Source organism: Jaculus jaculus, chromosome 23 (assembly GCF_020740685.1).
Source record: "Jaculus jaculus isolate mJacJac1 chromosome 23, mJacJac1.mat.Y.cur, whole genome shotgun sequence".
In the NCBI taxonomy this organism is placed as follows: domain Eukaryota; kingdom Metazoa; phylum Chordata; class Mammalia; order Rodentia; family Dipodidae; genus Jaculus; species Jaculus jaculus.
In genome coordinates, this window is record NC_059124.1 from 6,967,746 (window position 1) to 7,028,693 (window position 60,948).

Sequence of the window (60,948 nt, forward strand, 5' to 3'; positions counted from 1 at the left end):
TCTGAGTGCCTACTATTCCTTTTACTTGGTAGTCTGATTACAGAGACATGAGAGAAGGGAGCCAAGTGGACAGAGTATGAGGAATTCCATAATATTAAGGAATTATTGATTAATAATTTGGGTATGTCCCTTATGTTAATGCTACTCTCACTTTTGGTAGAGAACCTTGTCTTTTTAGATGGCAGTGGCCTTGGCATGACTCAGAAGATATCATGGTGCTGGAAAGAAGTGACAGGAGTGCTCAGCACTGCAATATCTCTATCACACCTTCCAAGGCTCAGGGTCCATTGCAGAAGAAGTGGCAGGAAGAATGTAAGAGCCAAAGGAAGGGTAGGACTCCTTACAACGTGCTCCCACAGACACAAACTGGCCTGGATATCCATGACCTCACAGTGCCTGACACTACCTACACAAGACCATCATAAGAGGAGGAAAAGATCATGACTTCAAAATAAAAGAGAGACTAATTGAGATGGGGAAGGGATATGATGGAAAATGGAGTTTCAAGGGGGAAAAGGGGGTGGAGGGAGGGTATTACCATGGGATATTTTTTATAAGAGAGGATGATGGAGCGCCCATGGTGGCAACTAAAGACTCAGCCGTGTCCTGCTCCTTAGCGTCAGATACCATGGAGTCAAGAATGCTGTGTGGTCATGGAAAAAGTCAGAAGTTGGGCCTCTGGCTGCCAAGCAAGCCCTTGGCTGTCAACAGTCATCTCACTTCTCCAGGCCGTGGTGCCTCCATCTCTTCACAGACCCAAAGACCTTCCGAGTTCACATGATGTGAGTGTGGGTTTCCTAAGACCAGCCCAGCTCCCCACACATTCTGGTTGGAACATCTCTCCTGAGCGTATGAAATGATTTCACAGAACCCGAAATGCGGCCTGGTTACAGCGGCCCTGAGAGAACCTAGCGAACCGGGCATCTCTGTGAACCGTGTCCCATCCCCCCCCCCCCCCCCCCGCTGATTGGTAGCTTCAGATCTGCTTGCAGGAAAAAGGCCAATGGGCCAAACTCCATGTTCTAGGAACTGAATATACACGAGAAAAGTCCTTTTCGCTCAAAACCAAGAGCTTCATATTCAAACCGAAGCCTATACGGCATAATGCACGTCAGGCGGCCCCTGCCCGTGGGGCCACAGGCCTGAGGTCACCAGGGCCACCAGCTCTCAGTGCCGGGACTCGATGAGGACAGAGCGGGGGAAAGATTAAGTCCACTGAGCACCGATTCCTTGGATCCATTTTCAACATCAGTGCTTGCGAGAGCCAGTTTTAAAGGGTATTCTCCTGCCTTTAAGGGAGAGCAAAGGTAGGTCACTTGTGGACTGTTATGACTGGCTGCATCAGGGAATCAAGGCTTCCCCAGGATGCGTAGTCTTCAAGTTTCTTCCAGCCCCAGCGGTCAAAAGATTTGGTTGGAGCCAGGTGTGGTGGCATGCAGCTGTAATCCCAGCACCGAAGAACGGGAAGCAGGAGGATCACTTGAGCCTAGGAGTTCAAAAGCAGCCTGATGGACAGATAGCTTAGCGGTTAAGGCGCTTGCCTGCGAACCCTAAGGACCCATGTTGGACTCTCCAGATCCCACGTAAGCCAGGCTCACAAAGGTGAGGCAAGTGCAAGGGTCGCACATGCCCACTAGGTGGCGTAAGCGTCTAGAGTTCAATTGCAGTGGCAGAGGCCTTGGCGTGCCAATTCTCTCTCTAAAATATTTTTTTTTTAAAAAAGCAGTGTGTAAAGGGAAGAGAAAGGAAGGGAGGAGGGTACTTAATAGGTTGATATTGTATATATGTAAGTACAATGATTGTTATGGGGAGGTAATATGATGGAGAATGGAATTTCAAAGGAGAAACTTGGGGGGAGGGAGGGAATTAACACAGGATTTTTTTATAATCATGGAAAATGCTAATAAAATTTTTTTAAAAAGAAAAATAAATAAAAAGCAGTGTGGTGATTTAACTCAGGTGTCCCCTCACAAAAAAAACTTCAGGTGTTCTGAATGCTAGGTTCCCAGCTGATGGAGATTAGGGAATTAACACCTCCCGGAGGCAGTGCATTATTGGGGGGGAGGGGCTTATGGGTGTTATAGCCAGCGTCCTCTTGCAAGTGTTTGGCACACTGTCTTGTTCCTGTTGTCTACCTGATGTTGGCCAGGGGGTGATGTCCACCTCTGTTCATGCCATCGTTTTCTCCTGCCGTCTTGGAGCTTCCCCCCTGGAGCCTATGAGCCAAAATAAACCCTTTTTTTTTTTTTTCCCACAAGCTGCTCTTTGTTGGGTGATTTCTGCCAGCAATGCGGACCTGACGGTGACAAGCAGCCTGTCTCAGTAAATGGAATGAAGGCATAAGTTAACAAATAAATGCCTAGTTTTCTCCAGCATCAATGCAACACGTTTCTGTTTTTTTCCTCAAAAACACCCATTTTGCAGATCACTTGTAAAGCAGATGACAGCGCGTTTTACTCAGCAGTTTGCAGGGAGCCCTGGCGTGGGTAGTGGGGTGTCCACAAAGGCCTGTGACTGTCTTGTTGAGGCCCCGATCTGAGACACACTCCCAGATTCTGACCCTTAGAGTTTTATTTAACATTTTGCCCACTTTCGCTCCTGAGCCACTAATTGTCCCGCCCTGTTTGCTTCTCTCTGATATGAAGAAATAAATGACATCAGCTCATGGGGCTGTTGGCCGGATAGCGGGAAGGGAAGGAAGAAAGGATGGAGGAAGGGCCGAGGGAAGAAAAGAAGACCATGGTTAGAAACGCAACGGCCAAACTCTTCAGAGGTCAAAGATCTGTAAGCAGGCCGCCAAAATGTGGCTGAGTGGGTGTGTGGTGGTGCCCCACGTTAGCTCCAGAACTTGGGAGGCTGAGATAGGGGGATCCCTGTGACTTTCCAGGTCATCCCGCCTCAAAAACAAACAAACAAACAAACAACAAAAAGAATGTTGTCTGGCTGCATTCTTCCTCCAGCCTGCTTTCTCTCGTCCAATGCAGATGCCACCACTGCGTCAGTTCCCACATCTTCTTGCCGTTCCTGGCTGGGGTCCTGCACCACAGAGTCACTGAAACCAAATGGGTACTACCTGAGCATGCCTCCCGAACCCCCAGGAAGCCAGGGAAGAGGAAGGAATCCCCTGGAGAATTTTCTCTACTTACGCAGCACATAGATTTGGACCCTCGGGGAGGGCGGCTGTCTGCCGTCAGGGTAAAACGGCACCCACTGTGCAGTAGGGGGTGGTTAAGAGCCAGATTTCGGCTTTGGGAAGATTGCGGTTCAAGTCTCCGTTCTGCCAGTTACTGAGCAGCACTCAGGTAATTTCTTTCTCTCTCTCTTTCTTTCATTCTTTCAGACAGCGTTTAATATATACCAGGATGGCCTCCAATTTGCTAGGCACCTGATGATGACCCACATTTCCACTTCTCAAGTGTTGAAATTACAGGCGTACACCACCAAACCCCGTTTATGTGGTGCCAGGTGTTTGAACCCAGAGCCTCATGGAAGCTAGGCAAAAACTCTACCAACTGGGCCACATCCCCGGCCCCTCAGGTACCTTTTTTAATCCTTCCTAGCTTCCGTTTCTTTTTTCTTTTTTTCTTTTCCTCTTCTCTCTCTCCTTTCTTTTGAGAAAGGATTTTACAGCCAGGCATGGTGGCGCATGCCTTTGACCCCAGCACTCAGGAGGCAGAGGTAGGAAGATCGTCGTGAGTTCAAGGCCACCCTGAGACTACAGAGTGAATTCCAGGTCAGCCTGAGCTAGAGTGAGACCCTACCTCAAAAAAGCAACCAAAAACAAAAGAAAACAAAGGATCTTACTCTGTAGTTAAAGCCATGGTAATCCTCCTGCCTCAGCCTCCCTGGTTGCTTGGATTATAGGCGAGCATGACCATACCTAGCCCTTCTCCGGTTCTTCCCTCATAAGAGAGAAGTTACAAACAGTGCCTCATCATGAAGCTGAGAGGCCAAAAAAAATGAGTGATCTATCTGCAAGTTGCTTGGCACAGCCTCTAGAGATAAATTTTGCCGAGTGTTTTCAACTCTGGGTTTCCCAAGTCTTAAAGGCAGTAACAGACTCTATTTAAAAAAAAATTTTTTTTATTTTTACTTTTTATTTCAGAATGACAGAGAAAGAGGTAGAGCGAGAGAGAGAGAGAGAGAGTGGGCGCGCCAGGGCCTCCAGCCACTGCAAACGAACTCCAGACGTGTGCGCCCCCTTGTGCATTTGGCTAACGTGGGTCCTGGAGAATCGAGCCTCGAACCGGGGTCCTTAGGTTTCACAGGCCAGCGCTTAACCGCGAAGCCATCTCTCCAGCCCCAGACTCCATTTTTTAGGGAAAGGTGTGTGTGTGTGTGTGTGTGTGTTTCATTATTTGAGGCGAAGTTTAGCGTGAAGTCCCAGCCTGCACCCTAGAATGCCTCTGCTATGTGGCCAGTGTCACTGTGGGGTGCCACCCCACTCGGGAGCCCTCATCCTCCCTGCTGGCGCTCTCTGATGCCCTCACCATCACCATCCTCCCTCTACAGGGAGGGTGAACACTCAGGCATTGTTTCTTTCAGCCAATGGCTTCCCCTGCCTGTGATTCCAGCACGGTCCAGGCATCTCGGCTGTGTCCGCGTGACTCAGACGGTGTGCGTGGAAGCCCCGTGGCCCCCATAGAAGGCCAGCTCCAGAGGAAGGTTATCTGAAACGCAGCGGAATGACGGATGGCCCCGTCACCGTGCTGGGGTCAGGCCATTAAAGGTGCGTCTGATGTTTCCTGGAACAAACAAGGTGAGAGACATATTGGAATCTTTGGGGGATCAGAGGGGCGATCGTGACAGACATAGATACATTGGCAGCTGAAAGCACGCAGGCTTTCCAGCCATGAAAAACCTTGGTAAATTTTTTTTTTTCCCTTCCATGCAGAATTCAAAGCAAGTACAGTTTGCCAAAGAGAAGCCCAGTCATTGCCACAGTAACATCACCAGCAAACCCCGAGGATGCTGGGAACCCTAGAAAGGACATGATCTCACCCATCACAACAGTCAAACGGGGACTGTCCCACCTGTCCTTGAGTTCTCTAGCCCGCCTTTGGCACACATTGGGCACATTTTCTTCTGCAGGCAAATCTAAGGGCCTCTTGGGTGATTTCCCGTTCGTTTCCCCCCAATACTTCTCCACGCACACGAGAAAGGATTGATAAGTTAGTTATTTCGGTAAATACCTAGTTGCTTGAACACACCATATGCTTTTCCACTTCTTCCAGTTCCTAAACTTCCCTGTTCTTGGGCTGGAGAGATGACTTAGCAGTTAAGTGCTTGCCGGTTCGAGGCTCGATTCCCCAGGACCCACGTTAGCCAGATGCACAATGGGGTGCATGCATCTAGAGTTCATTTGCAGTGGCTGGAGGCCCTGGTGCTCCCATTCTCTCTCTCTCTCTCTATCTGCCTATTTCTCTCTCTGTCGCTCTCAAATAATTATAAAACAAACAAAATAAAAAGCTAAACTTCGGGCTGGAGAGATGGCTTAGCGGTTAAGCGCTTGCCTGTGAAGCCTAAGGACCCCGGTTCGAGGCTCGGTTCCCCAGGTCCCACGTTAGCCAGATGCACAAGGGGGCGCACGCGTCTGGAGTTCGTTTGCAGAGGCTGGAAGCCCTGGCGCACCCATTCTCCTCTCTCTCTCCCTCTATCTGTCTTTCTCTCTGTGTCTGTCGCTCTCAAATAAATAAATAATTAATTAAAAAAAAAAAAAAAAAGCTAAACTTCACTATTCTTTCCCAGTGCACTTTCCATTTCTATCTTTTTGCCACCAAACAGCCTAGCGGGATCCAGTGCACCTTTGGGACAGGGTCAGGAAATGGCCTGCAGACAAACCCGTGAGGATCGGACAAAGTGCTCCCCACCCATCCACCAAAGCTAGTTGACCCCCATCTCCCTCCCCATGGTGTGAAAAGTCCAAACTATCTCTGTGTGTGCTTGGTCTGCCTATGGTCTGGAAGGGGATTGTGACCGCTGACCCCAGTCAATGTGACAGGATTAGGAGTCCTTCCTCCGTGAGGACGCCTCCAACGAGACGTAACTGAGCAACGAAGGTCCACTCTGAATGTGTGCGGCACTGTCCCACGAGCTGGGGTCTCAGACTGAATAAAGAGATATAAAGGAGGGCTGGAGAGATGGCTTAGCGGTTAAGCGCTTGCCTGTGAAGCCTAAGGACCCCGGTTCGAGGCTTGGTTCCCCAGGACCCACGTTAGCCAGATGCACAAGGGGGCGCATGCGTCTGGAGTTCGTTTGCAGTGGCTGGAGGCCCTGGAGCACCCGTTCTCTCTTTCTCTGATTCTTTCTCTGTTGCAAACAAATAACTAAATAAAAATAAAAACAACAACAACAACAAAAAGAGATATAAAGGAGACAGCCAGCTGAGAGTTGGCTTTCCGATCTCTGGTCCCTCATGTGGTGTGAGCATGATTCCTCACTCACTGTCACACACCTCCCCCGCCAAGATGGGCTCACCCCACGCCCTCAAACTGTGAAACAGAGTAAAACCTTCCTTCCTATGAATACTTTATATAGGTATTTTTAATTTTTATTTAATTTATTTATTTGAAAGACAGAGAAACAGGCTGGGAGAGGAGAGAGAGAGAGAGAAGGAATGGGCATGCCAGGGACTCCAGCCACTGCAAACGAACTCCAAACGCATGTGCCCCCCTTGTGCATCTGGCTTACGAGAGTCCTGGGGAATCAAACCTGGGTCCTTTGGCTTTACTAAGCCATCCCTCTAGCCCTTTATAGAGGTATTTTATCATGGTAAAGAGTGGTGACTAAAGCAGGCACACTGAGATGTCCATTTTCTTTCCCAGACCATTTAGTTGGTAGAGTTGGGACCTTGGAATCTTTCTCTGTCCACAAGCACCCACATGCCTAAAGAAACAAGTATCACACTGGGCGTGGTGGTGCACTCCTTGAATCTCAGCACTCGGGAGGCAGAGGTAGGAGGATTGCAGTGAGTTCGAGACCACCCTGAGACTACAGAGTAAATTCCAGGTCAGCCTGAGCTAGAGTGAGACCCTACCTTGAAAAACCAGCAAGGAAAAAGGTCGAAGGCAGGAATCAAAACCCAAGGTTGTCCCTCTGACTTCCAAAAGTGTGCCATGGCACACACGCTCCTGGGCACACAGGCAAAGATAAATAAGTAAATAAATACAAAGCCGGGTGTGGTGGCGCACACCTTTAATCCCAGCACTTGGGAGGCGGGTTGCCGTGAGTTCGAGGCCACCCTGAGACTCCATAGTGAATTCCAAGTCAGCCTGGGCTAGAGTGAGACCCTACCTCGAAAAACCAAAATAAATAAATAAATAAATAAATAAATAATGATAATATTATAATAAATAAACTAATAAATAATAAATAAATAAATGCAAACAAACACTGGGCCAGGGAGGGCACCCCCGTGTTCGTTGACTCTATAAGATTTGTATGACACAGTGTCAGTCCTGAGGGACATCCAGCACTTGAGGTGAATGAAGTGCTTTCACACTGGCAAGGAAAGATACCAGGAGATTATTGCTGAGAAACATTAATTTACAGAACAATGTGTTTGGCAAAATCCCATTCAGGTTTCTAAAATTGTATTTTCAGACACACACACACACAAAAAAAAAAAAAAAAGAAATCCATAAAAGTGGGGTTAGAGAGATGCCTTAGCAGTTAAGGCACTTACCTGCAAAGCCAAAGGACCCAGGTTCAATTCCCCAGGACCCACGTAAGCCAGATGCACAAGGTGGTGCATGCATCTGGAGTTTGTTTGCAGAGGCTGGAGGCCCTAGCATGCCCATTCTCTCTCTCTCTCTCTCTCTCTCTAAAAATAAATAAGATATTTACAAAAACATAAAATTCTCTCTGGTGTGACTGAGAAAGTGGTGCATTATCTGAAAGTGTTGGGAGAACAAGATATCATCAAAAAATGAATCACACATTCCTCAAGTATCTTATTTGAAGTTAACGCACATTTATTTTCCAACATCTTGATGTCAAGCCAAGGCCCATTTTTATGTCTGGGTTGGTTGATGAGAAAACCTCACCTTTCATGTTTAAGATGGTTAAGCCACTCACTCTCAAAGTGTGTTGTGTAAGAGTTCTATTTCATTTTCTTTACAGCTAAAGATATGGAGATAGCAATTGTCTTTAAGACATGTAAGTCAGGCTGGCCTCGAAGTTGCTCTGTGGCTGAGGATGATCCTAAACTCCTGATCCTCTCTGCCTCCAGCTGCTAAGTGCTGGATGCCAGGGTGTGCCACCTCATCGGGTTTGGAGATAGGAATCTGAGCCCAGGACCTACACTGTGTGTCATCCACACAAGCTGCCTGACCTCTCTTGATGCCTGTCTTAGTTACTATTCTTCCTGTGACCAAAATGCGTAAAAGAAACAACGTAAGGGGGGAAAGGTTAATTTTGGCTCGTTGCTCATCACGGGTGGGGGAAGAACGGTACAGCAACTGGTCTGTGGCAGCAGGATTGTGTCCAAGTGGCTGTTCACATGGCTCAGACCAGGAGGCACAGAAGATGGCCAGTGCAGTGTTAAGAGAGGAAACGAGCCAGGCGTGATGGCGCACGCCTTTAATCCCGGCGCCCGGGAGGCAGAGGTAGGAGGATCGCCGTGAGTTCAAGACCACCCTGAGACTCCATAGTGATTCAAAGTTCTACTTTTTAATTTATTATTATTATTTGTAGATGAGCAAGCTGAGTCTTGAGATGAGTAAATCGCTGAGCTGATTAATAGAAGACCTAGAGTATTAATGCAGCTATTGTCTTCTGTGACGGAGTTACTGCTTGGTGCTTTCTTTTTTGCTAAAAATATTTCATTATTATTTATTTATTTGAGAGAGAGAAAGAGAGAGAGAGAATATGAACACGCCATGGCCTCCAGCCATGGTAGACGAATTCCAGACGTGTGTGCCCCCTTGTACATTTGGCTTATGTTGGTCCCCGGGAATCGAACCGGGATCCTTTGGCTTTGCAGGCAAACACCTTAACCGCTAAGCCATCCGTCCAGCCCTGCTTTCTGCTTTCTTTTGTGTGTTTTACTGAGTGTGTGAGAGAGAGAGTATGTGAGAGAATGCTTCAGTAACTTTTCATTTGTTGATCGAAGTGTTCGGCTGTACTGATAAGAGGGTCTGTGTTTGCATTCTGCTCAGATTCCTGTGTTATGTCTTTTCCTTCGGCCTCCCCCAGTGTCTTCTTGACATGACTAGTATGGGAGTAACCAACTGCAGTGATTGCATTTGAGATTCACACCACAGGAGGGAATTCATACTTGATACTGAAAACATAGTCAAAAACTGATGACTTGGAAGATCATAAGCCCTACTGTGATTTGGCCAAATGGGTATATTGTGCCCATCAAACTGCCCTCTAAATACGTAAGTGTTTCCCCCCACCCCCATAGATTACTGCTGGCCTCACCTTTGATCAGAGAATCTTTTTTTTCCCTGTATACACTGGTGGCTACTGGAGAGACTCAAACCTCATCAGAGTGCTGAGAACAAGAGACGGTTGAGTCCTCGACACTAAGTGAGACATCTCTATCATGTCCTCCGAGACTCAGGGAACACTGTGGAAGAGAGGATGGAAAGAAAGGAAGCAGAGGATGGGGAGGAGTGCTTTGAAACTCTGCCTTCTGGATGCGGAGTGGCCACTGCATTGACCCCACAGCAGCTGTCAGCACCTGCGCCATATAGGACCCGTCCACACGTCATTGTGGATGACAGAGGACAGAAAAAAAAATGTCATCCAAATAGAAGAGAGGGGCTGGAGAGATGACTTAGTGCTTAAGCACTTGCTTGTGAAGCCTAAGGACCCTGGTTCGAGGCTTGATTCCCCAGGACCCACGGAAGTCAGATGCACAAGGGGCACATGCATCTGGAGTTTGTTTGCAGTGCCTGGAGGCCCTGATGTACCCATTCTCTCTCTCTCTATCTCTTTCTGCCTCTTTCTCTTTCTATCTGTCTGCCACTCTCAAATAAGTAAATGAACAGGGGCTAGCTGGAGAGAAGGCCTTCAGTGGAAAGGCTATGGGGGAGGAGATCAAAAGAAAATGATGACATTGGATTGCAATTAAAATAAACAATTATGGGACTGGAGAGATGGCTTAGCGGTTAAGCACTTGCCTGTGAAGCCTAAGGACCCCGGTTCGGGGCTTGATTCCCTAGGATGCACATAAGCCAGATGCACAAGGGGGCGCATGCGTCTGGAGTTTGTTTGTAGTGGCTGGAGGCCTGGCGCACCCATTCTCTCTGTCTCTCTATCTGCCTCCCTCTCTGTGTGTCCATAGCTTTCAAATAAATAAATAAAAATAAACAAAAAATTTAAAATAAATATTATGTTCACGTATGAAAACTGTCAATAAGGGCTGGAGAGATGGATCAGTGGTTAACGGCACCTGCTCGTACAGCCTGACGGCCTGGATTTAATTCCCCAGTAATCATGCAAAGCCAGATGCACAAACTAGCATATGCATCAGGAGTCTGCAGTGCAGGAGGTCCTGGCACTTCCAATCACATTATTTCTCTCTCCCTGTCTCTCTCTCTCCTCTCCTCTCCTCTTCTCTCTCTCTCTCTGCTTGCAAATAAAGAAATTTTTAAATATTTTTATTTATTTATTAGAGAGAGAGGGAGATAATGGGCGTGCCAGGGCCTCTAGCCACTGCACACGAACTCCAGATGCCTGCGGCACCTCGTGCATCTGGCTTACGTGGGTTCTGGGGAATGGAACCTGGGTCTTTAGGCTGCATAGGCAAGTGCTTTAACTGCTAAGCCAACTCTCCAGCCCTAAATATTTTTTAAAAAGGAAATTTGTCAATTAAAAAGGTTTTTTACAAAAGAAAAAGCAAAATCAAAGCAATCCCATTTAGACAAACTAAAGTCACAGTCAGGGGGATATCATAAAGCAGAAGTGGGCAATAAGAACTACCTAAGGCCATTTGAAGGGGAACTGGTGTGCCATCTGGTCCTGCCTGCCACTGTACATATGGAACTATAGGTGTCACTGGGCTGGAGGCTGTCTCCATTCTTGGGTTTGCTAAGGAGAACTTGGAGTCATTATTTTCTAAGTTCCTTGCATTTACAATCATGTGATTTAAAAAAACAAAAACAAAAACAAACTTATCTGCATATTGCTTCAACTTAGTTTTTGCTGTTATTTTGTTTTGGTTTTTGAGGTAGGGTCTCATTCTAGTTCAGGTTGACCTGGAGCTTACTACATAGTCTCAGGGTGGCCTCAATCTCATAGAGATGCTCCTACCTCTGCCTCCTGAGTGCTGGGATCAAAGGTGTGCACCACCATACCTGGCCAACTTACTTTTCATAAACAGATTCTCTTCTTAAACTTCAATATCATTATATTTGTGAAATATTATGATACTACTAAATACCATAATATCTATAACATTGTGAGTTTATTATGTTACATTTTCTCTTAATGTTGATAAAAGCAAATCTCAAATCATTAAAATACAGAATGCTCTTTCATAAACCACTCATCTCACTTTGGAAATCATTGGATGTGATGTCTAGGGCTCTCCACACTTCTATGCTTATGTGGGATGGGTTTTCCTATCCCTTTTACTGACATCAAAAGATCATCTCTGAGGGGCTAGAGGGATGGCTTAGCGGTTAAGGCATTTGCCTGCAAAGCCAAGGGACCCAGGTCCAATTCCTCAGAACCCACGTAAGCCAGAAGCACAAGGGGCACATGCATCTGGAATTCTTTTGCAGTGGCTGAGCCGTTCTCAGTCTCTCTCTCCCTGCTTGCAAATAAATAAAGAAAAGAAATTTTAAAGTCTTTAAAAAATCATCTCTTAGTATATGTGTGTACAGAGTGTGTAACCTTGAGTTCAGAATGGACAGGTTTTGATATTAGCTCATGTTAACATTGGTATTAACTCAATAACTGGCCCATGGTAAGGGCGAGTGATGGGCAGAGACAACCCAAGGCTGAGAGGTGGTACTGAAATGTACAGATCGTCACAGAATCTATGAGACACAGTAGTAGTTCCGCAGACTACCACACCTGGGGTGGTTCTCCAAGGAGGCAGCGTGGTAGAATTCAGAAGCAATGAGCCCCATATAGCTTTATTTCAATACTTACTCTATGCCAAAGTACTTCGCTAATCAAACTGTCTCCCGTTTATTTACTCCTGACAATCCCTCTATCTGGTAGATGTAGTATTATCTTCATTTCACAGGCAGGAGACCAAGGCTTTAAGCACATCAGTGGCTTGCCTATTAATCGCCTTCTATTGAGTGATTACAGGTCCTTTGCCTGATTAAGGAGGCAACTTCCCACCCAGTGATGACTTGCACCCGCCGCCTCCCGCTGATGTTTAATCAGGGACACTACTTCTGCTCTTGGGGTCACAGATCACACAGGTCAGTCCACTCAATTCATAGGTGGGAACGTGCGCAAACTTGGGTTTAATCATGACACCTGCCTAGACCAAACAGGGAAGCATTTCTCTTTCTCTAGACCAGCGTCTTCCCGGGCACTCAGGGATGCTTGCTTTAGGAGCCTGGGACCAGGAAGCCAAGAGAGTGAACCATGACACTCCCGTGTTTTACTGTGGCGTCTTGATGGTCTGTAGGTTCCTGAAGTTGCTCCGGTTGTCCCTTTCTCATTAGGCACACTTCAGGAAGGGCACACTTTAAAATGGATCTAAGGGCTGGAGTGATGACTCAGCAGGTTAAGGCACTTGAATGCTAAGCATAAGGACCCAGGTCAGGTTCCCTAGAACCCACGTAAAGCCAGGTGCAGTAGGTGCCACATATGTCTGGAGTTTGTTTGCAGTGGATAGAAGCCCTGGCCACCCATTCATTCTCTCTCCCTCTTTCTCTCTTGCTCATAAATAAGTAATTTAAAATGGACAATGAATGAGTCAGGATCCTGAAGAGGCTAGCCTGCTGGCAAGAGATTGATGTCAGGGGAAGAGATCGAGGAAAGGAAAGGTGGAGGGAGGGCTAATCAAAATCTAAGAGGATATAAATAAATCATATGGAAGCCTACTTTTTTGGACAATGGAATACTCAGGAGCCGTATATTGTTGCTAGAAAATTTTCAGCTCCAGGGATGGGATACCTTCCAGTGACTTGTTGGCCAGGGAGGTCCCTGATGCCCCTAAAACATTATAGGCCATTTGCCGAGGCCCTTGGTTTCCCACCAGGAATAGCTGGTAAGACCCTATTGCTGAAGACTACATACTTGGGCTGCAAGGCCACTGAGAAATCCTGCTGGAACTGAGCTGATAACCTCCTCCATGTAGACCAGCTGACAGAAAGCTGGAAGAAGCCATTCTGCATGCAGTTCAAGGGGAGAGAGAGAAATCACCAGTGAAGATACTCAACAGTGGACAATGCAAGCCTTATATTTTGCCAGCCAGACCAAGTGAGCCAACGGTTGCAATAGTGGCATGTCTATCATGGTGGAAACTAACTGCCCTCTAATTGGACTGGAGGCCCACTCCATGGGAGGGAATACATCCCTGATACTAAAAACTTAAAACAGGGGTAGTCATGAGCCCTAGGGGTGAAACGTCTGCTGATGTCTGGCTAAATGTATATACTATGCTTATCAAACTGCCCAGTAAGCACTTCTCTTAATGTTCATACCCATATATTAATGCAACTCTCACTTATGGATAGAGAAGCTTCTTTTCAGATGGCAGTGACCTTGGGATGATTCAGAAGGCATCATCGTGCTGAGAAGAAGTGACAGAGGAGTGCTCAGCACTGAAATATCTCTATCACACCTTCCAAGGCTCACATTGTGGAAGAGGTGGTGGAAAGAATGTAAGAGCCAAAGGAAGGGTAGGACTCCTTACAACGTGCTCGTCAAGACCCAAAATGGCCTGGATCTCCATGACCTCACAGTGCCTGACACTACCTACACAAGACCATCATAAGAGGAGGAAAAGATTGTGACATCAGAATGAAAGAGACTGATTGAGATGGGGAGGGGCTATGATGGAGTTTCAAAGGGGAAAGTGGGGGGAGGGAGGGTATTACCATGGGATATTGTTTATAATCATGGAAGTTGTTAATTTAAAAAAATCTTGAAAAGAAAAAAAAGGAGACTGATGTCCAACTGAAGAGAGAGGGGAGATGAAGGGCCTATACCCATAGATCCAAAGTAAGTCTAAAAGGATGACTTGATCTGCCTGTTTCAATAGCCAAAAGCACCATGTGTGAATAAAAATTGCCAAGAAGTTTGAAAATTTGCATCTCTAACTAGGTATGTGTGAGACCCTACCTTGAAAATAAACTAAAAATAAAAATAAATAAATGTACAACCGATGCTTGCCATGTTGTGGGGTTGCGTAGGTTCCTCATTAGTAGAAATCGTTCACAAAGCAGCCATGCTATCTGTCAGGGATGCTCTGAAGGACTTCCGCCGTGGTAGACGGATCGAGATGCCCCTAGCCCCTGCAACGCAATATCTCATCTGAGGCAATTGGAGGTATGTCCTCAAAAGGGAACTGTGGAATGACATCGTCTTCCCAAAACTAACAACTGCCTGATCTTGAACTTTGAACCTCCAGACTATAAATACAGCCTTTGTTCCTTACAAAGTAAAGTGCCACGGGCGTTCCATCACAGTGACGGAGAGCTAGTACCGTGCATGGCAGAGTGGGACCTAAGCATACTTCCCGAAACCCCGAGGCCAGTACTCTTCATGACGCTATAAATTTAAAGAAATTATTCAGAGAACACTTTGGAAACTATCTCAGTTGTAATTATGTATTAATTACTAGAAGCATCTCTGTTACCATACACTTTTTAAATTTATTTATTTATTTGATAGAGCAAGAGAGAGAGAAAGAGGCAGGTAGAGAGAGAGACAGAAAGAGAGGGAGAGAGAATGGGTACACCAAGGGCTCCAGCCACTGCAAAGAACTCCAGATGCATGCGCCACCTTGTGTATCTGACTTACGTGGGTCCTGGGGAATCGAACCGAGGTCCTTTGGCTTTGCAGGCAAACACCTTAACAGCTAAGCCATCTCTCATCAGCCCGGTTACCATACTTTTAAAGTGACGCTTCCACAAATGATTTTTTTTTTTTTTGTAAAGCAAATAATTGGGTATCTTCCTGGATTGTGCTGGAGCACATAAAACCCAAATAAACAGTTTTCCATTTGGGTCTCAGTGAGAGAAAAAGTGGGACCCAGCAAGAAGTTTTACTCGTACGCACCCAGAGAGTAAAGCGTGCCAGAAAGCAGGGAAGGGTATCTCAATACTACAACTCTGGGAAATTCACTCTATTCCCTTGTCACCCGTGGAGGGTGACATGCAGCTCAGAATGGACTTACTTGTGGCGGCTCATGATGTCTGTGAACTGTCACTTAGTTACCTAAAAGAGGGTGGGCAAAGTCCACTCCAACCCTGCCGCTTCTGTTCTGATGGGCTCTGCTGGAGCTGGAGGGATCAACACCCGGTTACTTTCACTGTGAGCTACGATGTCCTTAAACACCTTAAAAGAGCGCCAGATTCCATATATTCTTATGGTCTATACACTGGGTTTTTTTTTTTTAACTTAACTTTTATTTATTATGTACTTACTTATTTAAAAGACAGAAAGGGAGAAAGAGATGATAGAGAGACAGAGCCACCGCAAATGAAGCCTTGTGCGTGTGGCTTACGCGTGTCCCGGGGAACTGAACCTGGGTCCTTACGCTTCGCAGGCAAGCAACTTAACCACTAGGCCATTACTCCAGCCCTACTTTGGTTTTATTCTCATGGCTTGTAACAAGGCAATGGGCGTTCCAACAGCCACCAAGAGGAAGAAGTGAATTAAAAGAGTTCTGATGTCCAATGAGTTAACGACTCTCAGACGGTAAGGGAGAGAGCACATGCCCATGCCTACGAGCTTAAAACCCTCATGTAGAACATAAGCTATGTGAAAGATGCCACATGGGTTTCAATGCTATGCTGATGACGATAACGGTAAGAAAGCCAACGGTGCTTTTGGAGATTCAGAGCTGAAGAGACGCGTGATGATCCCTTCCTATGGCCACAGCTCATCTTGTCTGTGAGGAGACTCGATCTTGGAACCACAGGTGCCATTCCCTGACGTCACAGGAAGCAGAACGGTACCGTTCTGACCTCCAGAATGCAACGATTTCACACACGCGACGCCAATAGCAAGGACTCATGATCTGTAGCAGTTCCAGTGACATGTGACTGTCAACAGTCTCCTCTCAATTTCTGAGGGAGCCAGGGCAAGCAAATGAGCTCCTGTGATCTCATATTCCCTCCCCAAAGAAGTGATGTACATGTCCTGCAGGGGAGCTCTTCCAGAGAGCCCGCTGCTAGGGTGCACACAGCTACTCCAAGAAACGGGGTGAGCTCAGAAGGAGGACCTAACCACTCAGCTCTGCCTGTACGTTTCAAGGACGAACCAAGCCCCAAACATGTGATCTATGACTCAGACATCCAACGAAACAGTTCTAACAGATTACAAGTTAAGAACCTAATTTAAGAATAGTTAGGAACACAGCTGGGCGGGCATGGAGGTGCACGCCTTTAATCCCGGCACTTGGGAGGCAGAGGTGGGAGGATCGCCATGAGTTTGAGGCCACCCTGAGACTACATAGTGAATTCCAGGTCAGCCTGAGCTAGAGTGAAACCCTACCTTGAAAAACCACACAAACACACAAAGAATATTTAGCTAGGAGTGGTGGCGTACGCCTTTAATCCCAGCACTTGGGAGGCAGAGATAGGAGGCTCTCCGTGAATTCGAGGCCACCCTGAGATTACACAGTGAATTCCAGGTCAGTCCGGGCTACAGCAAGACCCTACCTCGAGAAACCACAAACACACACACATACAAAGAATATTTAGGGACATAATAGAAACACTGTGTGATCAAGTAGTACTTAATTGACTGCTCGTAAGGAGAAGAACAATTTCCATTTCCTTTCCAGGTAACAACACCTCATTCTAAGTTTTTGTTCTATGGGGTTTTTTTTTTAACGATTTTATTTATTTACTTGTTAGAGACAGAGAGAGTGACAATGGGCGCGCCAGGGCCTCTAGGCACTGCAAACAAACTCCAGACGCATGCACCTCCATGTGCATCTGGCTTACGTGGGTCCTAGAGAATCAAACCTGGGTCCTTAGGCTTCACAGGCAAGCGCCTTAACTGTTAAGCCATCTCTCCAGCCCCTGTGGTTTTATTTTTAGCACTTGTTTATTATTATGTTTTGAAACAAAGTCTCGTGTAAACTCACTAGTTATCAGTCGATGACCTTGAACTCCTGATCCTCCTGCCTCCACCTGCCAAGGGCTGAGATTCTAGGCATGTGTCTTATGTAATGAGTCCAGGGACTTGTGCAAGCATTCCATATCCTGAGTTACATCTCCAGCCCAGTTCTATTATTTTTCAAAACCATCCTTTTTTTTTTTCTGGAATATTAATTCTAATTCCAGACAGGGACTACATTATTCAATTTGTTTTCCTTCTTGTCTTCCAAAACCTTGACTATAAAACTATTACGTCTCCCAATATGTAGCACCGAGGTTGACCCATGGGAGAGACTCATTTGTAGTCAAATAAAACGAGCGAAGAAATAACAAGACCCAAACGCACAGAAATTTCAGCAGGTTTGACCCTTCCCTTCAAACCACTTAAAACCACTTACAAATCTGAGCCATGACCTGATGTATCAGTGCACAAACCTGGGACATTATCAGCAAAACACATAGGTGATCGCTCAGCACCAGTAACCTTGAAAAATGCTACATACTGTTTCAATGGCAAATTCCCAGACACAAGAGGCGTACCTATGACCGCCCAGAACATGAGGCCCATCTCCCTTAGCCTAAGCAAGGCTGGATCTACTCTGCAGTTGAAAACAATGCTTTCTAAGTAGGAAAGACTTCCACTGGATGAAATATACATCCTGCCAGGCAAAAAAACTCAAGTGACTCAGTTGAAGGACAAACTTTAGTTTCTTGAGGTCAAGTATGGTTTTAATCCCAAGTGTAGTAAATTTCACAAGTGTTCCATGATTGACTTGTTTAAATCATTTGCTAGGTGACATAAAAGTGCTGGTAATTGCACTAAGAATAATTGCATGTTTTTTTTTTTTCCTTTTGTACCAAAGCAAGTAAACTTGAGCCCCTATTCAATATTCTACTAAGAAAATTTTAAATCTAACATATTATTTTACGTAAAAAGAAAAAACGAAAGAATGTATTTTCAGGAGAAAGTACGGGTGTGAAAGCCTGTTATTCAGTATCACAATGGAGATAGCTTATGGTCACTTATGTGACTAAATGTCCCCACTTATATTATGTCAGGAGACCCACACACACACATACACACAAAAGAAAACCAGGATGGACGCTCACACTTTCAAAAAAAATTTTTTAATAATGTTTCGTGATTCTAAAATAATTGATGGCCAGGTGTGAGACATTTCATCTGAAACTCAAAACATTTCCTAGTGAACTTTTTTTTTTTTTAATTTTATTTTAGTTTTACACCAAAGAAGAGTTTTGGTCCTAGGGTTAACATTTTCTCAATGGACAACCGGCTGCTCTCAGAAACAGAAACCTATGTGGACATGAGGAAGGAAAAGGCTCTGGAAATTAGGCAAGAAATTTTTCTTGTTCATTTCAAATCCTGTGTGGGTTTGTTTTTTCCCCTTCCTCTAGGCAACAGGCATACTAAGTTTCAGAGCCGTATTTTCAAAAAGTTCAAAAATTAGATGCTTTTGGTGTTACTTCCCCAAACAAGCTCCTAACTTGAGGATCTATAATTTCTTGACAATTCTCTAACAAAGGAGAAGAAAAGGCTCCCCACCCACGTGCACTGTTTGCAAGATTGGGGTCACCAGTCGTGAATGATCAGCTGACATAAGCCATCAAGGCTGGAAGGAACTCACCTGCACACATCACAGAGAAAGAATCAATTGGTTTGTAGCTGATGGGGCCATGATGAAAACTGTGATTTGAGACAGCTGATGGAAGGCATAATTCTGGATTTTTCTTTGATTTTGCTATAATTCTGCCTCCACAGAAACTCTTTTACTGCAGTTTTGTGCTTCTTGAAGTTGTTTACGTAATGCACAGACACAGAGTGTCTTCAAGTCACAGAAAAGCAGATAGTCTCATTTAAGACTGAGCAAAGGGGAAATACATCTCTCCTAGGAGTCCAACCTAGCTTGGGTTGCCCAGCACACCAACACAAACTCATGTCAATCATGGAACACTTGTGAAATTTACTACACTTGGGATTAAAACCATACTTTTTTTTGATAGTTGTGAACCTTTAAAAAAAAAACAAACCTGTTTTTCACAGGGCAAAAATTACTCTTTTTTAATGCCAACAAAAGAACACCCAAGAGGTAATTGAAAAACATCAGTCTAACTTTAAAAATAAAATAAAATAAATAAAAGCTCAAGGAGAAAACTGTTTATCCGTTTGTAAATTAATTAGTTATTTAAAGTTGGGAGACTATGGATACAGTCTGTTGTGGAATTACGTTATAAACCACACTGCAAAACTCTAATACTAATGCTTTATGCTGGATAAATGCAATAGGAAATAAAGAGTATTTATGACATATATTTTATATTGCTACAATTTGGTTGTAGTTGGTGCACAGCTGTATAAAATGACAAAATTAAAACAATATTCAATCACACAAAGAAAACATTTTTAGAGGGAATGTTTGAATTTAAAACAAAACTCAAGTGTTTAGAAAACAAATAAAATTTAATTCTGCTAAAAACCACTCCGATGGGGATGGTATTGAACTTCTTTTTACAAAGAATTTCCATCTGCAAAGTTTTCAACTTGACCTCCACAATTCAGAAGTATCAAATGAGGGTGAAGCAATTTTTAAAAGACACTTGCCTTTTTTTTGATTCTTAAAATACTTCCTTTTTGGTTCTTTCCTTTTAAGTTTTTAAATAATTTATTCTATTTTTCTATTTCCAACCAGTTCCCTAAAAGCAAGCATTCTTTACTACAGTTCACTCAGACCAAGCCTCAACAATAATAATTGATATTTTTATTATTTATAATTTTTCTTCCCCCCCCCCCAAAAAAAAAAACCAGAAACAAAACACAGCCTCCTGGATTAGACTAGCAATCATTAAACGAAAAAGAAAGAAAGAATAAGTTAAAATTAGTGGGAATGTGTTCAAACAAGGCAAGACAGCACCATTCACAACTAAACCCTGTCATCTTCAAAAAGACAGAGTGAGAAAGAGAGACGTTTCCACATTTTACATCTGATTCAAACAGAAAACTCCCCTACTTTTGAAACATAGAGTCCCACCTCAAGTTCGCATTTTCAAAGAAGCCCCTAGTTCCTCCAAGGTTCCTTTACCTCAGTGAGATTAACAGCAGTTAAGACTGGGGTTTTTTGTTTTGTTTTGTTTTGTTTTTTGGGTTTTTTTTTTCTCCCAAACACTTCGGCTTCCCACTACCACCACCGCAGCTCCTTGAAAAAATTTCAGCACAGTCCCTTGTGGGTTTAAAAGATAATCACACATTTCAGCTATTGCTCTTACCCCCCCCCCCACTCAGGCTGGATGATGAACAAAAAGACCTTGCCCACATTTAGGGGAAATGATGGTGCGTGGGCTCACTTTGCAGCTGCAGCCTTCTGCCGCCCCCCCGCCCCACACACCTCCTCTCGGGTCTTTCTAGAAGGTTCCTGTGGGTCTGGGGCGAGTAGGTTGGGGGGGGGGGTTAAGGAAGTTCCCTGCCCTTCTGCCCATGTCCATGCACAGCCCTTCTCTGAAGGGTATTTCTAAGCTCCATGCGCTGTGGATGCAGAAGCCTCCGTGGGCTGCTGACCCCACGCGTCCCCGTGAGCTCTCCGGCCCCAGCGGGTGCTCGGATGGCGAACCGGGGTGTGGGCGGGGACGGAGGACTCTGTCGCGCGTGGAAAAGAAAAAAGAACTCGGGGGTCGAAGCAAATGCACGAGTCGGTCCCCGAGGGGCAGGAAGACGTGAGCGCATCTCCCTGAGTGGGGAAGGAGAGAGAGAGAGAGAGAGAGACTTTGGGGAACCGAGCGTCGGGCATCGCGCGTCGCGCGACCAGCGATCGCGATACTGAGTCTGAGCTCAGTATCCAGCGGAACTGGACCAAGACACAAGAGAAATCAGCTTTTTTTTTTTTTTTCCGGAGCAAAGATTTCGAAGTTTAAAAAATAATAATGAGGATGATATATAATAATGTAATCTTTGTGGGTGGAAGGAGCGCAGCGCGGCGGCAGGGGCGCACTACCGGGGCGCACGGGGACGGCGACCCTGCTGGGGACCGGTGCCCCCACCCCCTCCCGGAGCCCGCTTCCTCTCTCCTCTCTCTCTCTCTCTCTCTCTCTCTCTCTCTCTCTCTCTCTCTCTCTCGGCCCCTTCCCCCATGTGGGGGTGACGTCAAAATTCCGCGAAAAAGCCGCGTGGTGGCTCCCCGAGCGGAGGCGCGATTCCGCCGCCCAGCGGTTCCCTCCCAGGGTGCCTGGGGGACGGAGGGCGGGAAGACCTCCACGACCCGGTTCTTTTCCTCTCCGGAGAGATCTTGGGTGGGTGGCTGGCTGGCTGGCTGGCTGGCTGGGGGGACGACTCCGCCAGCCAGGCGCCCCCAGCCCCAAATCTTCTGGGGAAGTTCCTTTTTTTTTTTTTTTTTAAGAAAGTAAATGCTCTTCCCAGTGCTATTTTGGGCCTCTCGAGGCGTGTCCTGAGGCTGAATAGACAGGAAGAGGGGAAGTTGGGGTCTGAAATGTTTTCTTCCAAGGGTCCGCAGACGGCAGGCGCTCGCTTCCGAACCCACGTCTCGGGCATCCGCAGCCAGGGATCCGATCAGGGTCGAAGCTGAGACCCCACCCGAGGACCCAGGCGGAGCCGACTTGCGCCCACCAGAGCTCAGAGCCGCCGCGCCCTGGTGCTGCGGCGGCGGCTGGCTCTGCGCGGAGTCCCGCAGGCGCACCTGGAGCCGCCTAGGCGGTCCCCCGCATCCCGAGCCTCTGAATCCTGCATCTCTCCTCCTTGCCCTCCGCGGTTCCCCACTTCCCGACTGACTCTACCTTCCTCTGCTCTCCCACGTTTTTCGACCTTGCTTGGAGTCCCCATTCCTCTCTGTCTCTTGCCACTTTGCTACATGCTTTTAAGGAACCGCCGAGTTTTAGGGGGTCTGACCATTAGGTGTCCATGGGGAAATGTCATCACAGCTTTACTCTTTAGGGGTGCCGATTTCTGAGTTTTAAGTGACTATCACCCCCCCCCCCCAACGACACAACGCCCGGCCTGACAGCCCCTGCCTAAGAGGTGGTGGGATTCGAACCAGCAAGTCCCTAGCTGCTGGCCTACCGCAGGGCCACCTGGCAAGCTCGCATCTGCCAGGTAGGCTCCTGGTTATGTGTGCCTAGGTGACAGGTTCCTGCAGAAATGTGGCTATAAACAACCCAACCCCGGCTGCACCTACGACTCTTGCTCCTTCCAACTGAAACTGCGAAACGCAGGGTTTTCCCCCTTCAGTGAAAAAAGGACTAAGGCAGAACCCTTAGGTATTTTCTTTTCTCAAAGTGACCAGGATGCACATTTAAAGAAAATGAGCACATTTGGCCCAGGTAGCATTGCCTTCCTCACCACCACGCCACCCCAGCCCCGCGTGCCAGCCAGGGCGCTTTTTAAGAAGAAATGAAGGGCTTTTTCTTTCTTTCTTTCTTTCTTTCTTTTTTTAACACGTGCTCAACCGAAAGGGAGAACTCCCCGTTTGCAGCAGTCCCAGCCTCCCGGAGACGCAGTGCCAACATCCGCACCCTCTCACGCCCCAGCCCACGTGTTCAGGACGGATTCGATGCGAGGTTCACGTTCGCCAACAGCCCGTCAACGGAAGGGGAGGTGAAGGAGGGAACGTGTGGGCACGCGGGAAAGCGCCCGAACTTTTGCAGTCTCAGTGAACGGGAAAAAGGGGCCCCCTGGAGGCCGGGGGATCCGCCCGCGACCCTCCCTCCCCTTCCCGTCCCGTCCCCGGGCCACCCCTGCGCCCCCTCCCCGCTGGAATGCCTCTAAAGCTGGCCGAGAGGCCCTGGGCTCTCCCTCCGGAGACGTGAGGACTCGCCACCCAGGCTCTGTCCTCCGGGTGGGCGAGCCTGCTCACGACCACCCGCCTCTGCCCTGCTCCCCTCCTCCTCCTCTCCGGCTGTGACAAGCCCACCAGCTCGGGATGCTGTCCTCCCCCCCCCCACCACCACCACATCCCCAGCGAGGTGGCCAAGGGGGTGGGGACCGTGCGCCAGGAGCTAGCTAGCAAGTGACGTGGAGAACCTGGAGGTCCTTGCGGCCTTGTCCTTGCCTGTCGGGTAGATTGATTCTTTGAAAACACTCTTTACGCCTTCCACCACCACCCCCTCCCCAAAAAAAACCCCGCTCTTCGCCACCCCCACCCCTCCAGTCCACCAACAGCTGTCTCGGATCCGCTCAAAGGTGGCCGAGGGGAAGTTTTGAGTAATTCCTTTATGAGGTCTTAAAGTGTGAGCTCGTGTATCTGTCCCGAGTGACTCAGGAAGCCTCCGAGCAGGGAAGTCCACCTTGACTAAAATCGATAGGTGGCGGTCATGATGGGCTGCGCGCTCCGCCAAGTGCCATCCTCCGCGCCGGGCTGTTTCATTTTGAATTTGCAACTTGGGTTTTTCAATGAGGTTTTCTTTTCTTTTCTTTTTCTTCTTCTTCCCCAAAGCTAATGGCTTCCACAGCAATTAGACATTTTCCTCGCCCGCCTCCTTTCCCTCCCCTTTCTTTACATGCAGTAGATTGGATACTAATTCCCGCTGCCATTGATAAGGTCCAAGGTGCCCGCGGCCCTCGCCTAGCCCACTCCCCCGCCCGGGTCCTCCTCTCGGCCTCCGCCCGCCCCTCGCTTCCTTTTGATGTAGCGGGGAACGCGTCCTACAAGGAAAAAGAAAAAAAAAAAAAATAGAAAGAAAGAAAAAGAAAAAAAAAAAAAGAAAAGGAAAAAAAGTCTGCCCGGTAACAGTCAGCGCGCAGTAGCAGGAGCACCAGAGCTATTGGCTATGCAAATAGAGGGAGGGGAGGCAGCGCCCCAAACTCTTACTCACCCTTTTAAAGTGATATCCTCCTCCTCCCCCCCCCCACCCCTTCCGCCTCACCCTGGTTTAAAGAGGCTGGCTCGGGGCGCTGGTTAATCGCTTGCACCTCGGGTTTATTGTCCCCCCCCAACTCCCCCCCCCCCGCCTTCTCCTTTCCACGTCCCCTCCTGGGTCTTCCAGGGAACTGCCCACCCGGTCCAGCCATTCCCCCCCCCACACACACTTCCCTCCCTCCGCCTCGGTCTCGGTGCCCCTTCTCGGGCCCCCAGTCCTCCGGGTAGGAGGTACTTAGTGGGTCCTCGGTATTCCCGGAGCGCCGCAGCCCACGCCGCGCTCGCTGCACGTGCCAGCTGCGCCACCACGCTGGGGGCGCACGGCCCTCGCCACCCACCACCACCACCACCCGCGTCCTCCCCCCCCCCCGTGCCCAGAGCGCTGCAAAGCGGTGGCGAGGTTGGAGGGGAGAGAGAGGAAGGAGGTGTGGAAACGCCACCACCACGTCCCCTTGTAAAAAGCAGCCTTGATCCCCGGGATGCGTTTAGAGCACATGTCAGGGCCGACTGCGCTGGGCTGGCCGCGTCTCCGGAGCCCCGTGGCTGCAGGGAGGAGGCGCGAACCTGGCTCGGGGTGCAGGAGCCAAGGGCCTCCGGGGACACGGACCCGGACCGGGTGGCAATGCTAAGCGTTCAAAGTTGGGGTGTGTGTGTGGGGGGAGGCAAACCTACACCCTCCCATCCCCTCCCCCGCCCAGCTATTTCCTAGAAAGCTCTATCAGTGTGGTCACGCTCGGCGCACACACCTCGGGCGGCTTGTCAGCAGAAGCCCGGGCGAGGAAGCGGTTTTTTCCTGCGTGGCCGCCGAGGGACGCCGCTGGCCCGGCCCCCCACCCACCCACCCCCGACACCTCCTCCCCGGCCAGCCGCAGCGCACAGCGACTCGCCGCGCCGCCCAATGGCGCCCCCAAGAACACCGTGCTTTCGGCTCCAGGGTCAGAGGAGCAGCCCCCCCACCTCCTTCCCAACGCCCTCCTCTTCCTCGCCACCCACACCCCCCCGCACCCCACACACACAAGAGATTCAGGGGACCAGAGGGGAAGTGCCTCTGTGAAACATCTTCGAAGTTATCCAGAGCAAACTTTAGGGGCACAAACTTTTTAACCCGGGGCATATGAGGATGCGATTTCCTACCCATCCCTCCCTTATTTATTTATGAATTTATTTATTTTTTATTTCCCCCGCTTGAGAGGTCTCTCTCTAAATTGCTTGAGCTCACCCCCAGTCTTTAAGCAATCTACCTTGCAAGGCCTGGGTCTTGAGTATCTGAACCATATTAGGATCACTTTTCAAGCTGCCCAAGTTGGAGGGGGGGGGGGTTTCTCATTTTAAGGGGTGTGTGGGGGGAGGGAGAGAGAAGGGGAGGGGGGAACCTGGTAAATGTCTACAGAATTGCAAAAAAAGAAAAAAAAAAGAGTTGGGGGGGGAGAGGGAATAAATAGGAATCAGCAAGAGTTTTGTGGGATCCCCTATCGGGGCCCCTGGCATTTGGGGCTGGATAGATGGAGAGAGCGTCGGAGAACTAGGGGTGGTGGTGGTGGAGGTGGAGGGGGGCGCGGGGGACGGCGTTTGAAGTTTGGTCGGGCCAGCTGCTGCTCTCCTTAATGAGGGGAAAGGAGGGAGGGCGAGATTGAAAGGAGGGGAGGGACGCCCGGGGAGGGGAGGAGGAACCGGAGAGGGGAAGGAGGCCGAGGGAGGAGATCTAACTGCCCGGCCAGCTTGCGTCACTGCCTCCGAGGGAGAGAGAGAGAGAGGGGAGAGCGAGCTGGAGAGAGCGAGGCAGTTCGGAGGGCAGGACGGCGCGAGGCGGCAGGCGGGCCCCGCGGCTCTCTGCTCGCCCACCTTCCACCCTTCCTCTCTGCTCTTCCCCCCCCCAGCCCCCCCCAAAAAAAAACCCCAGCTTCTTTCTCTCCACCCTCACCCATTCCTCTCTCCCAGACCTTCGATTTAGCCAAAGGTAGGAGGAGGCAAAGAGCCGGGGAGCCCTCTCCCCTCACCCTCCAAAAAAAAAAAAAGAAAAATCCAGAACCGAATTTGGCCCGTGCCTTGGAGAAAGAAAAGCCCGTCGCCCGCTGAGCCATGGAGCTGCTGTGCTGCGAGGTGGACCCGGTCCGCAGGGCCGTGCCGGACCGCGCCCTGCTGGACGACCGCGTCCTGCAGAATCTGCTGGCCATCGAGGAGCGCTACCTGCCCCAGGGCTCCTACTTCAAGTGCGTGCAGAAGGACATCCAGCCGCACATGCGCAGGATGGTGGCCACCTGGATGCTCGAGGTAGGTGTGCGGGCCAGAGCCCGCCGCCCGACTTCTCACCCTCTCCCTCCCTACCATCCTCCCACACCCACACACACACCGGCACCCCAAAACTGCAAGACAGGGCAGCACACTCCCACACACACCCCCCCTTCGCCTTCCTCCCGCATGCGGGCCTCCGGGCACTAAGTGGCCACTCTCACCCTTGAGCGAGACGCGTGGCCGCATGTCCCTGTCCCTGGCTAGGTTATCGGAGGGGGTTTGCAGGTTGTGTGTGGGTGGGTGGGGGGGACAGGGCTCCCCGCGCCCGCGTGTGTGCCTGGATGGGCTGGCTTCCTTGTCTTCCCACCTCTAACCACCACCCCCCCACCCCAAATCCCGACCTGGCTGTCTCTTTTGGGAGAAGCGCGGCTGCGAAGGAGGTAGTAAGAACATTAAAAATACAAAAAAAAAAAAATCGGAACCCACTGTAAAAGACAGCTTCCCCCCCCCCCTGCACACACACACACAGCAAATAAATAAATAAATAAATAAATAAAAACAAGGTTCGGGACAATTCCGTCCTGTCCACACGTCTCCGCATGTGGTCGAGACACGGGGGTGGGGTGGGGGGGGGACAGGAGGAGAGAAATGGGGAATTCAGGAAAGCCCCGGAAGTTGCATTTGGAAAAAAAAAAAAAAACCAACAACGTGTGTTTCGGGGGAACCCTAAGGAACCGCTTTTTTTTTTTTTTTTAATGCACCCTTGCTTGCGATCTCTGCGGGGAGAGAGAGCGCGAGCCCCGCGTGCCCACGTAGGCACCCGCGCTGGACCTGCCGCGGGGCTTTCGCCATGTTGCTTTGCAAAGTCCAGTTGGAAAAGCTAGAAAGCGTCGCCAGCAACACCCCCCCCCGCCCCAACTTCCCTCCTCGGCACCCTATCATCCTGGCCACCCCAACTTCTGATCATGCCCTCTTTCCCCAGAGCCACCCCCGCCCACCCCCCGTCTCCCACCCAACCCCTCCCCCGGCCTATATAATGGTTACTTACAGTTGCCTTTCCAGCTTCTTCTATGCGGAGATTTGGGTGGGGTAAGGGGGACGAATGCACGCGGGACGATGGGGCACCCCCTCCTCTCCCCCCCAAAAAAAATAAGAGGTCGGGGCCTCCTTCCTGGGGTCCCCCGATTTCTGTCTCCAGCAAACCCCCCCCCACCACCACCACCACCACCAACCTCCACCTCCCCAGCACGGCTTTCCTAGTTCCTGCCCTTGTGGGCCGCAGCCGGACACTCTTGCAAGTTTGTCCCCGGGATCTAGAGCTCCAGGGCCGGACAGACAGACCTTGCCGACACCCGCAACGGAGGTTTTCGGGAAGCCTGGATCCTCTTTGGGGTTTTCAGGCCCAAAGGACTTTGCTAGGTTGTTTCCTCGATTTTTAATTATTTTTTGAAGCGGGTCCCCCCCCCCCTTCCCGACGCGCACACACATACACGCCGCCCCGGCTCCGGGCCTCTGCTCCAGCTGCGCCGCGCTTCCTCCTCCTCCCTCCCCCGCTCTCCTCCCCGCCGCTCCCCACCCAGCCCCCCAAAAGCAGCCCCTGGGCCGCGGGGACCCCGCGGGACATTTTTTCCAATTGTCGGGAATGATAGAGCAGAGTCTGACGGTTCGAATGAGACCAAGAAGTAGACCCCCGGAGCCTCCAGAATATTTTTATTGATTTTTTGAAAAGATGACGAAATCCAAAAAAAGAGAGAGAGAGAGAGAGTGAGTGAGTTAGTGCGCGGAAAAAAAGGGGAGCGGCGGGCGGCTGCTGAGCTGGGCTGAGCCTGCGGGCTGGAGGGTCCTCAAGGCACCCCCTCTTTGCCCCCTCCCCCTTGATCTCCCCCCACTTTCCATGGGCAAATCCAAGTCCGATAGCGTTTGGCATTTACTCTATGGTCTTCTCACCTTGAACGTTATTCCACTTTTCTACTCCCCTCCCCCTCCACACAAAGATCATTTTTTGGTGGTTGTTGCCCACCCGCCCATTCTCCAGAGTTCACGCTTTTAAATGAAACTTTTCCTGTGCTTGGGAGAGCATTTCTCACTATCCCTCCAACCTTCTCTCTCTCTGTCTCTCTCTCTCTCTCTGTCTCTCTCTCTTCCCCTTCCTCCCTCTGTAGGTCTGTGAGGAACAAAAGTGTGAAGAGGAGGTCTTCCCTCTGGCCATGAATTACCTGGACCGGTTCCTGGCGGGAGTCCCCACTCCAAAAACTCATCTGCAGCTCCTGGGTGCTGTGTGCATGTTCCTGGCTTCTAAGCTCAAAGACACCATCCCGCTGACGGCGGAAAAGCTGTGCATTTACACCGACAACTCCATCAAGCCCCAGGAGCTGCTGGTAAGGCCTCCTCCTCCTCCCCCCTGGGAAAGACACAGCTTTTAGGAGATAATATTGTGTGTGTGTGTGTGTGAGAGAGAGAGACAGAATATTTTTAATTAGCGGTAGCAAGTCCTTTAATTAAGCTCCAAATCTTCACTGAACGACGGTCTGATTTCTCATGCAACTCAAGTGTGTTTCACGTGCTAGGGACTGGATTGTGCCACCCCCATCAGACCCTTGAGAAGTCAAAGTAATGTCTTCAAGATAAATTATTTTAAAAAAAAAAAAAAGTCTTGAGGTTACGAACACCCGGCAGCTGATCACTGAATATCAGTCCGTTGAGTTTTTGAGCAAACTCAAAATCCTGGCCTTTGACTGGAGGGATCTGAAGGCCAACTGCCTAAGGCTCCAGTAGCCCTGTGATCTCTCCACCTCTCCAGGGGCTCCTGTCTCAGTCACGTTTTCTACTGGGAGCCTTATCCCCACCCATCTAACTCTTGGGGAGCTTCATGCCTCGGTCAGCCATATTGCTGACCCACCCAGTTGTGGGTAGAGCGGTTCCCAGGGCCACCCCCAGTGGTCTGCACACCTTTCTTTACTCTGCTTAGAAAAAGCCTAACCCCTTCTGTCCACTCCCTAGCCGCCCCCAGTCTCCCCCTGGCTGGCTGGTCCCTGGGCCTGGGCACCAAGTCCACCAGGCTGAGGACTGGCTTCTTGAACTGAGAGAGCTCTTTGTGAAAAACCCTCCTTTCTGGGGCTGGGCTGCCACCTAGTGACAGACATGTGTAAAGCTGGTGGTGGAGGGGGGAGGAACTGCCAAGAATGCAGAGGGGCGTGAATGACTTCACCTTTGAACCACTGCCAGATTTCAGCTGCTTCTGGTTTGGTCGGAGAGGCCCCCCGAAAGGTGCTTTCTTCTGGAAGATCTGCTTCATTTAATGGTGGTGCCAGAGGAGGGGTATCTGCCCACAGTGCCCTGGAAGAAGGAAAGGGCTGGGATTCAAGCCATCTTTAAAGATTCTGGTTTGGGGATAGTCAGCCAAAGGCTTTTACCCCATCTCTCTGTGCAAAAAAAAAAAAAAAAAAAAAAAGATTAAAATTGGAGACTTTTTTTTTTTTTTTCATCAAACACATGAAAAAAAAAAATCATCTGGCTCATTTAGTTTGTGTGCTGGTAGACGCGAGGCATTCTCGGAGATGCCCTCAGTTTTTCCAGGACCAGCCAAACTCATTTCTATCTCTCCAAGTAGACTGGCCTGTCTCCTCTTTTCCATATTCCGTGGCTCGATCTGAGGTGGTGGAGTCTGGAAGAGATTTCCTGTTTTACAAATGAGAAACCCAAGAACCAGAGAAGGAAAGGGACCCCCACTCACCCTAGCCCCGCACAGTTGTTGAGTGCTGTGGTAAAACCATCTTTATCCGTGGACTTAGCAAACGGAAGAGATTCCAGAGGCGTGAGGTGAATTCGAGAGTGGAGACACTGGCCAGGCAGTGTCCGGCTCTCATACTTCTGAAAGCAACTGATTGGCAGGCATATTTTCCTTGGATTTTTTTTTTTTTCTTCAAGGTAGGATCTCACTCTAGCTCAAGCTGGCCTTGAACTCATGGTTACCTTCCTACCTCCGCCTCACAAGTGCTGGGATTAAAGGCATGTGCCACCCAATGCCCGGCTTGGATTGTACTTTTGTTTTAATTATTATTATTATTTTTTAATTTTATAGAGAGAGAATTGGCATGCCAGCGCCTCCACCGCTGCAATTGAACTCCAGACGCTTGTGCCACCTGGTGGGCATGTGCGACCTTGCGCTTGCCTCACCTTTGTGCGTCTGGCTTTTGTGGGATCAGGAGAGTAGAACATGGGTTTCTTAGGCTTTGCAGGCAAGCGTATTCATTAACTGCTAAGCCATCTCTCCAGCCCTTTTTCCATGGTCTCACTGTATAGTCTAGGCTATCGTCCTGCCTCAGCCTCCTGTGTGCTCGAATTATTGGCAGACACCACCAGGTCTGGTTCTAGCTTCACATTTTTCCCCCCATTTACTTATTATTTGAGAAAGAAAGAGGCAGAGAGAATGGATGTGCCAGGCCAGGGCCTCAAGCCACTGCAAACAAATTCCAGACACATTTGCCACCTTATGCATCTGGCTTACGTGGGTCCTGAGGAATTAGAACCTGGGTCCTTAGTCTTCTCAGGCAAGTGCCTTAACCTCTAACCTATCTCTCCAGCCTCTTTCTTTCTTTCTTTTTTAATTGCACATATTTTTTTTAAGTTGTTGCTTTTGGCCTCAGTTTGCTCTAGCTCAGTTTCCCATACTTGACTCAAAAAGAAAAGCAATAAAGGTTGCTCATAACAGGGCTTCAGTGAGAAATCTAGAAGAGAGATGGTTGCATTGTCCCAACACATGGCTGAGGGATCCTGTGACCCTCTTTAAGCACCTCCATTTTGTCTCAGTCACCCCCTCTGCAGAGGGGGCTGCAAATGATGGCTTCTAGCCTTTTGGTGGTGATAAAGGTCCATGAAGCATGGAGGTGAAAGGGCGGAGGGTCGTATCCCCAAGACGTTTGCCTGCATGTGTCAGATGAGAACGTTTTATTGGCAAAGAGAAGAATGGCACTTTTTTGGCACCGAGCAAGAGCCAGCTAATTCATTGCCAAGGAAGTTTATTTTGCTTTTTATCTGTGCGCATCAATTTTTTTTTAATTTGAGAGAGAAAGACAGAGAGAATGGGCGCGCCAGGGCCTTCAGCCACAGCAAAACGAACTCCGGATGCATGTGCCACCCCGTGCATCCGGCTTACGTGTGTCCCAGGGAATCGAACCCGGGTCCTTCGGCTCTGCAGGCAAGCGCTTTAACCATGAAGCCATCTGCCCAGCCCCATTTTTTTTTTTTTTTTTTTGATAAGGCTTGAAAAGCCTACTAATTCAGTGGTACAGACATATACAGTAAGGTACGGCCACAGGGCTGCAATGACCTTGGCTGTATCGTATTGTAGGCCCAAGTTTCTGTGTGGGCAGGCGGCAGTATTTGGTGGAGTTGGATGGACCAGAGTAGCGAGGGAGGAAGAGAAATGGAAGGGAAATCGAATCTTGGCACCAGCTACGTGGCTTCTCATTGTCCTCAGTGGAGCCTGACATTTGCAGCGTGAGAAGATCTCTCACCAACTTCAAAGCAGCAGGGGCACAGGGACAAATGGGAACCCCCCCCTCCTCACCCCCTTACAATCTAGCAGCCTAGCAGTGAGCCGTGTCCTAATGAGCATCATTAAAACGGGCCTGGATTGCCCCCCACCCCCAGCCGAGATTCCCAAGTCAGCCCATGGGTTTTACAGTCTCTTGCCCTCTTCCCCTCTCACCAGGAATGGGAACTGGTGGTGTTGGGCAAGTTGAAGTGGAACCTGGCCGCCGTCACTCCTCACGACTTCATCGAGTACATCCTCCGCAAGCTGCCCCAGCAGAGGGAGAAGCTGTCCCTGATCCGCAAGCACGCCCAGACCTTCATCGCCCTGTGTGCCACGGGTGAGAACGGACTTGGGTTGTCGGGGGTGGTGGGAGGCAAGAAGGTGGCATCGGCTTCCGTGCCACTTGAGGTGTCCAGCTGAGGCGCCTTGAGCCATCCACAGACGGAGGCTTCATTCCTGGGCTGTTTGCTGTCTTGATCGGCACTGGAATATCCTCGTACTGGGCCACTCATAAATGCTTTATGAGGATAGGTGTGGTAAGGGGGTGGGCAGTGGAATTAGTGCCTGTTAAAATATTCTTTATGATGTCTGAAGTGCTCGTTGAAGATTACATATACTGCTCACTGGCTGTGTTTTAAATCTTTAATCTTTTGAGGAAAGGATGGCTTGGGAGGTAAGCCCAAGAGGAAATTTAAAGGGGTTTGGGGGCGCAAATATAGGTGAAAGAAACAAGGAGTGTCAAGATAAATAATGCTAGCCTGGCATGGTGGCGCACGCCTTTAAAACTAGCACTCAGGAGGCAGAGGTAGGAGGATCACCGTTGAGTTTGAGGCCACCCTGAGACTCCATAAGTTAATTCCAAGTCAGCCTGAACCAGAGTGAGACCCTACCTTGAAAAACCAAAAATAATTAAGTAAATAAATAATGCTGCCTGCCTTGATGAGTGGGAAGACGAAAGGAATTCTTTTCATTGTAGAGCGTTCCCTCTTCCAGGAGGGAGTGAACCTGTTAGGCTTTGAGCAAGGATTCTGAGCCCTAGGCTCTTTTTTTAAAAAATTTATTTATTTGAGTGTGACAGAGAGAGAAAGAGACCCAGAGAAAGAGAGAGAATGGGCGCGCCAGGGCTTCCAGCCTCTGCAAACGAACTCCAGACGCGTGCGCCCCCTTGTGCATCTGGCTAACGTGGGACCTGGGGAACCGAGCCTCGAACCAGGGTCCTTAGGCTTCACAGGCAAGCGCTTAACCGCTAAGCCATCTCTCCAGCCCCACAGGCAAGCTCTTAACCGCTAAGCCATCTCTCCAGCCCAGCCCTAGATCCTTGCCTGGCCTTTACTTGCAGCCCATTGTGGCTATAACCTCTAACCTAGCTGATATTTCCATGCTAAGTAAGCTTTTCACCCACCATGGAGATCATAATAACCCACCACAGAGCAGGCGACCCCTAAAACCTTGAATCACCCAGGTCAGAGGTGTCAGGAGTTTGTAATTAGATAAGAACTTACCATTTGTGGGGGCGGGGCTTAAATTTGCCAGGGATAGTTGTCCTGGGCAGGTGGAACTTGAGAGTTGGCAGTTTTTTGTTTGTTTGTTTGTTTGTTTGTTTGTTTGTTTGTTTTTGGTTTCTCCAGGTAGGGTTTCACTCTAGCCCAGGCTGACCTGGAAGTCACTCTGTATTCTCAGGATGGCCTCGAACTCACAGCGATCCTCCTACCTCTGCCTTCTGAGTGCTGGGATTAAAGGTGTGCACCACCATTCCTTGCCGTGTGTTTGTTCAGGAGTTTGAGACAGCTGACTGTGAAATGTGCGGCACCGCCTGGCCTTTGTTCAGTCAAAAGGTCGGGCTTTCGTACTTACCACTGCGTGATCTTGCACAGCCTTAGCCTCTCTGAAAGTTCAACTGCATCTGCAGAGCATGCCTATTACTATTACATCATTCTCTGGCCTTTGCAGAGGCTGGGGGGCGGGACTGATAGGAAAATTAAAAGCTCGGTAAAATGATGCGCTGGGAAATGCTTTGTAAACCAGATGTGCCGTGGCACTTATTAATTGTGGCTCCAACTTCTCGGTTTTTTTTGTTGTTGTTGTTGTTGTTGTTGTTTTTCTGGCTGTCCTTACCTGTGTCCAGAAGGACCCATGGATTCTGCATTTGCTTGCTTGAGTGTAAGATTTCCATGCCTGTCACTTGTGAGATCAGGGGGAACAGGCTTGTCCTTGCTGGTCATCTTTAGTTCTTGCCCTTGCAGACCCCATCAGGCCTCACAGCACACACATGGGTCCTGTGCTCCTTTGTGGAGTAGCGGCCCTTCCAGCAGCCATGAGGGATGGATGCGAGGAGAGGAGAGGAGAGGAGAGGAGAGGAGAGGAGAGGAGAGGAGAGGAGAGGAGAGGAGAGGAGAGGAAGGGAGAGAGGGGAGAGGAGAGGAGAGGAGAGGAGAGGAGAGGAGAGGAGAGGAGAGGAGAGGAGAGGAGAGGAGAGGAGAGGAGAGGAAGGGAGAGGAGAGGAGAGGAAGGGAGAGGAGAGGAAGGGAGAGGAGAGAGGAGAGGAGAGGAAGAGAGAGGAGAGGAGAGTAGAGGAAGGGAGAGAGGGGAGAGGAGAGGAGAGGAGAGGAGAGGAGAGGAGAGGAGAGGAGAGGAGAGGAGAGGAAGAGAGAGGAGAGGAGAGGAGAGGAGAGGAGAGGAAGGGAGAAGAGAGGAGAGGAGAGGAAGGCAGAGGAGAGGAGAGGAAGGGAGAGGAAAGGAGAGGAAGGGAGAGGAGAGGAAGGGAGTGGAGAAGAGAGGAGAGAAGGGAGAGGAGAGGAGGCCGCCTTTGCTGTGTTTTGAACAGCAGTCATTCTTTTGCTTCCTGCCCTTCTGATGTCTGGCCTGGGCCCTAGAGGTCAGCCCCTCATTGACCTCTGTTATTTTGTCTCCCAGGCTCTGCAGGACCTCCTTTTCCTCTCTGGCCATGATTCACCGCGGGGGAGGGGGAAGCCAGTCCTTTCTCTCCTGTGCCTCTTAGGCAGCTGACCTTCCCCCCCCCCCCACCCAGCCTCCCGTCACCCAGCTGCCAGTGACCAGAGTTCCACTCTGACCTTGTCTCTTGACTGACAGGTCTTTTGGAGTCTTTTTGCCCCCTTCCCCCTCACTCCTCTCACGTCGGGGTGTGGGTGCCGGGTGGAATCAACCCCCTGGTTTATGGGCACATCTCCCAATCCTGTATAGGCCATAAGCCCATTGTCTAAAATTGGGGATCCCATCCCCCCCCCTCTCTCTTGGCCTTCTTGCCCAGATCCTCGGGGCGGCTGCCAACTTTGGGGCCGGAATAGGGAGCCTGGGATTCAGGAACTGAGGACAGAGGTCCACGGGGAAGTGTGGGCAGTGGGGAGGACCGCCTTTTCCTCATGTCTCCCCTGGTACCCTCTTGGGCTCTGGAAAGTGAGGGAGCCACGCTGGAGCCCACTGCTACAGAGGGAGGTTTGAGCAACCAGATGGGGGTGGGGGGGGGCGGGGAGGGTTAAAGATGACTGCTGTAAAGAACTTCTGCATTATGAAGCCAGGGTCTGGTGAATGGGTTGAGTTCCCAGGACGCCCAAGGAGCAGACTCGGCGCGACGGAGAGCGAAAGGTGGGAGGGGCCCACCTGCCCGGACAGCCCGGTGGCACCCAATCTTGCCCACCATAGCACCTCACAGGTCGGAAACACCTGCAGCCAGGGTGTCGGGCCGCAGGGGCACGGGGCAGGAGAGATGGTAGGTGGCCAACCCCGGGGCGGCGTGGCGGGTTTATGGGAGAGGCGGTTGTGAAAGAGCTGGCAGCGGAGCTAGGAGGGTGTGCTGAGCGTATGTGTGTGTGAAAGGGGAAGGAGGGGAGTGTGGGGAGCCCAGGGGGCCACGAGAGGGAAGGGGGGCCGGCCAGCAGTCCGCTCTGTGGGCTCTAGGGTAAGGTTGGCGGCAGGGCAGAGAGGGGCCCTCCTTCCCTGCTCAGCCCTCCAGTGTCTTCTGGGGGGTAAAGGTGGCCTCAGATTGCCTGTTGTGCTCATGCCCGGTGGTAGAGTGTTGCATGTCTGTGGTCCAGAGCTTTTGGAGCTGGGGAAGAAGATCTGGGCTGAGACCTTCCTTTGGGTGGTCTGCACCGGAGCCCAGGGTCAGCAAACAGTGCAAGAGGGACACTTGAGGTGACAGAGTCACGCTTGGGCATTGGAGACATCATACATGATAACGTGCTCAACGTGGGATTCCGGTTTTTCTAGAAGAGCAAAGGGGATTGAACCTGAACTTGGCACAGGGAAGAGACCTGTCTCTCTCCAGGCACTCCATTATAGCGTGTTCCTTCGGCATCGGACGCCTACTTATGGCTACTGGACCATACTCCAGTAGCCACCCCTCTAGGTTCCCCTTACCTACCCCGAGGTTCACCCCCAGGGCGAACCAGAACCTTTTGTGCTTTCTGGATCTTTCCTAGGCACATCTCATCGAGTTCTAGCCCCAAGTTATAGTCAGAGAAGACAGGAGAGTTGGCCCTTGATCCAGAACGAGTTTGGGGAAGGAAGAATGCTAGCCACGTTTCCATCCCGAGCCTCTGAACTGTGCCGAGAGGAGGAAGTGGCTTGCGGGACGGGCATGTCCGTGCTGTAGCCAGCCGTGTGGAGGCGAGCGTGTGAGGGACGCTGGCTGTCCCACTTCCTACCTGGCCGTAAGGTGGATGAGCACCTTCAGCCCCTCCCCTCCTTCCAGTGGGGTTACATTGTCATTAGCGATCATTGCCATAGCGGTCCTGGGCCAGGACAGGTTTGTGGTGTGGCCGATGCGCACGTTTTGAACGACATCACTGGTGTGTTACCCACTGGCCAGATGAGCACCCTGGGGTCTGGCCCTTTCAACTTCCACCTGACTGACTACAGGTCGTAGGACTGGGGGAAGAAAAGGGACAGACCACAGTTTCCCGGGGACGCATAGCTCCCTTCCCCTAGTTTTGAACAAGAGCAGAGCAGCCAACTTCAAGTTCAAGGATTTCCGTTTAGCCCGTGTGAATCTTACCGTGCAGAACCTCCTTTTAAACCTGACAGCGTAGTGTTCCTTCTCCTGTGACACGAAGCAAAGAATGGCAGATTCAAAGTAGACAGATACGGGGCGCTTCTCCTGGCTCCTGCAGCCCCCTGTGTAACATTCTTGGGGGGACGTTAATCACACACTCAATCCCACAGCCTGTGAGAGCCGTGGCTGGGACTTGGACCCATGTGACTAGACTCCTGAGCAAAGGCCCTTTCTTTCGGGCTCCTCTCTCACTCCTGGTGTGAAAGAGTGTCCCATATTTCTTGCACGAGGGAGGTAACCCTGAGGAGTGACCAACTTCTGGCAACTCACTCAGAACTCTGGATCGAGAGTCCAGAGGTCTAAACCTGAGGCCCTGCGCTTAGGAGTGACCTTGCGCGGGTCACGTGACCTCGAGGTCGCCATTCACCTATCTGTAACACATTCTTTGCCTGCCTTCCCCAGGAGGGAGGAGGCCATGTCTGGAGCTCCTCACCAGGGCACTGCTCCTGGGCTCTGGTGGTGCAGGCTGCGTGGTAAAGCGAGCTACCAGCTTCTGTCTTCCCCTCATAGTGGGTGCTTAACACTCCCCCATGGGGTCTCGGTTTCTTCCACCCCGGACAAAGCAACGTAAGGAGCTTTGGAGATGCCATGAGGTCGTTTGTGGGACACATGCCCGAGTGGATAGTGGGAGATTCTGCAGGGAGCACAGAGCCCTTAGTCTTGTGGCCCTCAGCATGCCTGGCCTGCTCTCCACATCTGCTTGCAACCCAGGGATGCCGGACGCCTCTCCCCCACTCGACAGGTGCTGTGTAGAGCCTACGGCAGCCAGAATCACCCTTCCCACTCACCCAGGAGGATCCGTGGGTGAGCCATGAAGGCCAGGAGTGAGGAGAGGATGGCAGCCAACATGTATTGTTTACCCTAAACTAGGCACTGCCCCTGAGCTGGTAGCATGGGCGATTTCAGTTTATCCTCAGGATGGCACTATGGTACGATTGCTATGCTCTTTGCAGATGAGAAAACAACTTATTTTGAAATTTCCCATGGAGCACGCTGGTCCAATGCACCAGTGGAGGTGAATGCTAGCCAATTAGTTGGCACCCCGGCCTTAAGAGACTAATCCTCTTGTGTTAACAGTGTCATAGAGGAGCCAGTGAGGCCACTGAGCAGAGGAATCCTTCCGTGGTCCATGTGGAAGGGGCAGGAAAGCGGGTTTTGTCATAGAATCCCCGAGAGTGGAGAAGACACAGTCAGCATTGGCAGCCAGCAAAAGTTGGGTAAAGCCTCCTAATATATGTCCCTCGAGGTGGAAATGGTGAATGGCTAAAGGAAGAAAGCCAAGTAAGAGAGACAGACAGACAGACGGCCAGGCCTGCCTGGTGTTCCTGGGATTGAGCAGAGGTGGTGGAGGAACTGTGTGCACAGTTCGGTGATTTGTGGAGGGCAGCTCACTGCGGACTCAGTGCTGGGTCCCTGGCCATCCGTGAAAAATGCGTCCAGGGGCTGGAGAGATGGCTTAGCCGTTTAAGGCATTTTGCCTGCAAAGCCAAAGGACCTCAGTTCATTTCCCCAGAACCCACGCAAGCCAGATGCACAAGGGGGCGCATGCATCTGGAGTTTGTTTGCAGTGGCTGGAGGCCATGACACGCCCATTCTCTCTCTCTCTCTCTCCCCCACCCACTTTCGCTGTGTCTGTTTGTCACTCTCAAATAAACAAACAAAAATAAACAAAAAGTGGGGTGGAGAAGCGTAATTAGGAGACAGTTATAAATACCTATAATATATAAATATCAAAACCTATCTAGCCGGGGGTGGTGGCACACGCCTTTCATCCCAGCACTCAGGAGGCAGAGGTAGGAGGATCGCCATGAGTTTGAGGCCAACCTGACACTACATAGTGAATTCCAAGTTCGCCTGGGCTAGAGCGAGAGCCTACCTCAAGGAAAACAACAACAACAACAACAAAAAAACTAGCCTCTGAAGATGCTTGACCTGAGGCCTTATGTTGAAAATTGTGTGAACTGTTCCAATTTATTCCATTTTCTACACTACTGCTTCCATTCTTCACTTACAGTTTTTTGTTTGTTTTTGTTTTTGTTTTTTCGAGGTAGGGTCTTGCTCCAGCTCAGGCTGACTTGGAATTCAGTATGTAGTCCCAGGGTGGCCTCAAACTCACTTCGATCCTCCTACCTCTGCCTCCCAAGTTCTGGGAATAAAGGCGTGCGCCACCACGCCCGGCTTACACTTACAGTTTTTGATACAAAAAAATCCTCGGCTGGAGAGATGGTTTAGGTGCTAAAGTGCTTGCCTGCAAAGCGTAAAGACCCAGGTTTGACTCCCCCAGGGCCCATGTAAGCCAGATGCACGAGGTGGCGCATGCGTCTGGAGTTTGTCTGCAATGGCTGGAGGCACTGGCGTGCCCATTCTTTCTCTCGAACAAAAACATTTAAACATAATTTTCAAGGTTTTTTTTTTTTTTTTTTTTTTAATCTTTCTTGCTGGGCATGGTGGCGCACGCCTTTAATCCCAGCACTTGGGAGGCAGAGGTAGGAGGATCACCATGAGTTCGAGGCCACCCTGAGACTACATAGTGAATTGCAGGTTAGTCTGAGCTAGAGTGAGACCCTACCTCGAAAAACCAAAACAAACAAGCAAAATCTTTCTTGATGTAGTTCTTGATGCCTATCTGGAGAGTTTCCCACCTGTGGGGTACAGGGCATGTATTACCTGTATAGTCCCAAGCCTGCTCGGCTGTGTTCTACCCTCACCCCCAGAGGAGACCATGTTTAGCTCACTTCTCTGCCCCATGCAGTTGGCTGGAGGTCTTAATGTGCCCGTTCTCTCTCTCTCTCCCTCAAATGAATAAATCAAAGTAAAATTAATAACATCAAGAATATCCCATGGTATGGAAAACTAATAAAGGGCTCCTTGTGGAAGGACGCAAGGGAGAAAAGTGCTCTTGAAGGAGCCACGTCACTAGGACAGCCAACCTGCGCCTTCCAACGTCTTAAGCGCACACGAGCCGGTGAGCTCCGGGCTCCATCACCCTGGTGAGTCTGACCTGCGGCCTCTCCTTCCTTGCAGACTTCAAGTTCGCCATGTACCCGCCATCGATGATCGCGACCGGAAGCGTGGGCGCGGCCATCTGCGGGCTCCAGCAGGACGAGGAAGTGAGCTCGCTCACGTGTGACGCTCTCACGGAGCTGCTGGCTAAGATCACTCACACTGACGTGGTAGGTAGCAGCCACGTTCTTGCCTGAGACCAAGGTGTCGCTTCCTCGCTTCCAAAAGACAGTTAGTTAGTTTGATGATGGTAAATCGGACAGATTTTGTTGATGCTGTTGTTTGTTTCTTGGTGTCTTTGCAGGTAAGCGTTTAAGGTAGTATAAAATTTAGCAAGGAGGCTGGAGGGATAGCTTAGTGGTTAAGGCGTTTGCCTGCAAAGCCAAAGGACCCTGGTTTGATTACCCAGCACCCACGTTAGTCAGATGCACAAGGGGTTTCACACGTATGGAGTTCATTTGCAGTGGCTGGAGGCCCTGGTGCGCCCATTCTCTCTCTCTCTCTCTGTCTGCTTCTTTCTCTGCCTGTCTGTCACTCTCAAATAAATACAAAGTAAACAAAAATATTTTTTAAAAAAAGATAAAGTGCTCTACAAATTTGAGAAACTACTATTAGCTATAGACTGCTCCCCGCGCCCCATTCTGTGCTGGTGACCCCGAGGCTGTTGGCTTCTGGCTGCCAGAACCGGGAACTCCTTAGCAGCAAGGTTTTGGGGATGGAGTATGATCCAGTGAGCCCCTGATTCCAGCAGCCAAGACACGGCAGTCAGAGAGGGCCCAGCCAGCACGGCTTTCAGTGCCAAACTGTTGTACACAGTGCCTGCTTTGCCCCCAGATGGCAGAGAAGGGCGGGGTGGGCACTGGCAGAGCCAGGACTTGAACCGCTGAGCCCTGACCCCAGCCTCGACACTGCACACCATTCCCGCTGTGGTCTCCGGAGCTTTGTGTTGACAAAAAGCCACTGGCTGATGGGCTGGAGAGATGACTCAGCGGTTAAGGCATTTGTCTGCAAAGCCAAAGGACCCAGGTTCGATTCCCCAGGATCCAAGTTAGCCACATGCACGGGTGGGGGGGGGGCAAGAGTTCGTCTGCAGTGGCTGGAGGCCCTGGTGTGCCTATTCTCTCTCCCTCTGTCTCTCTCTCTTTCTTTCTCTGTCTTCCTCTTTCTCTATCAGACAAATGAATAAAAATAATTAAAAAAAAAAAAAAAGCCGTTGGAGCCGGGTGTAGTGGCGCACGCCTTTAATCCCAGCACTCGGGAGGCAGAGGTAGGAGGATCGCCATGAGTTCGAAGCCACCCTGAGACTCCATAGTGAATTCCAGGTCAGCCTGGGCTAGAGCGAGACCCTGACCTCAAGGACTGTGGCTTGCTGACTTTCTCTCCCACACATCCGTAGTTGGTCTTGGCCCTTGTTGCCAGCTCAGGGAGGTGACAGGCATTGAGGGGCATGATAAAACACATTAGGTAGGCTTTTCACTGCTGCCTCTACAACACATGCTTTTTCAGCAGGCCTCCAACTACAGATTGCAAAGACACTCTTCTCCCCTGCCGCCCCCTGCCATCGGGCTTATGGTCTATAACTTGGTTTTCATGACTGGAAGCCAGCCTTGCGTCATGCTGGAGAAACCATGTGCCCTTTTCCAATACTATGCAGTGGTCGTGAGTTCGAGTCAGCTGTCAGACTTGAGTCAAATGCCTACAAAGCAGCTTCACTCGGCTGTCAGTCACGGTCGTTGAACTGGTATCTCATTTATGTTTGTTTTGTTTTGTCTTGTTTTGTTTTTTTCGGGGTAGGGTCTCACTCTAGTCCAGGCTGAATTGCAATTCACTATGTAGTCTCAGGGTGGCCTCGAACTCACGGCGATCCTCCTACCTCTGCCCTCCCGAGTGCTGGGATGAAAGGCGTGCGCCACCGTGCCCAGCCCTGATACCTCATTTCTGCAAGGAATTTGCACCGCATTCCTTATTTAAACTCTTAAGGCTGGGCTTGATTCTCACAGTGCTCCAGGAAGTAGAAGGTAAGATTTACCCCACTTATTCAAGTAAACATTTGAGACCACAGTAAGTTCCTTGCTTACCTTTAGCTCCCAGGCGCTCACTCACAAACTCCCTCAGAGTATTGTAGTGGGTAAGTTTTGAGCTGTCTGGGCTAGCTCACTGGTGTATTCTCTGAAGATCTAAAGTCCAGAGGGAAAGGGAATGAATGGGCTAGGATTTCAGGTGCCATTAACATTTGGAGGGAGGTGAGTTTTGCTTTCTGAACTCTGTTTACCAGTTTGTTTGGGTTTTTTGTTGTTGTTTTGTTTTGTTTCGTCTTTTGAGGTAGGGTCTCACTCTAGCCCAGGCTGACTTGGAATTCACCTCACACTCATACTTATGCCTCCCATGGTGGGATTAAAGGCATCTGCCACCACACCCAGCAGAGAGAGAAATAGAGAATGGGCACACCAGGGCCTCTAACTGCCGCAAACAAACTCCAGTCACAGGCGCCACTTTGTGCCTCTGGCTTTCTGTGGGTGCTGGGGAGTTGAGCTGTGGTTATAAGTCCTTATGGGCAAGTGCCCTAACTGCTGAGCCATCTCTCCTGCCCCTGAGTCAGAGTTCTTGCCGTCTGCTGCGTTATAAAGCACAGATGAGCGAGGTCTGGTGCGCAGGCACCATGCTGGAAGCAGGAGTGGACAGGACTTCGTGTCTATGCAGAAAATCAGGAGCCGGGTGTGGTGGCGCACACACCCTTAATCCCAGCACCAGCACTTGGGAGGCAGAGGTAGGAGGATCACCGTGAGTTCAAGGCCACCCTGAGACTATCGGGTAAATTCCAGGTCAGGCTGGGCTAGCGAAACCATACCTCGAAAAGCAGAACAAAACCAAAACAAGCAGAGATGAATGAATGCTAAATAATGTGTCCTGGACTGTAATTGCACAAGATATCCATTCAAAGGACCCATGAGACCTAATGTCAAATTGAAGCCTATGAGCAGAGTCATGTTGGTAGAAAATGTCCTTGGAACAAAGGAACAAAATGTGGTATACACATGCAATGGACTTTTTAATCCATCCTTCAGAAAGAAATGGGAATTCTGAACCTTGGAAAATATTATGGTAAGTGCTAGAAACAAGAGGCAAGGACTGTACAAAACAGCTGGGATGGTCAAGTTTGTAGATGCAAAACTGAAACAGGATTTTTCCAGGACCCCGGGGGTGGGTAAAGAATGTGGGGCTAAAGCCGGGTGTGGTGGCGCACGCCTTTCGTCCCGGCACTCTGGAGGTAGAGGTAGGAGGACCGCCGTGAGTTCGAGGCCACCCTGAGACTATATAGTGAATTCCAGGTCAGCCTGGACCAAAGTGAGACCCTACCTCAAAAAAACAAACAAACAAAAGAAGGTGGAGTTAGTGTTTAATGGGTACAGTTTCAGTTTGGGTTGAAGGAAAGATTCTAGAGGTGGAAACTGCACACCACCACAGATGTCTGCGTAATGCCAGTGAACACCGAAAAATTGGTGGACGTGGCAATTTTTATGTTATATCGTCGTAATATATTTTATGACAATATTTACACAGATACCATGAACACACAAACATGTGCGTAACAACCCTGGCCAGCCTGCGAAATATCTGCAAGTATTGTTGTTGGGTTCTTGTTTGCGGAAGAGAGACACGTCCCCCTTGACCACTGGGCCCCTTGGTGACAGTCAGGAAGCGGAAGGAGCTGACAGAGTGCACCTTTGCTCATTACGATCTCTTTAAACTCATGGTGTTCCGCACCCACCTCGGGTGATGATGGCTCACAGATGATCCGGGCTCAGACTCTTCCAAGTGAGTCCCCGCGATTTGTCGACCACAGCCAAGCTAGTTTCTCTGGCTTGGTGGCCAGCGGCAGATAGCTGGAGTCACAGGGGCCCACGCAGCTTTTGAGAAAGTGGGTCTTTGTTTTTCCATCTGGTTGCCAAAATAAACCGGAATGGTCCATTCCAAAGAGCACGCTGAGCGAGACGCCCCAGCAGTTCTGCAGGGAGTGAGGTCTCAGAGGGTGGGATATTTTCAGTACTTTTTCCTTCCAGCCATAAGAGTGGCTAAAAACAGACACAAGCCAGGGAGACAGGCTGGCTTTGGGGTGAGGTGGGGTGGTGGTGGGGGAGAGATACTTCTATGGGGGCTTCCGTTGCCAAGGCTGAAGTTTTCAGAGGAGGTAGCGACCATCCTGGGCCCCCACGGAATCAAGGTTCCTCTTCCGTCCCCTCGGCAGAGGGCTCGAGCTTTGAGCCAGCATTTACCTCACTTGGCTATAAGACCTTGAATTAGACCCAACTTGGACTTGGCTTTTTATTCCCAGCCTCTGGCAGTCACCAGGGAATGAGGCTGGAGAGAGGGAGGTGAGGAGGAAGAAAGGAGTGAAGGACAAAGGGCACATAGATGGGGTTCAACAATGCCTCCCCTTTGGTAACTCCAAGACTTGTGCAGAGATTGATCGAGCTATGTATCTGTCTCTCTGTATTTTTCAAACAATTTTTTTAAAAAAATATTTCTTTATTATTATTATGGTTTTTCTTTTTTTGTTTATTTTATATGTATTTATTTGAGAGCGACAGAGAGAAAGAGGCAGATAGAGAGAGAGAGAATGGGCGCGCCAGGGCCTCCAGCCGCTGCAAACGAACTCCAGATGCGTGCACCCCCTTGTGCATCTGGCTCACGTGGGTCCTGGGGAATCGAGCCTTGAACTGGGATCCTTGGGCTTCACAGGCAAGCACTTAACCGCTAAGCCATCTCTCCAGCCCTCAAACGATTTTTTAATCATTATTTATTTGCTAGTAAGAGAGAGAGAGGGAAAAGGAAGATAGATAGAGACAGAATGGGTGCGCCAGGGCCTCCAGCCACTCCAAACAAACTCCATATGCGTGTGCCACCTTGTGCGTCGGGTTTACGTGGGTCCTGGAGAATCGAACCTGGGTCCTTGGGCTTTGCAGGCAAGTGCCTTAACCAATCAGCCATCTCTCTAGCCCTGTCTCTCTATATCTTAAACATTAATCATGTGCCAGGATCTTGTGAGTATTTCCTGACTTTGTCTTAGAACAAATCACTTAGATTTCACATTTAAGCATATTTGCTAATTACCGAGTGGAGCTGAGGGCTGAGTTTCAGAGGAAGATATTTAAGAGAACGGGGGTAGCTTCTAATCATCCAGTCATTTCCATCCAAGTTACATCAGAATTGTAGATTCTAGACTGTTCCTTCCCTAGGGCGGCCCTGGCATGTAATAATCCTGGCCGACTGGGCGTGATTATAAACCAACTACACAACCAGCTGGACAATGAAAGGGGTCCCTCTTGGAGCCCCGAGTTCTCCTTGGGGTCCCCAGCATCTCATCTGTCTCAGTACAGTGCATTCACAACCCGCTATCCTGAGGCCACCTCTGTGGCCTTTGGTGCTGGAGGGAAGGGAAGCGGGTTGGGGGGGCAGGGAGGTGAGGTGGAAGTGAGGAGGGTCAGCCGCGGGGACCCCCCCCCCCCCGTCTCTCGCAGTGCTCACTTGGTATGCAAGGAAACAGAGCCAAACAGCCCGCGAAGAAAGGAAGAATGAGATAGTTTCCTAAGTTGTCTCTGTCTGAGTTGGCCGCGGGTCTGGGGCCCATTCAACCCTTTGTCCCTCTGTTGAGTGCAGTGCATGTGTGGGGACAATGGAGTGATGCAGTTACACTGAGGGCAAATGGTTGGAGTTCCGTGAGCCCCATTCATGGAGGTGGTGGAGGGTACAAGGCACAGAGCCCGAGCCAGCAAGCGGAGGAAGTTGGCGGAGGAGTCCCGTGTAAGGCCGCTGCTGTCAGGGCTCCCAGGGCTGGGGCGGGCGGGGAGGTGGGGGCGCAGAGAGGGGACCCCCGGAGCTGTGGAGTGCCGTCTACCCAGTCTGACAGATGAGCGTCGGGGATCTTCTTTGAATCAGCTTAGTTTGGGGCATCTTAACAAACGCCTGGTGCTTCGGGGGCTGCGGCAAAGCTGGGGTCCCAGAGCCCCCTGCGCTTTGCTTAATCTGTGTGGCGTCTTCACGGGGGATACACCATTGTATCTCCCCTCCTCCCCACAACTCCTGGTGCTGGGCCTCCTTTCCTCGGACGGCCGCTGTCCTATATGAACTTCCTTACACCCCAGAAGAACCAGGGGTGTATAAGGAGAAGAAAGCTCTGAAACTGGAAGGCTTGCTCCGATTAACGGGTATCCCCGGGGAACACACGCCTCTCCAGCCCCCCACCCCATCCCCCCCAGGCTCCTGTGCCCTGGCTGGCAAGGGGGGGGGTCTTGTTTGCTCTCCGTGGGCCACTCACACCTCCCAATCCTCTGACACCGTGTTTGTTTGTGAGGGTGTCATGTGCTAATCCTGTCCCATTGGAAACCCTCTTGACTGCCTGCTTGTCTCGCTTCCTGGGTCAGGGGCAGGGTTCTAATCCCACCAGGTCACTTCTTCCCCCCACTCCCATGCCACGTGTTCTGTCATTGGGGCAAGAATGGGGGCCTGACATGGCAGGTCACAGTATCAGTGTGACGTGGCTTTTTGGGTTAGGTTTTTGTTGTTGGTGATATTTATTTATTTTTCTGGGGATTGACCCCCAGGGCCTTGTGTATTCTAAGCAAGCACTCTACCGTTGAGCTACATTCCCAGCCCCCATTATTTTTTTTTCTCTTCTGGTCAGCTCACAGAATACGCATACATGATCTTGGGGGTTCAGGAAGTGTCACTTTAAGCCCAGGGCGTGGCGCGTGGCACGCCTTGAATCCCAGCACTCGCGGGAGGCAGAGGTGGGAGGATCGCTGTGAGTTCGAGGCCACCCGGAGACGATAAGAGTGAATTCCAGGTCAGCCTGGGCTAGAACGAGACCCTACCAAGGGTCACTTTGCAGAGCTGTATCAGGCAGGGCGAGGTGCTGTTTCTCCCTCCAGAAAGTGCAGCGCTCACCGTGGTTCATAGGAGCTCCTGCTTCACGGTGTCCCATCTGGCGGAGCCAGGAACGAGAGATCCTAGCTTAAAGCCGAGCTGATAATCGCCGACTTGCGAAGAAGTAGAGCTGAAGAAGGGGAGGGGGTGGGAGGGAGGGGCACCCCAGATAGGTTTGGCATCCTGCTGTGTTGCAAGGCTGGTTCTAGGTAGAAGGAGGGAATGGGGTTCTGGGTCCTTCATTTCTGAGCTGACTGCATTAGCCCTTTTTTTTTTTTTTTTTTTTCCCTGCTAAACAAAGGGATCAAGGGTCAGCCAGGGTCAGTCACGGTATGGATTATAATGAAAACAGTACCTCAGTGAGGGAGATGGCTCTGCTGTTAAAGGCACTTGCTAGCAGAGCCTGCCTGCCTGGGTTCGATTCCCCAGTACATACATAAAGCCCCTCCCTCCTCCTTCTCTCAAAAACATAGTACTGAAGAAAGAAGTGTGCGTTTTATATAAAACCTATGAATCTTCCTCCATTTTGTTCAGGATAGCCTATGGGCCTGTCCTTACCTGGAACACATGTGATTTTTTTTTTTTTTTTTACTCATGTTGAGTCCCATGGCTCTGGAAGTCCAGTAGCAGCGATGGCCAGATATCCTGTCTTCCCTGTCGAGGGGATTTTCTCTAAGTGTGCCTTTAAAACCTTGGGCTGCAGCAGAAGATGGATACTGGTGATCTGAAAGAGGATCGTGTGGCCTGAAGCCTGCCGCAGCCTGATCTTCCCTGGAGAAGGACAGGCTGGCCCGCGTAGTTCACTGGCGCTGTAGGGTTCTGAGTGGACCATGCTACCGAGGCCCACGTGCCAGCCCGCACGGCCTTGCCATGGCTCCAGAAGAGAGCCCACGGAGACAACGAGGCTTCTTGCTGGGAAAGCAAGGTCTCCCATGCAGACAGCATCGGTGGCCTCGCTTCTTGAAAGATGCCTTACAGGTCACACAGATCTCAGGATGGCCTTAAACTCACCACCCTCCTGCCTTAGCTTTGCAGGTATTGAGATCACAGGCGTGTGCCGCCACACCTAGCTTCTTTCTTTTAATCAGAGACCCTTAGGCAACTGAGAATCCTTTCATTTTCTTTCTTTCCTTTTTTTTTTTTTTTTTTCCAATTTAGAGAGAGAGAGAATTGGTGAGCCAGAGCCTCAGCCACTATAGTCGAACTCCAGATACTTGCGCCACCTAGTGGTCATGTGCGACCTTGCACTCACCTCACCTTTGTGCATCTGGCTTACTTGGGATCTGGAGAGTTGTATGTGGGTCCTTAGGCTTTTCAGGCAAGCGCCTTAACCGTTCAGCCATCCCTCCAGGCCCCTTTCATTTCTCTGGAGGATCCCGCTGGTCTCAGGCTGGTGCTTTGGGCAGGATCTGTCTCTCGGGTAAACAGCTGGCGGTAGGTTCTGTCCCCGGTTCATTTCCCTGCCTCCCAAGCAAAGCTTGTCACACTTGGCACGGTGGAGGAGCATTGTACGCCAGCTTCCACACCAGGCTGCTTATTCTCTGCAAGAAGCCCAGAGAAATGAGAAACGAAGGAGGGAATAGAAAGAAGAAAACAGCGTGGGTGGTGGGGAGTGGGTGAGACGTGAGCCGATGCCACGGTCCTGGGTCTCACCCACTGACACCCAAGGTCTAGAGCGGAGGGGGAAGGGTGTGAAGTGAGCCCCTCTGCACAGTGCCCAGAGCAGGGGCAAGGACCATCTACCCCACTCCAGCTTGAGCAGTAGACGTGCCCGTGTGAGACACGGTGCCCTCTGGCAGGATCCTGCTGAGGGGTTGCACCCAGTACCGTTGACTACATCCAGTGCCCACCTTGTGACGCTAACCCCCGTGTGAGCTTGGAACTCAGCGTCGTACATGGGAAAGCACTTTCTGCGTTTACAGAAACTTGCTGCTAGAATCACACAGTCCACCTTAGCCCTGAGTGAGCAATGACCTCGGAGCCTGGGGCTGCTGGGTGGACCTGGCGGGATTCACGTGGAGAAGAGCAGAACAGAGAGAGGTGGACCCAGGTTCCGGGGTGCAGGATGTGACTGGGAGGTGCCACAGAGAAGGGAGAGAGGTGTTAATCAGTCCTTGTTGGCAGTCAGGTTCTCATTGCTGGTAGAAATGAGCTTCTGGGAAAAAGAAGCTTACAGGCTTACAGGCTCAATGGGGAAGCTCCATGATGGCAGGGGAAAACGACGGCATGAGCAGAGGGTGGACATCACCCCCTGGCCAACATAAGGTGGACAATAGCAACAGGAGAGTGTGTCAAACACTGGCAAGGGGAAACTGGCTGTAACACCCATAAGCCCGCCCCCAACAATGCACTGCCTCCAGGAGGTGCTAATTCCCAAATCTCCATCAGCTGGGAACCTAGCATTCAGAACACCTGAGTTTATGAGGGACACCTGAATCAAACCACCATAGTCCTTGATACAGGTTTGTGACTCCTTATTGATGTCAGTATCGACCCAACAGTGCTGGACTGCTTCTGTCTTGTCCAACACTGTCCCTAGAACCAGGCTTGGGTAATTGCTCATCCATACTTTTCTTTGAAGAAGTGTAGGGGTGGAGCAATGGCTTAGCGGTTAAGAAGTTTGCTTGAAAAGCCAAAGGATCCCGGTTCGATTCTTCAGGACCCACATAAGCCAGATGCACAAGGGTGTCTGGAGTTTCTTTGCAATGGCTGGAGGCCCTGGTGCACCCATCTCTCTCTCTCTCTCCTCTTTCTCTTTCTCAAATAAATAAATAAAATATATTAAAAAACAAAAATAAAAAAGAAGTCTAAGTCAGGCATGGTGGTGCGTCTACAGTTCCAGGGGCATTTTTACATGGAGAAACAGGGAAGTTCTCTAGGGCTGCTGTGTCCTGCTGGTCTCTTTTCCATTATCCTTACGTACTGGGGGACATTTTCTCTCTACTCTTTGCCCTTACTCCGCTGTCATTCCTGATCCGCGCGTTCTTGAAGAGCAGTAGTTTGAAAGGCGGAGATGAGCGATAGGAAAGAAAACGTGGAGCGGGAGGGGGTGGGGAATGGAAACTTTGCTCCCTGGTAGCTCGTGCCAACTTTATTTTAGGTCTTTGGAAAATAAAGATAATGCTTTTATCCTTGGCAAAATAGCAACCTCTAGCTGGTGAAAATGGCACAGTGAAACAAACAGAAAGGGAAGTGTATGTTAAACTGCCGACAGACACCGGGCGGCTCAATTTAGCAGATGTTTCCATATGCATGTGGGCCCCGTGGCAGAGTGCGGGAAGGCAGTCTTGCAGAGGCTGGGGACCCCTGTGAAAAGCAGTCTCTTTGGCTTGGTCCCTCCTACCTCCTCGCCTGAGCAACAGTCCCATCCTAGCGACAGCCATGACTTCCCGTTGCATTCTATGTCTCCCAGCTAATAGACACTTCTGCCTGGGGCATACTCAGTCTGGATTTTCCCTACCAAATATAGAGCAAATTCTTGCTTATTCCCAAATTGGACAAGTTCGAGTGTCCAGAGTTTTGTAAACGTCCTGTATCATGTTTTCAGGAAAAGCGAGGGTGGTAAATAAAACAGAAGACATAGGAGCTTTTAGTGTCTGGGAACTTAACATGAGTTAACTATTTCTTGTCCTACCTATTCCTCAGGGGCTGGCTTGGCTATCCCTGAAGGACCTTGGGGAAACTGATCCTCTGTCTGTCACCTTCTAGCTGTTCCCAGGCAGAGAGCATCCAGTTGGCCCCTTGATGACCAGGCAATGTCTTTCCATAGCTGGACCATCCTTCGGGGCAATGTTTCCCAAAAGAGGGTACACCTGGGCTTCTAGCTGGTCTGTGTAGGGTACACCGGTGCATCTCCAGCTGGCACCAATGATGCCAGTGCTGTCATGTTGGGTCCAATGATGCCTCTCCGGCCGGTGCCCAGTAATGCTGGTGCTGGTGGCTCATGGAGGTTCCAAGGCAATTGAGAACACCTCTCGTTCTCTTGACGTTGACTTCTAGTGGAAGACCAGCACGGGCCATATTCTTCCTGTTTGGGGAGACACTTTGGGCATACTCTAAGTAGCTCTGGTCTGGCTCCATTTCCCGCAGGATTGCCTGAAAGCATGCCAGGAGCAGATCGAGGCCGTGCTGCTGAACAGCCTGCAGCAGTTTCGCCAGGAGCCACGTGAAGGATCCAAGTCTGAGGAGGAACTGGACCAAGCCACGACCCCCACAGACGTGCGAGACATCGACCTGTGAGGGCGCCGGGCCGGGCCACGAGAGAGTCGCACCGATCATCTGTTCTCTCTCTCTCTCTCTCCTCTCTCTCTCTCTCTCTCTCTCTCCCTCCCTCTCTCTCTCTCGGTTATGCTTTGTTATTTGTATTTTAGGATGAAACTTTAAAAAAGAAAAAGAAAGAAAAAAAATCTACCCCCACCTAGGTCATATTTTAAAGGTCTTTTAGAAGTGAGAGAAAATGGTCCTGCAAAAAAAAAAAAGACAATAATTCAGCGCATTTGGTGCCTATTCAAAAGTACAACATAAGGGAATCCCTTGTATATGCGAAGTTTTTGTTTGATGATGTAAACGTCGTCATAAAACTGCTTACAGGAAAATCTGCAGAGTAGCTAGGGAACGTGTACGCCTGCAACATGGGAACAAAATAGAGACTCGGTTTTCTGTGTTTATGAACTAGAACATGTGCCCCCTTTTAGTAGAATTACAAAGAACTGTGTACGCCAACTAAGAGCATGTTTAGATTGCAAAGCAGTATGAACTCAAGAAGGAATTAGAAACCGGGAGGGGCACGGTGGGGAGAGAGCGCAAAACAACCCGTGTGAACCATATTGGATGTAAATTCACGCCTAACCACGTGTGACCAAGACTGAGCACGGTGGATCTCAAAGATCCATCCATTTGCTGTCTGCAGTAGCTGCTACCTAAGGGAGATGTTTCCTGCCAGTTGGGTCTTGAACCTCGGTTTCTTCTTCTAAACCTGCTTTGTTGTAGACAAACCCTAGTGTTGTCTAATGGGGGAAATTAGCCACGGGCTGTAACCATGCCCATCTGAAATGGGGGCAGACGGAGACCACAGGTGGGATCTGGAACAAGTCTTCTCCTGAGGGAAAGAGGGTGAGGTGACCTTCCATCCCTTATTGGGAAAAAAAAAAAAAAAGACAAGACAAAAAGAAAACACTTTAATTTTTGGTGCTGATTGGCATGTCTGGTCCACAGTTTAGCATTGTTATAAACCATTCCATTCGAAAAGCACTTTGAAAAATTGTTCCTGAGGGGTAGATGGGATGGTTTATGCGAATCATGCTGAAAACTCTTTCCTTCTTCTCTCTTCCTGCCCCTGCCCTTCCTGCCCCAGTCCAGTTACTAATGTATTTCTGGAATCTGACATTGTCTGGTATGTATGGTTCTGATAACCCTACCAAGGCTAAGAGACAGCCCCTCCTGTCCCTCACATTCCCGTCCCAGCGTTCCTCAGAAAAGCCCAGAAACACAGGTCTGGAACCGTTCTGATGACGGCAGTAGTATCAGAATTCCCATCTCCATTCTCCTCCCTTGGGCATGGGAGGAAAAGTCATTACTGGTGCAAAAATGGATGGTGTACAACAGGGTGTGGCATTTTGTTCCCTTTTCCAGTTTTTTTTTTTGTTTTGTTTTGTTATTGTTGTTGTTACTTTTTACTGCAAAGTTGTATTCAGTGTACTTGAATTTTTTTTCCCCTCTCCACTTAGAGGCATTCAGTTAAGAGAAGTTGGAGCCTCAATTCTTTTTTTTTTTTTTTTTTTTTTTGCACGATTGTAATTGACAGGTAATGAAGCTATTGGTTAAAATATTTTTCAAAGGAAAAAAAAATAAGATCAGAACAGAGCTGCTTTGAAGAATTATTTTATACACAGGCTCTGCCTTGTTGCTCAGTATAAGAGGTTGAAGATGGAGAAATATCTAAGGATCTCTTATCTTTCATTTTGTTCTGTTTATTATTTTTTTTTTTTGCGCTGCTAAGAAGCTAAGATCGTTCATCCTTACTCACATTAACAGTGCCTAGCTGTAATGTTTCACAGTGTGCTGCTATTTTATAAACATTTTTATAATATATTATTTTACTGCTTAAATTCCAAGTCCTGGAGTACACGGTTGAGATATGAGTTCTTTGTACTGGAAAAGCTCTCCCATAGTTTGTTTTCTTCTGGTAGCATATTCATGGTTTTTTTTTTTTGTTTTGTTTTCTTTTTTTTTTCTTTGTGGTTCTTCGTTTGGTTTTCGTTGAGTATTTCCTCCCCCGACCCCGTCCCCAATCTTCAAAGACAGTTTTCTTTACCTCAGGTTGACTGGACGTAATCAATGACAACAGTGATCAGTTTCATTTTCACAATACCTCACAGCCATGGTTTCTACTTGGGAGCCCACCATCACGAAGAGTGAATACACAAAGGGAACACAGGCAGGATCCCGCGGTCTCAGATCTGTAGATCGTTTCAGTCACGAAGGTCACCGGGCTCCCATTTTGACTCTGGTATCCACACCTTGACAAGAAAGATACATTGAACCAAGGTCCCCTCTCTCACTCACCACAAGGCAGATGTTCAACACAGATATTAACTAACTCAGTGGACTAGGAAATCATGATTTGTAAGCAGGCACCAGGATTAGTAAACAGCAGAAAATAAGTCCAGCAGGCTATCTTGGAGGGACCCCACCAGCACCCCAATCTTCTAGCCCTTTCAATGAGCAGGGCTTTCTTCTGCTCTGGGCCCCTTCCTTCTGAAAGTTTCTAAGGCTCCCGTTCCTTGGCATGGACACCCCAATTTAGGACCATCTCCAAGGTCTTAAGACCTAGTCTGTGGGTTACCGAGTCTGTAACACCCACAGCCTTCATGGTATTTCTTCAACTCCCTGGCCTTATCAGGCAGGCAAGCATTGTGCAGGGCCAGGTCATTTGGTAAGGGACACTGGATGGCTTCAGGTTTCCAATCCCATTGAAGGATGGGAAAGAGGTTGCATGAGTCTGTGATGAAAGTTGAATGGAGGCGGTGAGATGCCATTTCTGGGCAGAGATGAAATTGGTAGAGGAGTCAGTCTCGGTGTGTTTTAGGAAGGTTCAGGACTTGGTGAGTTAGAGTGACCCTAAAATTCTAGGGAATTTCCAGCGGGGCAGTGGGCGGGTGGATTTGGAAGTTTGGGAAGATGCATGTGGAACAGCCTGGAGTCCGTCAGTGTTTTTTGTCCAGAGCCCAGCAGGCACAGTTCCTTGGGTTATCGGACAACTTGGTGTCGGGTGAGGAAGCATGTTTATTTAACATGACCCTTGGCCTTAACAGACTCAGCAAACAAAAAAACCATACACGAGGGACAGGCTGCCAGCCTCACCCATAGTTTGTAACTGTCCCCACACCTGGAGCCCAGGAGATGCTGGGCCCAAGTAGCATTTCCTTTGTCCCATCCTTGAATCCTAGTACGATGGTTGGTGTGGAGTGAGACCCTCCTTCCTGATCCTTGCCCCCACCCCCACCACTTATGTAAAAAAAGGGGGGGGAATCCTAGATTCCCTAGTGACTGGTCCACTTGGGTCTTGGTCTCCTTGGTAGAATGTCCCACAGGAGTTCAGTTCTCCCCATGGAAGGTATTTCAAATATATTCCTGTCTTTTTCTACCTTATTATCTAATATCTCTCTCTCTCGTATTTTTTGTTTTGTTTTGCTTTTTTTCCCTCCATCACTGGGGGTTAAGTTGTTCCCCCGGCCTGCCAAATTTTGATTCCCTTCCCCTATTTTTGACTAAATCTTTGAGGGGAGGGGAAGAAATCTTAGTATGCCAAAAATAATATGCCAAGCATAAGGATATTCCACGCAGGTTCCTAACATGCGGGGGGGGGGGGGCCTGTAGGAGAATTCCAGGGCACAGTGCCCCTGCTAAATGAGCAGCATGTGCTGAGGGGCGAGTTCCTTCCAGAAGGGACGGCTCTTAGAGGACCCCCACTGGAGCATGGCATGCCTGATTTCCACGTTCCCCTGCCGCAGGTTCTGTTTTTCTCCCCCCCCCCCCCCGCATCAGCCAGGCCAGGGTTGGAGGGACACACATAGCTCCCCCAGAGTCCTTGGTTGGCTGGGCAGTGGTCCTTCAGGTCTCCCCTCACAGTCTGGCTAATTCAGATTCTGCCCTGGGAGCCATGGGACCAGAGGGCTGAGATGGGGTGGCTTCCTCAGAGAAGGCCATGGGGCGCAGGGTTGGAAGAAGGAGGATACCTTACGTCCCGGGCATGCAGGTTGTCTAGCTGAAGAAGGTAATCCTGATGGAGTGCGGGAACTGGAGGCTGGAATAAGGAGGAAGTCAAGTGATCCCGTTGACTTTTTAAGCTAAAAGCATTCTTCTTTGGTTTTTTGGTTTTTTTTTCCCCTTGACACAGTCCAGCCTTGGGGAATAACTTTAAAAAGGGAAATGGATGCCCAGACAGTAAAGTCCTCTTGAGCCAGCAAACCTTCCTCTCTGTAGGTGTAGATGGTCACCCGGGCTTCTGTTGGGGGCGTGGAGATTCTGAGCAGCTCTCAACTGCAGCAGTGTGCAGCCGTCCGTTTGTACAAGGCAGGGTAGGAAGTCACCAGGAGGTGTTGATGACGTTCCTACCCCCGCTGTGGTTTTTGGATGTTTCTGGATCCCCAGAAGAGACACTTCAGCCAGAACAGCTCCCATTTCGTGTGCCACCCTGCTTGGCTGGGCTGTCTGTAGTCTGTTCTTGGCTCAAGTTGTAAGAAGCCAGCAGCAATTACACTCACACACGATGAAACTGTAGATTTCATTCATTTTTGCCTTCTAGGGGGGGAAAAGTGCCTTATTGACTGTAGCCATTACAGTAGCCGATCTATTTCAACAGGTGCCTGTCCTTGACCAAAAATAAAATAAGATAAATAAAAAAATGAAGAAAGGAAAAAAAAAAAGAAAAAGAAAAAAGGAAAAAAAAAGTCTATTTCTCATCGATTGTAGTTCTTAATGCTGGCCAACTCTTATATATCCCCAGCAAGTCACCAGGCCATTGAATTTTTTTATTTTTTCATTATGCTATATCCTTCCCCCATGTACCTCACATCTCTTTCAGTTATACTTTCTTGTCGTGGATTATTATTATTATTTCTTTAAAAAAAAAAAAAGATTTGCTTTACGAGTGTGATGCCACATCGAGTCAATGTTATTCTCTCACGGTGTACTCTAGAAGAGGTGTGGGTGGGATGTTACAAAGTGCTAAAGTAGTGTGATCAGTGTGAGCAAAACAAACAAACAAAAAATGGTATTTGGGAAGTGTGGGGGAAAATGTTGTCTTGGCTGCCATGGTGACGTGACGTAGTCAGCCATTCGCCTTTACCGCGATCTTTGAAACGTAACTTGTTCTTCTGACTAGTTTGGAGGTGGAATTGAAAGTGGTCTTGAAATGCAATTAGGTTATGCTATTTGGACAATAAACTCACCTTGACCTAAGGTCTCTGGCTCATTGTTGGACTTATTGATGCACTGATATGCCTCAGAGTGGAATACGCTGGAGCCAGAACTTCACTGGCAACAATTAGTGAAACAGCGTGGAATGCCAATCCTGACCCAGCAGGTAAACTGCACCTGTACTTCTATGCATTACAATGTGGAAAAAAAATAATAATGTTGAGACTTTGCTTCCCACCCGTACAACCAGATACAAGCCCGAAGCCTCAGTCCCTTCACGAGGTGACTACGTCACTGGTAATTGTGGCCGGGTTCCAGTGATTGCCAGCTCCTCGGTTGGCTGGGAGTGAGCATTGCCTGGGTGTAGGTGCCAGAGCCCACAGTGCCCATCTCCAGGTACTGGAATCCCCAAGGAACCCTGCTGTGTGCTGTCTTCCTGATGCTCCTGATGGTGCCCACCTGATGCCCTCTGTATCCTTCATGTGAAACCCGGGCCCGATGGCCCTGGGTGGATGCTGATGAGATACGTCATGGCACAGAGGTGACCTAGTCATCCCATCACATAAATGACGCTGAGTGCTCTTGGACCTTAGCTCCTCAAGACAGCTTTTCTCTCACAAGTAACGGGTGTGCAGAAGGGGCTGCTACCATATCATTGTTGCCATAGAAACTTTTTGTCCTCGACTTCCCTTCTGTTTGCAAAGCCACAGAGGGCTGTTTTCCGGTTACATTCTGACCTAAGCAATAAGATTAAAATTGGTCACTGAGGGCTGGAGAGATGGCTTAGCACGGTTAAGGTGCTTGCCTGCAAAGCCTAAGGACCCATGTTCAACTCTCCAGATCCCACGTAAGCCAGTCCCACAAAGGTGAGGTAAGTGCAAGGTCACACGTGCCCACTAGGTGGCGCAAGTGTCTGGAATTCAATTTCAGTGGCTGGAGCACCAATTCTCTCTCTCTCTCACTAGAAAGGAAGAAAGGAAAGAGGAGGGAAGGGAACGTTAGAATTGGTCATTGGGGGATTCCAGATCGCAACATTGTTGATCTCAAACAAATTCCATATTCATAAAGCCCATATTCCATTGCTAGAATGGAACACTTGAATCTGAGGTCTTTATGGAAAACAGAGGTCTGTTTAGCAGTGGCTCTGGAGGGCGAGCCATCCTCCAGTGTGTTCTGCTCACTGTCCAGTGCAGTGCCGATGACGCTGGCGGAAATTCTCCCTCTCCCCCACCTCCACCCCACGCCAGCATTGAAGATGAAAGGCAGAATATGAGTCCAAAACTACAGGTCCCCGGTAGCCACTGGAAAGATGCTGGTGGAGGCTACCACGTGGTCAGACAAGAACTCTCAATCGGGTCACTTGAAAAGTCCCACCCTCGGGGCCTTGTTTTTAATCCCAGTCTCCTCCCAATGCTCCACTTCAAAATGCCATCCACATGTCAGCTTGGGAGTTGTTTCCAACACCTGGACTTTGAGGGGCTCCTGGACGCTACAGTGATGATTGTTACACTGAGGACAACTCTTGAGAGTTTGCAGGCCTGTTGGGTGCCATTCTTAACCATGCCAATGTTCTTCTCATGGCCCAGTAGGGCGCTATCTGTTGCTAGCGCTCCTTCCCCAGCGGCTGTCCGGCAGCCCTACGGGGCTTCTCAATTCACAGCAGGCACTCCCTTCCACACTGATGGCACCTGATGTATCCTGTAACCACTGAGCCATCACCCCAGCCCTGTTCCTGATGCATCCTACTGCCCATACTTTCTTTCTCTTTTTATATTATTATTATTTTTTTTTATTTTTGAGGTAGGGTCTCACTGTAGCCCAGGCTGACCTGGAACTCACTATGTAGTCTCAGGGTGGCCTCGAACTCACGGCGATCCTCTTTTACCTCTGCCTCCCCAGTGCTGGAATTAGAGGAATGCGTCACCACACCTGACCTTCTGGTAACTTTTTTGCTCTAGTCCAAGCAGACCTGGAACTCACTATGTGTTCTCAGGGTGGCCTCGAACTCATGGAGATCCTCCTACCTCTGCCTCCCGAGTGCTGGGATTCAAGGCGTGCGGCACCATGCCCGGCTTTAGTGAGTAGGTCTTAATTCTCCCCAAGTTTCCAGAGCTGTGAAGCCCACTCATGAGCTGACCCCGTGGGGAAACAGCTGTCCGTCAGCTGTGGGCTATGCCATAGGATGTCTCTGGGATGGGGAGCGGTACAGGGTTGACTTGGCCATCAAGGTCCAGGTTTAGCTTCAGCATGAGCTCCTGTCCGTGACCAGTACAGATGCTGCGCTCTTGGCCTTCAGGGAGCAGCAACCAAAACACACACACACACAGCGCACGCCTTTAATCCCAGCACTCGGGAGGCAGAGGTAGGAGGATCGCCATGAGTTCGAGGCCACCCTGAGACTACATAGTGAATTCCAGGTCAGCCTGGGCTAGAGTCAGACCCGGAAAAAAACAAAAACCAAAAAAAAAAGAAGACAGAACGCGCAAGTCTGTGACTTCTAGCATGTGGATCAGAAAGTGCAAGCGGGTGTGGGGAGATCTGTTTCTGAGGGACAGCATCACCCTTCTGACGAGACCAGAAAGTTTCTCTACAACGCACCAGCTGAGGAAAACTTTTTTTTTTTTTTTTTTTGAGGCAGGGTCTTGGCTGACCTGGAATTAGTCTCAGGGTGGCCTTGAACACATGGCAATCCTCCTGCCTCTGTCTCCCCAAGCGCTGGGATTAAAGGCATGTGCCCCCGCGCCCGGCTCTGGAAAACACTTTTAAAGACATCTGTGTTGGCAGCAGAGTTTGGAAATAGCAAAATCAGAGTTTGACTTTTTCCAAAAGTAAAGGGGATGGAAAGTGATTTTTTTTTTTTTTTAAGATGAAGGGGAAAATGGATGGAATTGGGGGGGGGGGGAAATCATTCTAAGTGAGGTCACGCAGGCACAGAAAGACAAAGGCCACGCGTGCTCTATCATCCGCGGTTCCTAACGGGGATCAATCGGAAGTGAGTGTAAACGGTGGTAAGACCCAAAAATGCGGGCATAAGACTGGCATGAGACCAGAAGAGAGAAGAAATAAGAAAGGAGTTACCTAAGAGGTTACTGGAGGAACAGGATTTTGAGGGTGGGAGGGATTTAGAGAGGTGGAAGTTAGGGAGGGAATTACACAAATGTTAAGACATGAATCAGTGCCACAGAAACCCTCCTTCTGGCTACCATTCTACAAGATATAACCACCAGTACAGGCAGAGGAGGGAGAGTTCGGGTAGTTGGTGGGAAAAGCTCAGCCTCAAAAACCTAGGACTCTGAAGCCGTTGACGCACGCCTTTAATCCCAGCACTCGGGAGGCAGAGGTAGGAGGATCACCTTGAGTTTGAGGCCACCCTGAGACTCCATAGTGAATTCCAGGTCAGCCTGGGCCAGAGTGAGACCCTACCACAAAAAAAAAACAACAAAAAAAAAAAAAGCTTGGACTCTGGCCAGTAAATCCCCAAACCCAGAATTGGTTTACCCCCACCCCCACAGTGAGCTATTGGCCAGGGAGACCCATGAGGTCTCCCAAAACAATGCAGGTCATTGCCAAAACTCTTGATTGCCTGCCAGAGCTAAAAGGTAAGACCTATTGCTAAAGATGCCACTGGCTTGGCAAACAGAATACAAGAATATATCAGAAAGATCATTCACCCAGACCAAGTAGGCTTTATACCAGAGATGCAGGGATGGTTCAACATACTCAAATCAATAAATGTAACACATTATATAAATGGACTGAAGGACAAAAATTATATGATTATCTCATTACATGCAGAAAAAGCATTTGACAAAGTCCAACATCCCTTCATGATAAAAGTCCTACAGAGAATAGGAATAGAAGGATCATATCTCAATATAATAAAGGCTATTTATGACAAGCCTACAGCCAACATATTACTAAATGGGGAAAAACTGGAAGCTTTTCCACTAAAATCAGGAACAAAACAAGGGTGGCCACTGTTTCCACTTTTATTTAATGTAGTACTGGAAGTCTTAGCCATAGCAATAAGGCAAGAGACACACATAAAAGGGATACAAATTGGAAAGGAAAAGATCAAGTTATCATTATTTGCAGATGACATGATTCTATATATAAAGGACCCTAAAGACTCTATCAGCAAACTGTTAGAGCTGATAAACAACTACAGCCATGTAGCAGGATACAAAATAAATACACAGAAATCAGTAGCATTCCTATATGCTAACAACACACAGAGAATGAAATCAGAGAATCACTCCCATTCACAATTGCATCAAAGAAAATAAAGTACCTTGAAATAAACCTAACCAAGGAAGTAAAGGATGTCTACAATGAAAACTAAAACACTCAAGCGAGAAATTGCAGAGGACACTAGGAAATGGAAAAACATCCCTTGTTCCTGGATAAGAATAATCAATATTGTGAAAATGGCAATCTTACAAAAAGCAATCTACACAATCCCCATCAAACTTCCAATGGCATTCTTCAAGGAAATAGAAAAAACAATCCAAAAATTCATTTGGAATCACAAAAAAACCTCGAATATCTAAAACAACACTGAGCAACAAAAATGAGGCTGGTGGTATCACCATACCTGATTTTAACATATACTACAGAGCCATAGTAACAAAA

At 49.5% G+C, this 60,948-nt stretch overlaps 1 protein-coding gene across 1 annotated transcript; it reads left to right on the forward strand.

Annotated features, from left to right (window-relative positions):
* Nucleotides 1–25,892: 25,892 nt before the first annotated feature.
* Nucleotides 25,893–52,279, forward strand: Ccnd2 (cyclin D2). Its single transcript, XM_004668691.2, has 5 exons — nucleotides 25,893–26,401; nucleotides 28,525–28,740; nucleotides 32,076–32,235; nucleotides 39,994–40,142; nucleotides 50,986–52,279. Exons 1-5 carry the CDS (start codon nucleotides 26,210–26,212, stop codon nucleotides 51,133–51,135), a joined length of 867 nt encoding a protein of 288 aa, XP_004668748.1. The 5' UTR covers nucleotides 25,893–26,209; the 3' UTR covers nucleotides 51,136–52,279.
* The last annotated feature ends 8,669 nt before the right edge of the window (nucleotides 52,280–60,948 follow it).

Bases quoted from the DNA above. Each gene is read 5' to 3' on its own strand.
- Ccnd2 (XM_004668691.2), top strand. From the start codon at position 26,210: ATGGAGCTGCTGTGCTGCGAGGTGGACCCGGTCCGCAGGGCCGTGCCG. The intron at 26,402-28,524 runs GTAGGTGTGCGG...CTCCCTCTGTAG, and splicing joins TGGCCACCTGGATGCTCGAG to GTCTGTGAGGAACAAAAGTG. The intron at 40,143-50,985 runs GTAGGTAGCAGC...CATTTCCCGCAG, and splicing joins AGATCACTCACACTGACGTG to GATTGCCTGAAAGCATGCCA.